A 72,089-nucleotide genomic window follows, 5' to 3' on the forward strand; every position below is an offset into this window, starting at 1 on the left:
GGGACCCACATACTTCAGCCATCACTCCCTCCAAAAGTGCATATTAGCATAAAGCTGGAATTGAGAGTTGTGACTGTAACCTAGGCATGCCAATATAGGATGTGGACATACTAAGCAGGGTTGTAACACATGCCAAATGTCAATCCCTCAGGGAATTTTTGAAGTGCCTCTGTATATCCAAGGCTTTCAGAGAAAGGAGACAGAGCCTTCTGGGCCCTGCCCCTTTACTACATAGTTTCTGCTTCTCCCCAACATTGCACACTGCTTCATGTGTCTCTCTCTGTGCATGCTCACTTCTGAGGTCTCTTCAGGCAGACAGGGAAGAGCAGCAGAGCACAGCAGAGTGGGTCTGGGAGACAAGGCAGATTAGGGAAAAACTGGACTGTGACAGTTTCTGCCTGGATCCTGCCACTTAGTGTTTAGTGACCACATCTGAAGCAGAGGAAAATTGGACATCTACATGCCAAAAACTGAAATATAATATCTTTATATTACCCAGGCATGAAAGTCAAATCAAAATGAATTGAAGGCTTACATAAAAGGTCTGAGAATATAAAACCCCTTACAAATGGAAGCAAATTCATTGATATTAGTCTCAACAATGATTGTTTGATATGACACTAAGTGCATAGGTGACAAAAGCAAAGACTGAAAAAAATCTAAGAAATATTCTGCATATGATAGGAAAAACAGAACAGATAAAGCAAGGAATGAAGAAAACATTGGACAACCTGAGTTTGAACACAAACAACTCAAAAGCAAATATTGTAATAAAAATTGCACAAAGGATTGATCAGTTTTCCATTGAATATATACAAGTAGCCAACAGGTAACTTAACTTAAAAGGGGCTCAGAAACAGCTAATGAAGACTACAATGCTAGTTAAGACCACAGTGATTATCATCTCATATATGTTAAAATAATTATCCAAAAGTAAAAAGATAACATTGTCCCAGGGTGGAAAAAAGGAATATAAAAATTGTTGCTGAGAAAGTAAATTGTTACATCCAATACAGAAAACATTATGTAGGTCTTCAATCAAAATTAAACAAAGAACATGACAAAGCAATCTCACAACTGTGTGTATATCCAAAGGAAATCAAATCAGTATCTCAAATAGATACCTTTATCTCCACACTACTGGCAGCATTACCTACAAGAACAAGATATGGAAACAACCCTACTGTCAACATATGAATAAAGAAAATGTGATAAACACACATACACAGCAATCACAGACAACCTTAATAAGGAAATTCTTCCATTTTGTCAGGATGTGGATCCAAAAATATGAATGTGGACATTAGGCTATTTGAAATAAGGCACAGAAAGATAAATGCCACACAATATCACTCATATGTGTAAGCTAAGAAAGTCGCACTTAATCACAGAATAGAATGGTGGTTGTCACGGGCTGAGAGTGAAGGACATGGGAAAATGTTAGCTGAACACACATTTGCAGCTATGAGATAAATTAACAAAATTAACACCTCAAGACCTTAATATTCAACACAGTAAACAGTTGGTTATGATATCACATACTCACAACTTGCTAATATCTTCCATATTCTTTAATAACATAGGGATGTAATGTGATGGATATGTTAGATTATCTTAATCATTTCATAATGTATATGTACAAGAGAATTCCAGAAAGTTTATGAAAAAATGTAATCAAAAGATAATGTGAATTGTCCATACTTTTTAACGTCCCTCACATAGCAAAATATCAGTTTTCATACCTTGATGATACACAAATTGTGTCAGTCATACTCTGACAATCTTGAAAAAATTAAAACAAGCAAAACTAAACAGGCTCCTATATTAAAATATAAATCCAAAATAACTTGGTAAACTAGACATATCTACAGGATTTGGAAGACTTTCATGCAAGAAAAATCATTTTTAAAACACATAAATTTGAGTGGTCAAAATTTCTATTTTGAAAGTGCACATAGAGATGGCACCCTGTACAGAGAAAGTGTAAGTGCTAAGACGATGCCCAAATACCAAATTACAGGGTCTTTCTGCTTCTCTAAAACCTGGGTGAAAACCCCAAGCCAAATAAAACTTCTGTCTCTACCTTACTCAGTCTATGTTACTGTGATATTGGAAACATATGAAGGAGTGAGACATCCTAGAAACAGCTGTGTAAAGAGGTCAATGCCCTGGAAAATACCCTGCAGGCCACATATTGAGAAAACTCGGGGGAACCAGGTGCCTGTGGGGAGGGAAGGAGGAACCGACAGCGCCTGTCCTGCATGAACCGCATACACACAGCCCACATTCTCCCTAGAGACCACCCAGTCCCCACTGCACAATCGGGGGAGACGTGGAGCTACTGCCACACAGCTGGCCTGCTATGACTCTGGGCTGAGAAGTCTCACCCAAGCAGGGAAGGGGCAGGACCTCGGGGTTCCTGGGTGCCGGTAAAGCCCCCAACCCACGGGTCTGAGGGGACCGAGGGGAAGCCCTGTGCCAGCGCCAATATGGAGCCCACAGATGCCGGAGGCCTGTGTCCTCCTGGCCTTCGGCTCCGTTTTCCCCTCTCGGTACAACCAGGTCCACACACTCACCATGTCGCTGTTGTCAGCTTCCTAGGTGCCCAGCGTCCCCGGTGAGTGAAGGTGGAGAGCTGCAGAGGTCGACCTCGCTTGGGAGCCTCCTGGCGGCGGAGCTGTCTCCCAGGAGTTCACTCTGCAGGCAAAACTCGGAGAAGATTGTGACGTCCAGGCCCTGCGTGCTGATGCACTGTGGACGTCACCTTGCCTGATTGGACAGTTTGCCAGCCTTGAGTGCACGGAACGTCACAAAGCGCGGAGCCAATCAGCGTCCCCCATAGCAAGGACCCCTAACTTCAAGTTGTCCTGGATGGGAACAGCGAGAGACAGACCTGGGTTCAGGTCTGAAATGGCCGCCCCTGGGCTCTGCCTCCCCGCGGCTGGAGGGCTCTCACCTCCGAGCTCCTGCTACCCGCTGGCCTCGCCCTGGGTCCCCGTCCTTCTCCCTGCGGATGCTGCCTGGAGCTGGCGGTAACCTGTTGCAGTGAGTTACAGTTCTGTTTATCCACTTTCGGCGCTTTCGTTTTCCTTGTATTTCTGCTCATTCTGTTGGGTCGTTTCTATTTGAATAACACTTAGATATAACATAATTTAATTTTTTTTATTTTCTTCTGTTTTCCACTCTGCCTATTGATCTTTTATATTTTCTAGTTATTTCTTGCTGGCACTTGGTAAGCTAATGGATTTTTAAAACATTGATCTTTCCCACAACATTAAATTCATTTATCAGTTTATTTGTTTTTAGATTTTATGGATTCTCCCTAAACAAATATCTCCAATATATTGGCAATTTATTTTTAAGAAATTGATCTTTACATCTTATTTTATTTCTTTTTGCTCTCCCCCTCCCCCCCAACTACTCCTCCAATAAGAAGTTGGCACTAGTGGAGACTTCCTGGTCTAGGTTTACTTCCAGGGTAAAAGCTCTCAATGATTCTGTATTAATCATGGTTTTCATTGTAGGATCCTTTTAAAAAATTTTGATCTGAATAAGAAAGCCATTGCTCTTTTTTACTATATTGCAAGCAGTTTTTAAAAATTACATGCTGATTTCTAAATGTTTTTGAACATTAAATTGTCATGTGATTTTCTCCTTGAATTTTTCACCTACCTGGAAAATTTACATGCCTTGTTAAGAAATGTTAACCACCTCTTGTATTTTTTATTATATGTGACTTGTTATTCATTATATTTTCATATGTGCTTTCATTTATTATAAAAATACTAAGGATTTATACATCTGTATATGAAAGAGAGGTTTATACTTAATTTATATTGAAAGTTCTAGTCAACCTGGCATCATTATAAATGTAATGCTGGCTTTCTAAAAGAAATCTGAAAATATGCTTTGCTTATTTATACTTTGGTACATCTGAGAAATATAGGTGTTTTATTTCTTAAATGTTTGAAATATTTTGTGTTTCTATAACTGAAGTTTTGCTTCTCTGTTTTATTGGTTGGTGGCCTTCAAATTGAGATTCAACTTGCTTGTTTTAATTTGGAGTTTTCCTATTTTATACTTCTTATATTGGGTTTTAGGAATTTATATTTGTGTTTGGGAATTTGATTTTCAAAGTATAGTGGATTTTTATCTCTAGTCAAGTTTTTACCCTAAGAGTTTTTTTTTTTTTTTTTTTTTGACATGCAGTGTTACGTGGTGAGAGAGACAGAGAGAAAGGTCTTCCTTCCATTGGTTCAACCCCCAAATGGCCGCTATGGCCAGGGATACACAGTTCCAAAGCCAGGAGCCAGGTGCTTCCTCCTGGTCTTCCTTACGGGTGCAGGACCCCAGGACTTGGGCCATCCTCCCCTGCCTTCCCGGGCTACAGCAGAAAGATGGACTGGAAGAGGAGCAACCGGGACAGAATCCGGTGCCCCAACCAGGATTAGAACTCTGGGTACCGGCACCACAGGTGGAGGATTAGCCTAGTGAGCTGCGGCACCGGCCTTACCCCTAAGAGTTTTACAATATTTTTTTCTGATCTTGACAAGGCTCTTCTCTCTGTAAACAATTGTTTTAATACATGAAAATGAACACTATTGTTACTTTCCCCTGTGTTTCCTCAATTACTTTTATTCATAGTTTATTAATTTTGTTAAAATTAAAAGGTATATCCTGGGGCTGATGCTATGGCATAGTGGGTAAAGCCACCAATTGCAGTGCTGGCATCCCATATGGGCCCCAGTTCAAGTCCCAGGTGCTCCCCTTCATATCTAGCTCTTTGCTATGGCCTGGGAAAGCAGTAGAAGACGGCCCAAGTCCTTGGGCCCCTGCACCCATGTGAGAGACCTAGAAGAAGCTCCTGAATTCAGATAAGGGCAGCTCTTGCTGTTGCAGCCCTCTGAAGAGTGAACCAGTAGATGGAAGACCTTTTTCTCTCTCTGCCTCTGCCTCCCTGTAACTCTGCCTTTCAAATATATAAATAAATCTTAAAAAATATTTCCAGAAATGAATGATAAGATCCTCTAGGCACACCAGGGTTAGAACAAAGCATGTGTGAAGCATCCCAGATTGCAGAGATGCATACAAATTGAACTTGGTGAGTCATAACATCGATTGTGTTCACCTTTGAATAAAGGCATCTGTGAATGAAGGTTCACTACAACAATCATACCCAAGACCAAACATTCTCAGCTTTGGTGACTATTAGAATCATCTAGGCAGCTTTTAAAACACATTGATCTCCAGGGTAAACCTGGGACCAATCTAATCATAGTCCCTGGAGGTGGGAAACTAGGCATAGTATTTTTAAAATCTGTCCTGTGTGATTCCAATATGTAGTCAGGGTTGAGAGCAGCTGCTGAGGACAGTCACACTGCCTCCTTTCCAGATGCATTTTAGATTTCCTATTATGGACATTCCAGATTTCCAAGATGATATACATTCTCAGATTTAAATCCCTGTGAAGGTCTCACATGTATCAGTGGAATATCGCTGCTTAAGAGAAATGACAATTCCTTATTCATATTGGTCAGAGTTGGGAGAGAGATGAGGGAGAACAGAAGAGATTGAACAATGAGAAGCAGAACTGAAATGCATTTTTGGCAGCGCATGGTTTGCCACCCTGAGGTTGAGCAGCTTTCCTGCCAGCCTCACTGATGCCCATGAGAATGTGGTGCCAAGGAACTGAATCTCTGTATTTCCAGAGCTGCACATTTCTCTCACCTGCAGATGTCTTGATTGTCCTCTATATTTGAGGGAAAGAGTGAATTACAGAAAATTCAATTGAAACAAGGACTTTTAATTCTTGCAAATCAGAATTCAGGTTGTAAGAACTTGGCCACACAGTTACAGAGCTCAGTAAATAGGCCCATTCAGAGCCAATGTTGGGTGGTAAAATGGAACATGTACTCAACCAGCTGGTATTTCATTCTGTCTCTGTCAGTTTCTTATTCCTTAGCCAGATTATTTAATGAATCCCAGTTTTATTCTGTGAAAAATGGGAGTAACAAAAGCTGTGATTCTTCGGATTTATGTGAGAAATAAAGAAGTTAATCTTTCTAAAGTGCTTGAAAAGAGGCTAGCATGCACTTAGTTCTCAATAAGCTTTAAGAACACATTTAATTCACCTTATGTGGAACATATTATTGAACGTATATATTGAACTACCACCATTGGTGTTGGAATGGAGTGAGGGATGCTGCAAGATAAGAAAGGGTGCAAGTGGCTTCTTCTCTTACATAACTGGAAGTTATCTGGGGGAAGTCAATGCTTAAAAAATAACCAACACTGCTAGTAGATAAGTGGCATTTTAAGGAATGACAGTTTCAACAATTTTTTAAAAAACCCGCTGTACATTGTTTTTTTAAAATAATTTTTAAATTTATTAAATGTGAATAAATTTCATGTATTTCATATATATGTAGATTTAGTTGTATTCTCATCATACCCACACTACCTTTCCTCATCATTCCTTACTTATTCTTTTAATTTTTACAATGATATATACTTCAGTTTATTTTATAATCATAAACTTAACCCTCTACTAAGAAAACAATTCAACAAGTAATAATAAGGAGAAAAAAAAACAAAAACACTGTTCTTCAACAGCAGAGACTTGTGTTGTAAACAATAATCAAATCACAAAATGTCAATTTCACTCATACATTAAATTTCGGTACTCTATTAGTTATTACAAATCAGGAAAAATATTTTTCTTACTGGAACTTGTTTATTTCACTAGGTATAATGTTTTCCAATTTTATCCATTTTGCTGCAAACAGCAGACTTTCAATGTTTTTATAGCTGAATAGTATTCCATAGTGTGCATATGCCACATTTTTTTAACTATTGGTCGATGGACATTTGCCTGGATTTCATTTCTTAGCTACAGTGAATTGAACTGGAGTAAACATAGAGGTACCAATAAGTCTTCCATATGCTGATTTCACTTTGTTTGAGTATATTCTAAGAAGTAGGATGGCTGGGTCATATGGTAGACATATTTCCAGATTCCTGAGCTATCTTTCACAGTTGCTGGACCAGTTTACATTTCAAGCAACAATGGATTGGGGAACCTTTTCCCTCACAACCTCACCAACATTTATTGTTTTTTGATATCTTATGAAAGCTGTTCTAATTGGGGTGAGGTGAAATCTCATTGTGCTTGTTGTTTGCGTTTACTTGATGGATAGTTATCTTGAGAATTTTTTCATGTGTCTATTGGTTATTTAGATTTCATCATTTGAAAAATGCCTCATCAAGTCCTTTACTCATTTCTTAACTGGGTTGTTTGTTTTCTTGTTGTTGAGTTCCTTGAGCTCTTTATAGATTCTGGATATTAATCCCTTTTAAGTTGCATAGTTTGCAAATAATTTCTTCCATTCTCTCAGTTGCTTCTTCACATTGCTGAGCATTCCCTTTGCGGTGCAGAAGATTCTTAGCGTGAGGTAATCCCATGTTTCTATTTTTTGCTTTTATTGCCTGTGATTCTGGGGTCTTTTCAAAGAAGTCTTTGCCTATGCCAGTGTGTTGCAGTTTCCCCATTTTCCCCTAGTAATCTGATTATATCAGTTTGTATATTTAGATCCATGATCTATTTTGAGCTGATTTTTGTATAAGTTGTTATATAGCCATTTTGTTTCATACTTTTGCATTTGGAGATACAATAATCTTACAACCCTTTGTTGAAGAGACTGTCCTTTCTCCAAGGATTAATGTTAGCTCCTTTGTCAAATATTACTTGGTTTTAGAAGTGTGGATTTATTTATTGGGTTTCTATTCTGTTCCCTTCATCTTCATGTGTAGTTTTGTGCCCATACCAGGTGGTTTGATTGTAACTGCCCTGTAGGATGTTTTCAAATCTGGTATTGTGCTGGAACTAGCTTTGATTTTCTTGTGTAAAATTGCTGTAACTATTCAGGGTCTCTTGTCTTCTCTAATAATTTTAGCATTGTTTCTTATTATTTGCATCATTTTGAATATGTAAATTGATATGCATAGTATGAGTACTTTGATTAAATTAATTATTCCTATCCATGAAAATAGAAGATTTTTTTGTGTATTCTTTGATTTCTTGCTTTAATATGTTGTAATTTTCATTGCAAAGATTTTTGACATCCTTGGTTAAATTTATTCCAAGGTACTTAAATATTTTGTTGCTATTGTGAATGGTACTGACCTTACAAGTCCTTACTTAGCCATGGCATTTTCTGTGAATACAAAGGTATTGATTTTTTGCATGATGATTTTATATCTCAGTATAGAAATAAAGAGCTAAGTTCAAGAGTGCAAAGCCAAAGTGAGTTTATTGTGTAGAAAGCTGTACAGAGTCCTACGAGACAGGAGAGGCCCAGAGTTTGGAGACCATTATCAGTGAGGTGAACCTGTTGTTTGTGTCTTCAGTTTTAGTCTTTAATATTCTCCCATGGGACATGTTTTGTTGGGACATGCAGAGATTCCTGTTTTAGAATGATTCTTGGAAAATCTCTATGCCTTCCTCTTAATTTTAATAGGAACTTAAGATATCTCTAAAAATAAAAAGATCCATACAAAATTTTGATGGCATAATCCAAAAATGTAGTGAAGCAATAAATGAGTTCAGTGAAGTTAGAAAATACAAAATCTCAAAAGTACATGCATGGGGGAGCCAGAGCAGAGGGGGGTAGTCTTTGCCTCTGCCTATGGCGCTGCCATCCCATATGGGCACCAGCTTCTGTCTTGCTCCTCTTCCTATGCAAATCTCTGTTATGGCCTGGGAAAGCAGTAGAAGAAGGCCCAAGTGCTTATGCCCCTGCACTCATGTGGGAGACCCAAAATAAGATCCTGACCTCTGGTTTTGGATTACCCCAGATGAGGCTGTTGCTGCCATTTGGGGAGTGAACCAACTGATGGAAACTCTTTCTCCCTGTATCTCCCTTTGTGACTCTGCCTTTCAAAAAATAAAATATTAACAAAAAGTGCATGCAGGTACCCCTAAGTGATGCACAACAACCCATTAGGTTGTGGAGAGAATTAAATAGAATTTGTGATTTTTTTTTACCTTTAAAGGTACAAGTACAACCTGCTATATATGCTTTTAAGTTAAATGTGTCTGTCTTTTATGTAAGTATGAAAATACTATACACATCTATAGAGCTTTGCATGCATGGCAGAGCAAGGCCTTATTGACAAGGGTGTTTAATCTCCACCTGGTATTGGGACAACATCCTCAACCCTGATAATATCCTGGCCTATTTAGCCCTAACATGGTTTGCCTTTATTAATTTTTAAAAATATTTTATTAATTTGTTAGAGCAGGAGAGAGGAAGGAAGAAAGGAAGCCAGCAAGGGAATTGGGAGACAAACGAAAGAGAAAAGAGAGTGCTCCCACCTATTGGTTCACTTTCAAAATGCCTGCAACAGCCGGGAATGGACCAGGACAAAGCTAGGAGCCTGGAATTCCTTCTGGTTCTCTCAAAAATCTCAATTTGATGGGAGAAGTCTTCATTCATGTCATTCATGGATTTCTTTAATTTTTGAACTTTTTTTCTTATTGCTTCTGAATAATCCTTTAATTAATTTTTTGAGTTCCATTTCAGGCACTTCATAAATCTCTTCATCTTCAAAGTCTAATATTGGAATGTTTCTGTATTCCTTTGGGGAACTCGTGTTGTCTTCCTTATTCTTGTTTCTTGAATTTCTGAGTTTATTTTTAGGCATTTGTGGAGACACTTGTTGGATCTTTCCTCTGATGGCTTTTATTTTTCTGCTATGCCTGTGTGGCTTCTGCTATATTAGTGAATACCCAGATGCTTGAGCTGGCTGTGGCCTGAGGGCTCTAGTCTGTGCTCCAGAATGGGGTGAGTATCCAGGGTGACACCCATGTTGGATGTGGTATGTTTTCCTTATTGTCAGCAATGGGGAGTGGATGATCACCTATGCTGGCATCATCACACACCTCCCCCTCTTCTAAGGTGATCAGTGCCTGAGTATTAGGCCTCAGTGGATGCATCCTTCCACCATGCTGATTCATGAGCTGCACAAAGGATCTGTGCAGTCCTCAGGATGAGCACAGATCCTCTGGGATATCCCACCCCAATCAGGGAGCTCAGAATGTGTGGATCTGTAAACAATGATTGCCCAGAAACCCAGAAACACCTTGCACCCACTCAGTCACAGAGTTCACACAGTGTCAGCCCATGGGGCAGGCACAGTCATGTTGTGCAGAGGATCCACTCTGCCCCACTAGCCTGGTCCTATTCATGGAGAGGTAGAGATGTTCCCAGAGCCAACTGCATGTGAATATTCTGCCTAGGCAATTTGAGCTTCAGAGCCAGTGATGTGCTGAGAGGCTAGGGGCACCTTGCACTTGTACATGGGAGCCTAGCCCCCTGTCAATCATCCCAACAGACTCAAAGTCTATTGAGAACATGTATTTTTCCCTCCAGTAAAATACTGGATCCCAAACATGCACAATGCATGCTGGACACAGCCTTACTTGTTTCAAAATGATGACTTCTGCCCACCAGTTGCTGGGCACATGCAAGAGATTCTGCATCCAGTACTGATGTCAGAATGTCACTGTATCTGCACCCATTGCTGGGAGCTGGCAAAATGACATCTGTCCTTGCCAGTTGCTGGGCAAGTACAGACGAGCTGCTGTAGCTGATATGTACTTATGTACAAAATGACACCCACCCTCTTTCACCTGGTTGCCAGGCACTGTTGTGGGGAGGAAGTAGAGATGAATAGAAAGAATAATGCCCCCTTTTTTTCCTGGGTGGGTGTGCATCCTGTTCCCCTCAGGGCTCCAGGCCAGACACAAAGTGTAGGCCTCTAGGCTCTCACTCTGGCTTTATCACCAGTAGCATGGGGTGCTGCAGTCTGATCTAACCTCACTCTCCAAAGCTGATTCTTTCTCCAGCTCTCGGCTTCTGGGGTTGTGTGTTATGTCTGTGATCACTGCTGCACATCTGCACCTTCCACACACAGATCCACAATATCTCCTCCTTCTGCAGAATCTCCACTGCAGTTTTCCCTCCAAATCACCCCTAACAAGGCACATTCTCCCCTTTTTTATTATTTTCTTCTTGCTTAGAGTAGTCTGCCCTTTCTCTATTCTGCCACCTTGGAATCCTTGTCAAAGTAAATTTTGATTTGAGGTGTAAAACTGTTTTAGCTGTTTGTCATGACTATTTTTTGAAATAAAATTTAAAACTTAAAAAATTAAATTCTTGCAAATAGATGTTGGTAAATATTCTTCCAGGATGAGAAAAAGTGAAATCATGAAATGTAGTTGTTGGAGAGCAGGATAAAAACATATAATAAAGCTCTTTTTGTAAGAAAAAAGGTATTGATCAAGATATGCAGCATGATGCTAAGAATGGAAAGGTGAATCATGACATGGATATGGTATTATATGCTTTTACAAAATCAAATTTGAAAATCAATTCTCCAAGTTATTAACATTATTTCAGTGTGTATTCCATATTTCAGACTAAAATGCTAATGTGTGTTTGATCACTACAGGTATTCAAAACACTTTCCTTCAATGCACTATATGTATCCAATTAGAACAAACATTCAGCAGCTTTTATTTGATAATGGTGGCAACCCTAATTGCTTGAAATGGCAGCACTTTGGTGCCATGAAATTTAAAAAAAACATATTTTAGATGTGAATTTTGATACTGGAGATCTGGTGGACAGTGCTGCTGATCTATGCCAGCCTTGCCTAATCTTGCCTGATCTTCTGCAACATCTCAGTCTACTATTATAGGATGGCCTCATGTTTGTATGTCTAGTTGCTCGCCATTGAGTAGGTATTTGGAATGCATGTTAAGTCACCGCTTGGTGTTGCTTCACCTCATACATGAATGCCTGGGTTTACATCCTGATTCTGCTTCTGATTTCTGCTGTTGTACACTCTGGGATGCAGCAATATTGAATTATCATTCAAGCGATTGGATGCCTGCTCCTTTTGTGAGATGCACTGATTGAGTTCCTCTGTGACTTTGATCTGACTTAGCATTTGTTGTGAATATTTGGAGAAATGAACCAGAGGATGGAATATTTCTCTGTATCTGTCTGTTCCTTTCAATCAAATGCAAGTTTCAAACAAATGAATTCAAGTTTGTTTGATATTTGTGTATTTGAGGCAATTTGATCATGCTACCCACTGTGAGGCTTGAGAACAAATGGGAAAAATTACTTCAGATTGGAAATTAGCACACGTTTATTAGCATTTTATTGAATTCATAACAGGTTCTATGTTTATTGGAACCATTAGTTCAAGTGATAAAAACTTATATACCTAAAGTCGTGTCAACACATGTAGTCATTAAACTAGAAAGAATCATAGGTTATTGTGCATCTTATATCTGCTAAAATATAGCTTTTCTTATTTTTTATGATCTTTGAACCATCACTTGTCAAGAACATGCACCATAATTGCTAGGATTTAGCTCCTGTTGATGGTTACCTCCGCTCTATCTTAGTTTCCAGCAATCTTTCTGATTCTTTTCTTTCCACATTTACAATATTGAATGGGGACACAGAATCTTAAGACATTGCAAACTTAATGCTCACAGTTTCCCCCATGAGTATACAGTTGTCCTTCAAACTGTCCTAGATGGTTTTAAGGGTTACCACAGTTTGTCCCAAGTAGGAAGTTGCACTGCTCTCCCAGTCAGCTAAACAACTGTAGCTGACCTTCTAACTTCCCACAAAACACCTCAGAGCAGGCCTTACAATTACCAATAGCGTACTGAAGGTTTCAGGATAAGTAGGAACAAGAAACATAACACAGGCAAACACCCATGTACATCCATAAGGAAAACAACCTAAAGCTGCCCCATAAGCCTACATCAAATTAGAAGACACCTCCATCTTATATTGTAATGATTCCATCATACTACACCAGGAAAACACCAGGCTTTGGAAACCTGTATAATTTGACTGTAGTCTCAGATAGGAAGAAGAGTTACATGTTTCTTTCTTTTTTTTTTTTTGGTATCTCCATGTTTGTTTATTTTTTTTAACTTTTATTTAATGAATATAAATTTCCAAAGTACGATTTATGGATTACAATGGTTTCCCCCACATACCGTCCATCCCACCCACTACCCTCCCCTTTCCCACTCCCTCTCCCCTCCATTCACATCAAGATTCATTTTCGATTATCTTAATATACAGAAGATCAGCTTAGTATACCTTAAGTAAGGATTTCAACAGTTTGCTCTCACACAGAAACATAAAGTGAAAAATAATAGATGATTTTTTTTAAATGATGATGAAATCAGATCAGACCTATTGTCATGTTTAATGCCAGTGAGAGTCAAGTTGGGAGTTGATAATTTCTTTTCTTTTCTTTTCTTTTCTTTTCTTTTTTTTTTTTTTACAGAGGATCAGTTTAGTATACATTAAGTAAAGATTTCAACAGTTTGCACCCCAGTGTTAGCAGGTACTAGGCTTGTTTATGTGCTCCCTTTGACTCTTAGTCCTTTCATTATGATCAATTGTGAACTGAAATTGATCACTTGGAATAGTGAGATGGCATTGGTACATGCCACCTTGATGGGATTGAATTGGAATCCCCTGGTATGTTTTTAACTCTACCATTTGGGGCAAGTCAGCTTGAGCATGTCCCAAATTATACATCTCTTCCTTCTCTTATTCCCACTCTTATGTTTAACAGGGATCACATTTCAGTTAATTTTTAACACTTAAGAATAACTGTGTATTAATTAAAGAATTAAACCAGTCGTATTAAGTAGAACAGACAAAAAAAACTACTAAGAGGGATAATGTATTAAGTTGTTCATTAACAGTCAGGGCTATGCTGATCAAGTCACCGTTTCCCATAGTGTCCATTTCATTTCAGGAGGTTTCCTTTTTGGTGTTCAGTCAGATGTCACCGATCAGGGAGAACATATGGTATTTGTCCCTTTGGGACTGGCTTACTTCACTCAGCATGATGTGCTCCAGATTCCTTCATTTTGTTGCAAATGACTGGATTTTGTTGTTTCTTACTGCGGTATAGTATTCTAAAGAGTACATATCCCATAATTTCTTTATCCAGTCTACCGTTGATGGGCATTTAGGTCGGTTCCAGGTCTTAGCTATTGTGAATTGAGCTGCAATAAACATTAGGGTGCAGACCGCTTTTTTGTTTGCCAATTTAAATTCCTTTGGGTAAATTCCAAGGAGTGGGATGGCTGGGTCGAACGGTAGGGTTATCTTCAGGTTTCTGAGGAATCTCCAGACTGACTTCCATAGTGGCTTAAACAGTTTGCATTCCCACCAACAGTGGGTTAGTGTCCCTTTTTCCCCACATCCTCGCCAGCATCTGTTGTTGGTAGATTTCTGAATGTGAGCCATTCTAACCGGGGTGAGGTGAAACCTCATTGTGGTTTTGATTTGCATTTCCCTGATTACTAATGACCTTGAACATTTTTTCATGTGCCTGTTGGCCATTTGGATTTCCTCTTTTGAAAAATGTCTATTGAGGTCCTTGGTCCATCTCATAATTGGGTTGTTGGTTTTGTTTTTGTGGAGTTTCTTGATCTCTTTGTAGATTCTGGTTATTAACCCTTTATCTGTTACATAGTTTGCAAATATTTTTTCCCATTCTGTCGGTTGTCTCTTCACTCTCCTGACTGTTTCTTTTGCAGTACAGAAACTTCTCAATTTGATGCAATCCCAATAGTTGATTTTGGCTTTGACTGCCTGTGCCTCCCGGGTCTTTTCCAGAAACTCTTTGCCTGTGCCAATATCTTGAAGGGTTTCTCCAATGTTCTCTAGTAACTTGATGGTGTCAGGTCATAGATTTAGGTCTTTAATCCATGTTGAGTGGATTTTTGTGTAAGGTGTAAGGTAGGGCTCTTGCTTCATGCTTCTGCACGTGGAAATCCAGTTTTCCCAGCACCATTTATTGAATAGACTGTCCTTGCTCCAGGAATTAGTTTTAGATCCTTGATCAAATATAAGTTGGCTGTAGATGTTTGGGTTGATTTCTGGTGTTTCAATTCTGTTCCATTGGTCTATCCATCTGTTTCTGTACCAGTACCATGCTGTTTTGATTACAGCTGCCCTGTAGTATGTCCTGAAATCTGGTATTGTGATGCCTCCGGCTTTGTTTTTGTTGTACAAGATTGCCTTAGCTATTCGAGGTCTCTTGTGCCTCCATATAAATTTCAGAACCATTTTTTCCAGATCTGAGAAGAAGGTCTTCGGTATCTTGATTGGTATTGCATTGAATCTATAAATTGCTTTTGGGAGAATGGACATTTTGATGATATTGATCTTCCAATCCATGAGCATGGAAGATTTTTCCATTTCTTGGTATCCTCTTCTATTTCTTTCTTTAAGGTTTTGTAATTTTCATCCTAGAGATCTTTAACGTCCTTGGTTAAGTTTATTCCAAGGTATTTGATTGTTTTTGTAGCTATTGTGAATGGGATTGATCTTAGAAGTTCTTCCTCAGCCATGGCATTGTCTGTGTATACAAAGGCTGTTGATTTTTGTGCATTGATTTTATACCCTGCTACTTTGCCAAAATCTTCTATGAGTTCCAATAGTCTCTTAGTAGAGTTCTTTGGGTCCCCTAAATAAAGAATCATGTCATCTGCAAAGAGGGATAGTTTGACTTCTTCCTTCCCAATTTGTATCCCTTTAATTTCTTTTTCTTGCCTAATAGCTCTGGCTAGAACCTCCAGAACTATCTTGAATAGCAGTGGTGAGAGTGGGCATCCCTGTCTGGTACCAGATCTCAGTGGAAATGCTTCCAACTTTTCCCCATTCAATAGGATGTTGGCTGTGGGTTTTTCATAGATTGCTTTGATTGTATTGAGGAATGTTCCTTCCAAACCCAGTTTGCTTAGATTTTTCATCCTGAACGGGTGTTGTATTTTATCAAATGCTTTCTCGGCGTCTATTGAGATAATCATATGGTTTTTCTTCTGCAGTCTGTTAATGTGGTGTATCACATTGATTGTCTTGTGCACATTAAACCATCCCTGCATACCAGGGATAAATCCCACTTGGTCTGGGTGGATGATCTTTCTGATGTGTTGTTGCATTCTCTTGGCCAGAATTTTATTGAGGATTTTTGCATCTATGTTCATCAGGGATATTGGTCTGTAATTCTCTTTCAGTGCTGCATCTTTTTCCGGCTTAGGAATTAAGGTGATGCTGGCTTCATAGAAAGAATTTGGGAGGATTCCCTCTTCTTCGATTGTTCTGAATAGTTTGAGAAGAATTGGAGTTAGTTCTTCTTTAAATGTCTGGTAGAATTCAGCAGTGAATCCATCTGGTCCTGGGCTTTTCTTTGTTGGGAGGGCCTTTATTACTGTTTCAATTTCTGTCTCAGTTATGGGTCTGTTTAGGTTTTCGATGTCTTCCTGGTTCAATTTAGGTAGGTTGCATGTGTCCAGGAATCTGTCCATTTCTGATAGGTTTCCCTGTTTGCTGCCATACAAGTCCTTGTAGTAATTTCTGATGATTCTTTTTATTTCTGTGGTGTCTGTTGTTACGTTTCCTTTTTCATCTCTGATTTTATTGATTTGGGTCTTTTCTCTTCTTTTTTTAGTTAGTTGGGCCAATGGGGTGTCAATTTTGTTTATTTTTTCAAAAAACCAGCTCCTCGTTTGGCTGATTTTTTGTAATGTTTTTTTTGGATTCAATCCTGTTGATTTCTTCTCTGATTTTAATTATTTCTCTTCTCCTACTAGATTTGGGTCTGGTTTGCTGTAGGTTTTCTAGATCCTTGAGGTGAATTGAAAGCTCATCTATTTGGTGCCTTTCCAATTTCTTGATGTAGGCACCTATTGATATAAACTTTCATCTTAACACTGCTTTTGCTGCATCCCATAAGTTTTGTTATGTTGTGCTGTTATACTCATTTACTTCCAGAAAGTTTTTGATTTCTCTTTTGATTTCTTCTATGACCCATTGTTCATTCAGGAGCATGTTGTTCAATCTCCATGTGTTTGCGTATGCTCTAGGGATTCCTGAGTTGCTAATTTCCAACTTCATTCCTTTATGGTCTGAGAAGCTGCATGGTATGATTCTAATTCTTTTGAATTTGCTGAGACTTGCTTTATGGCCTAGTATGTGGTCAATCCTAGAGAAGGTTCCATGTACTGCTGAGAAGAATGTAAAATCTTTAGCTGTAGGATTGAAAGTTCTGTATAGATCTGTTAGATCCATTTGGGCTATAGTGTCGTTTAAATCTACTGTATCCTTGTTGATCTTCTGTCCTATTGATCCGTCTATTTCTGAGAGTGGAGTATTGAAGTCCCCCAGTACTATTGTATTGGGGTCTAAGTCTCCCTTTAAGTCCGTTAACAAATCTTTTAGATAAACCGGTGCCCTGTAGTTAGGTGCATATACATTGATAATTGTTATATCTTCATGTTGAATTGATCCCTTAATCATTATGTAGTGTCCCTCTTTGTCTCTCTTAACGGTTTTTGTGGTAAAATTTATTTTGTCTGAAATTAAGATGGCTACGCCTGCTCTTTTTTCATTTCTGTTGGCATGGTATATCTTTTTCCAGCCTTTCACTTTCAGTCTGTATGGATCTTTGTTGGAAAGATGTGTTTCTTGTAAGCAGCAAATAGATGGGTTTTGTTCCTTAACCCAATCAGCCAATCTGTTTCTTTTAACTGGACAATTCAGGCCATTCACGTTCAATGTGACTAATGATAAGTGGTAAATTCGCCCTGCCATTTGCCAAAGATAAGTTCTAATATATGCTTTGAATTTCCTGTGATCTTTTGCTGTGAGCTTTCCTTCCTTGGTTTCCTTCCTTTACCTTCTTTCATATTGATGACCGTGTTTCTTTGTTTCTGTGTGTAACACATCTTTAAGCATCTTTTGCAGGGCTGGACAAGTGGCAACAAATTCTTTCAATTTCTGTTTGCTATGAAAAGTCTTTATTTCACCTTCATTCACAAATGAGAGCTTTGCAGGATATAATATTCTGGGCTGGCAGTTTTTCTCTCTTAGTACCTGGGCTATATCTCACCATTCCCTCCTAGCTTGTAGAGTTTCTGATGAGAAGTCAGCTGTGAGTCTGATTGGAGATCCTCTGAGAGTAATCTGATGTTTCTCTCTTGCACATTTTAGGATCTTTTCTTTATGTTTCACTGTGGAGAGTTTAATTACAACGTGTCGTGGTGAGGATCTCTTTTGGTCGTGTTTATTAGGGGTTCTGTGGGCTTCCTGTACTAGGATTTCTCTGTCCTTCTCCAAACCTGGGAGATTTTCTGCTAATATCTCACTAAAAAGGCCTTCTAATCCTTTCTCCCTCTCCATGCCTTCAGGAACTCCTAGAACCCGAATGTTGGGTTTTTTAATAGTATCCTGAAGATTCCTGACAATATGTTTTAGATTCCTAATTTCCTCTTCTTTTCTTTGGTCTGACTGTATCCTTTCCTGTTCTCTGTCTTCTAAGTCCGATATTCTCTCTTCTGCTTCACCCATTCTGTTTGTAAGGCTCTCTATTGTGTTTTTCATTTGATCTATTGAATTCTTCACTTCAGTCACTATCCCAGTTTCCTGTTGTACTAGTTGTTTCGTTTCATTTTGATTCCTCCTTAATATTTCATTTTCACGAGAGAGATTTTGTATCTTGTCCACTAAGGATTTCTGTAGTTCAAGAATTTGTTTTTGAGAACTTCTTAATGTTCTTATCAATTTTTTGAGATCTGCTTCTTGCATTTCTTCTATATCATCATCCTCATAATCTTGAATTGGGGTGTCTTTTTCATTTGAGGGCTTCATGGTGACTTCCTTGTTTTTATTACCTTGGTTTTTGCGTTTGTTATTTGGCATATTGGAGATATTTGGTTTCTTCACTTTGGTGCTTTTTCTTGTTATACTATGACTCTAGATTAAGTGGACTATCTGTTTTTGATGGAGCCTTAGGGCTTGAGATGGGTGTGGCCTGAGAGCTCTGTTTGGTGTGCCAAAGGTGACACTCCCAGTTTAGGCGTGGTAAACCTCTCTCTCTCTCTCTTTCTTTTTTTTTTTTTGATTCAAAAGGGAAGTTATTCTGCACAGCTGAATGAAGTTGGAGGTAGTTAGCAGGCAAATGATATACCCACAGGAGCCAGAGATCAGAAGCTCTTGCCCAAGGACCACACAGGGAATCTGTTCGGCCCTCAGAGTGGGCTCAAATTCTCCTTCAGTCTCCCACTGGGTTGCCAAAGTTACAGAATTGTAGCGTCTCTGGAGAGTGCTCACGTGAATTCCGTGAGTTCTCTCCCCCACCATCTCTTTTTTCACAGTCTCAGTTCAGTAGCACCACAAATTTACTAGGTCCTAATCTCCTGTTAATTTGCCCCGCCCAGAGTCAGTTTTTTCTGCTAGGCTCAGGGCCGGTGCAGACCTGAGGTCGCTCTGCTTATGACGTATGTCCAAGATGGCGCCTGCTCTTTGTCTTGCTCTCCCTTGAGAGGTGAGCGGAGAGAGAGAAACCCGTGTCCGTACCAGTCACCTTTTTTTTTTCCTCTCTCCCCCACCCCCGGGGGTCGTTCCCTCTAGTCTCCTCTCTCTGCTTGCCTGCCGGTGTCTCAGGCTATTGAGGTTCGGCTCACCTCGCGTTCCAGTGCTGGTGTGTTGAGTCTGCCGCTGGTGTCCCGAACTGTGGGCTCCCACGCTCTCCACGCAGGTCCGCTCCCCTTCCAGCGCCGATGTGTGGACTCGGAGCCCTGGAGGTCCCAAGTCTCCCCACTGTTGTCTGTGTGGCACACACTCCCCTTTGAGCACTGGCACGCAGAGCCTGCAGCTTGCGCAGCTCGGTCCCGTGGCTCGGCTTCCGCGTGGTGGGCGACCTTGTTCTCCCAGTAGGTCCTCTGATTCATGACCACTCAATCCAGAAGGGTTTCCTCTGCAATATTTTCCTGGTTCTTTTTTCTGAGGTTACCGTAACTCCCCTTTTATTAAACTAAATTTTCCCAGACTATCGGTGCACGCCCTCACTATTCCGCCATCCATGTTTGTTTCTTAAGCACAGTTTCAAGGCCTGCTCTGAAATTCTTGTTCTCTGGATCATATTTTTCCCAAGATGGTGACTCCCTTTGGGCCCTTCCTTAAGAGACTTAGCCTGACCCCTGAGACTCAGGAACCCACTGGACCCCTTCTGACCACTGGCCATGATTAAGAAATAGATGCCATTAACCCTGTGACACACCCTCTATAATGGTGCTGAAAAGAGCAGGCTATTTCAGACACAGGTGAGACCCTCAGAATGACCACCCCCACTTGCAGAAGAGGCCTCAGCACTGCATAAACCACAAATACCTCACATCTGGCTCCACCCCTGCAAGTCATCATGGGTCACTCACTGGGTCAGTCAGATCTAATCTGATGTACACCAGGATGAGCACTGTGATGGCAGCCAGAAGGAGGGTTCCAACCTTGTGGAGACCTGTCTTATCTCAAGGCAGGTGTTTCTACACATAGTCTCACAACTTTGATTAGATGCAACTTGGATGGGACTTGCTCACTGCAGGACCCCTAACCTGTCTATGACTAGGCAGCTGCTCATATCCTTCTCCTCCCTAGGCTCCACCTGCTTCCCTCTTTTGCAGTGCTGCAACCAATAGGGGGAATCAGGTGAATGACCAGAGGCACTTGGAGTCTTGGGGAAGCAGGGTGGCCTGTCTGTCCTGAGGGTTCCCAGAGCCCTGTGATCATGGGCACAGTACAATGTTCAGTTCTCCCTCCTTCAGGCAGTATAGAGTTCTGTAATTGCTCATTCTTGGCTATGATGTCTGCTCACCCCTTTGCCTACCATACCTTCAGGGCCCACATCTGCTAAAAGCTGCAAGACAGAAATATGTGCATAAAACAGTACTGGATAACTGCAGGTAACTATTCCTCACAGAGCTCTTGTACATTTCATCAAAGGAAGATTCAGATCCACAGACAGGTGTATGGCACCTGGAATCTAGTTCCCAGAAAAGTGACTTCTGCAAAGGACAGAGACAGAGGGAGTATCAGAGTCCTTGTCCAACTTCCTTGACACATGAGAAGACCACTCCTCACACAGATTGGGATTCTGAGTATCCTCCAGTGGCTACAATTTTCCACTGTGAAGGGTCATCCCCATTCCATTATAGTTCATGAAGCCTGTGAGTCTGGTGCACCCACAGCACTGAGATCAGTGCTGACTGTAATGCCTCCCTAGGGACTCATGTACCTCCACGGGCCCATATAAAAGGGAAATTTGCACCCACCCCATAGAGTCAGAAACCGCTGTATTCATACTCAGCATACAAGGTGCACCACTGAGGGTACAGCAAATAATACCTTCCACAGCAACCAAGAAAAATCAGGGCCACCCACCTTGGATTGACTGTCCCCAACTCTGCAGGAAATGAAGAAAGAGGGTCCTAATCAAAGAGGTCCTGAAATTATCCTCCTGTGCTGAATGAACTTCCTATAACAAAATTAAGCCCCAAATCGGTAATTCATCAACAAACCAGTCTCCTCTAACTGCAGGAGAACATAGAGGGGGCACTGGACAACTGTGACATCATGGAACCAGTCCTGTCACCATGGTACACTCCTCAGATACTAGGGCCTATGTCAGTCTCCTCAACCCACACAATAAGCAAAAGCTCTGCCTCTTTGCTTCTGTCTGTCTGTAAATATGCCTTTCAAATAAATAAATACACCTTTAAAAAAGAAAGAAAAGAAATGATATGTTTGAAGACTTAGATTTGTTTTCCCTGATTTGAATGTTATGCAATGTATGCATGTCTCAAAATAGCACATGGTATCCCATAAATAGAAATATAATTTTAGTTTGATTCATGAAAATTATACTTTTTAGGCTGGTGCTGCAGCTCACTAGGCTAATTCTCTGTCTTGCGGCGCCGGCACACCGGGTTCTAGTCCCGGTCGGGGCGCCAGATTCTGTCCCGGTTGCCCCTCTTCCAGGCCAGCTCTCTGCTGTGGCCAGGGAGTGCAGTGGAGGATGGCCCAAGTGCTTGGGCCCTGCACTCCATGGGAGACCAGGATAAGCACCTGGCTCCTGCCATTGGATCAGCGCGGTGCGCCAGCCGCGGCGGCCATTGGAGGGTGAACCAACGGCAAAGGAAGACCTTTCTCTCTGTCTCTCTCTCTCACTGTCCACTCTGCCTGTCAAAAAAAATATACTTTTTATCACAGTTAAAATTTAAAAATATATAATTTTAAAAACTGGAAAGTAACACCATATTAAGCACAACCAAATTCATAGAGAACACAACAGGATATAAATAAAATGTAAAACAGCTTACAATAGAAAAAATTAAAATTAAAAAATAAGGACACATTAATATCAGAATTTAAATGTTATTTTTTTCTCAAAAGATTTTAGGATCACAATAAGAATATTTGGATAATATCAAATAAATTTAATGTATTAGCAAAAACCTCAGGAAGGAAGGTGAGCATGCAAAATGCAACGAAATTTGTTATTGGAACAAATTCAATGAAATAAAACTATTTACAAAAGCTATGGCCTGGGAAGGCAGTACAAGATGGCCCAACTCCTTGGGCCCCTGCACCAATGTGGGAGACCCAGAAGAAGCTCCTGGCTCCTGGCTTTGGATCAGCGCAGCTCCAGCTGTTGCAGCCAATTGGGGAATGAACCAACAGATGGAAGACCTCTTTCTCGCTCTTTCTCTCTCTGCCTTTCCTTCTCTCTTTGTGTAACTCTTTCAAATAAATAAATAAATCTTTTTAAAAAGCATTAAAATATAAAATACTTGGGAAAAAATAACATGTTATGTAATACCCCATATTATGAAAAACAAAATATTACTGGTTGTATGTAAAGAAGATTCAAGTGAAGTGGAAAGTTGGAATATGTGCATTGGCTATAAAACTCAGTGTTGGGGTGGTCATTGTCATGCAGTGGGTTAAGTTGCCATTTGGGGTGCTAATTTCCCATATTAGACTACTTGGGATCAAATCCCACCTCCACATCTGATATAGCTCTCTACTTATCTGTCTAGGGGGCAGAGATTATACACTGAAAGCTTGGGGTCCTGCCACTCATGTGGGAGAGCTAGATGAATTTGTGTGTGTGTGTGTGTGTGTGTGCCCTTGTGAAAAATCACCTAGTTGAAAAATGTACTTTAAAATGGAAAGGACATAAAATAGTCAAGCTTATTTTAACAAAGATCAAATATTGTGATTTTAAACTACCTGATACCAAGAGTTAAAAAGGGGGTATGGCATTTCGGCATAGAGCATAAAGCTACTGCCTGTGATGCTGACATCCCATAAAGGTGCTGGTTCATGTTCTGGCTGCTTCACTTCCATCCAGCTCACTGCTAATGTGCTTAGGAAAGCAGTGGAATGTGACCCAAGTGCTTGGGCCTCCACATCCATATGGGAGACCCAGAAGAAGCTCCTGACCCCTGGCTTTAGCCTGGTTCAGCCCTGGCTGTTGTGGTTATTTGGGGAGTGAATCAGCATGTGGAAGATCTCATTCTCTCTCTCTCTCTCTCTCTCTCTCTCTCTCTCTCTCTCTGTGTGTGTGTGTGTGTGTTCTTCTATCTCTGGAACTCTGCTTTTTCAAATATATAATTAAGAGTCAAGAAACAAACCTGAACATTTCAGTTGACGATATTCAACTAATGAACCTCATGTAATCAAAGGGTTAAAAGTTAGACTTTTCTATAAATGGTCTCTGTGGAATGAAATTTACCTTGATCCCTGCATGGAAACACGCATATACACATTTAGAAAACTATAGAGTTCCTGGCAAAAACAAACACAACAAAATTTCAAAAACAAATTATAGAAGAAAACCATGCTGACTATAATTGAACAGTATTTCTTAGATATCAAATAAGCACACACATCACAATGGAAAATTGTTCTAAAATAAACTTTTAATATTTAATTCTTCAAAAAACATGACATTCTGTCATTTACTTAATAAAAAAGTTCAGTGATTGATGGACCCCATAGAACCATAGTCATCACATCAGATTATATTGACTAGTAATGGTGTACATCCTAGCTTGTGTGGTTATATTTTGTGATGTCCATCAGTGACAAACCTGCCTAATGATGCATTTCCCAAAATGTAGTCTCACTGTGATATAATACATGAGCATTTTATGGAAGCCATTTACTTGGGAAATAAATTCACCAAAATTTGAATTATGTATTTATATTCATTTGATTTGAAAGGCAGAGAGAGAGAGATACAGAAAGATACAAGGAGAAAAATAGAAGGGCCATCGCTGTGGTGTAGTAGGTAAAGCCACTACCTGCAGTGCTGGCATCACATACAGGCACTGGTTTGTGACCTGGCTGCTTTATTTCCAATCCAGCTCTCTGCTAAGGCCTGGGAAATCAGTGGAAGATAGTCCAAGTCCTTGGACCCCTGCCCCCTATTGGGAGACCCAGAAGAATCTCCTGGCTCCTGGCTTCAGATCTTCCCAGTTCTGGCCACTGAGACCATTTGGGGAGTGAACCAAAAGATGGAAGATTCTCTCTCTCTCTCTCTCTCTCTCTCTCTCTCTCTCTCTTTCTCTGCATCTCTGTAACTCTGCCTTCCAAATAAATAAAGAAATTTTGTGACCTTTCACACTAGCAAAAGTCCCCAAACTTGGAAAATGTTTTTATGGGGAGGAAGTTCCCTCCCTGATTGCTGTGTGGAATGCAAATTGTTACAGCTTCTGTGGATGTGGATATGAGGATGTTTAGCAAAGTGTATGTTCTTTTATGCGTTGATGCCATGATTCCACATACAGAAAATCTGTCCCATAATTATGTAAATTGACAAAAAAAGGATGATTTCACTCTCTCTCCATCTCTCCTGTGTCACACTATCCTTCAAGTAAATAAATAAACTAATAAAATTTTAAAAAATAAAATGGAAAGGGAATGTAGCAAAATTGCACATCATGTGTTAATGTGAGATATATAAATTTATAAGAAATTAACAGTCACACGAAGAAGAGAATACATATATGGACAAAAACAGATAAAAGCATTATTTTTTTCTATGTCAAAGTCCTATGGCTACTTTTTGTATGTCAAATTCCTAATGAACTTAATATCTTTTGCATTTCCAAAGATTTTAAATTAATTATGAGAGAAAGAGAGAGAGAATAAATATTCCATCTGCTGTTCCACTTCTTAAATGCTCACAACACTTGGGGTGAGATGGACTGAAGCCATGGTTCTAGAATTGAATTTAGTTTTCCCATGTGGGTGCAGGGACCACATACCTGCTGCCTCCCAGGGTATGCATTGGTAGAAAGCAGAATTGGAAACAGAGCCTGGACTCAAGCCCAGGTTCTGTGATATAGGATGTGGTCAACCCAAGCAGTTGTGGGATGTAACATAGCGGCAGGAGTGACAGGGTTGGTGGCAGAATGTCATATGTGGCAAAGGCGGGTGGTGGGGAAGGCTGTGACAGGATTTCAGATGCCAGCAGGGACATCTTAGATGCCAAAGAGAGAGATTTGCACAGAATATAGCTAATTCAAACTCCACATGCTGTATTCAGGGACGGTCCATGGTCTGGCCTTCTGGTTTGGTGTTGCTCTTACTGGCTCCATAATGATCATGTGGCTGTGCATGGCCATGACAAGTCCCAGCCACAATGCTACCAGATGTTGTGCCTGCTCCAGGTACCACAGTTTGCCAAGGCTAGGGGAATGCTTTCAGGAACATAACTGCTTTGTGAACTTGGTACTTTCTATACTATATGGACAGCTGTTGCTGCTCATGTCCTGGAGATCACCACATATCATTGTCATATCTTATGTAAGATCACATCAGGAAAGCCATCATTACCAACCCCCATGCTGCCCTCTGCAATGTGACCTTGATTTGACATCTGCTGTCCCAGGCCTGTTGGGCCTGACAGCTGTACCTGGGTGGGGTGAGAGGAGAGGAATGGCTGCTAATGGGCCCAGCTGGCTGGAAACCCCATTTCAGCTACCAGGCCTTTATCACCATGGTTTGGCAAGATGCTTTTTAGTAAATTATTTATTTTTGGAAAGGAACCAGTGTCAGTTGACAGACCCTCTAAGAAACCCAGCCAGGTGGGCTCAGCCAGCAACCCCTTCTCCCCTCAGACTCAGAGGCTCAGTGGTGAGGGGTGGCCCTGATGAGTATTGAGGGAAGATTGAGGGCAAGCCTGGGGGACCCCTCTCAACCAGACATTCCCTCACATTTGAGTGTACAACCCACCCCATCAGTCTGACAACCTCCATCCTCAGGCCCTGCTTTTGCTGCTTTGCTGTCTCTGAGTCCTTCAGATCCCTCTCTCACTCCACACCAAGAGCTGGAACAGGGGCCTGGAGGGAAGGACACTATGGGACACTTGGAGTAGACATAGAAGCATCAACATCTGTCATAGAAAGGCCTCATCCTCTTTTTTTTCACCATTTATATATTTATTTGAAAGGCAGAGTTACATCAAGGCAGAGGCAGAGAGGTCTTCCATCCACTGGTTCACTCCTCAAAGGGCCTCAACCAGTGGAGCTGGGCCAATCTGAAGCCAGGAGCCAGGATATTCTTCCAGGCCTCCCACATGGGCACAGGGGCCCAAAGACTTGGGCCATCTTCCACTGCTTTTCCAGGCCATAGCAGAGAGCTGGATCGGAAGTGGAGCAGCATGGAATCCAACCTGTGCCCATATGGGATGCTGGCACTGCAGGTGGCATCTTCACCTGCTACACCACAGCACTAGCCCCATCCCATCCACTTTACTCACAGCTAATGTTAGGCCCATGTTTCCCTCTGTACACATGGCTGCTACAGTCTCTACTGCCATGATGGCATTTTGTTCCCTACCATCCTTGGAAGAGACCAGGCAGAGACCCCATCCTCCAAGTCCAGGAAAAATAGATAAAATGAGGGGAGAACGGCAGAAAGCAGCTATCCCTTTACACTGCTTTGCTCTAGCAGCCATCTTAACAATCGCAAGTGCGGCGGACATCAAGCAGGAGAATGGGATTGAAAGTGCCTCAGAAGGGCAGGAGGCACACTGAGAAGCGCGGGGGGGGTGCGGCGGCGGGGCTCCCACACCCCCCAACCTAGGCTCCAGCCCCTTTCCCTCTGGAGCCAGGGGACGTTGCTCCCGCTGCCACCAAGGTGAGCAGAGTGGAAGGGGCAGTGGTGGCGGAAGCGACGTGGCGATGAGCAGAGCGGTGCCCAATTAGGTACAACTCCACTTGGAACTTCTGGGCCAACACCAAGCCGCTGCCGCTGTCTTCGCCACTGCTGTGGGCGCGGAGACCTCTCTCGCCTTCTCGCTAGACCATGTTCCCTACGTGAGGCGCTGCAGCAGGGGGCAACCTGGACCACCTGGCCAGGTTCCTGTGGTCAATGCCCCAGAGCAACCTGCTACATGGCAACAAGAGCCTGCTGAAGGGGCAGGTGCTCCTGGCCTTCCACTAGGGCATCTTCCCAGATGCCTGGATAAGAAACAGCATCCTGGAGAGCCCCAACCACCTGCTGCTGCAGCAACTCTGGTACAAGGTGCGCTACACCGGGAAGGTGCACCGAGAAGGCGGCCTAGGCCGAGGGACCCTGCGGCTGTGTGCCATAGACAACTACCAGCTGCACAGGACATTGCCCCTGACCTGCACCATCTGGACTGGGAGGAGATGGTGTATTGTTTCAAGGAAAAGTTGCACAACACGCTCAAGGAGCTCTACAAGCAGAATCACTACCCCTAGCCCTCCAAGAAGCTGCACCTGGCCAAGATCACCATCCTCTCCCTCACCCAGGTCAGCAACTGATTCAAGAACCAACAGCACTGTGCCTGGAACCCGTTGGAGAGCCAGTCCAAAAGTGAGTCAGATGGCAATTCCAGCAATGAAGGTGGGTCCAGCAAAGGACAGGAGGATCTGTCTCCTTACCCTCTCCAGAGTTCCTCTTATGGTGTCACCAACCTCAGCTTGTCCAGTCACATGGAGCCCACGAATTGGAAATAATGAGATATCCTTAAGTGGCTGGTGCTGTGGGCTCAGCAGGTTAACGCCCTTGCCTGAAGCACTGGTATCCCATATGGGCATCAGTTCAAGACCTGGCTGTTCCACTTTTGATCCAGCTCTCTGCTATGACCTGGGCAAGGAGTAGAAGATGGCCCATGTCCTTGGGCCCCTGCACCCATGTGGGAGACCCAGAAGAAGCTCCTGGCTTTGGATTGGTGCAGCTCCAGCTGTTTTGGCCAATTGGGGAGTGAACCATCCATTGGATAGAAGACCTCTCTCTCTCTCTCTCTCTCTCTCTCTCTGTCTCTATCTCTATTCCTGTCTCTACCTCTCTGCCTCTCCTCTCTCTGTGTAACTCTGACTTGCAATAAAGAAATAAATCTTTAAAAAAAGATATCCTTAAGCTATTCTGGAGTTTTGTTGAATGGAAGCTTAGTACCTGCAATTACTTCGCCAGTGTTCCTTAATGGTAACTATTTCATTCAGGGACCCAGTGGAGTCATCCTAAATGGATTAAATGTGAGAAATACACAGTGTCCTTAGCCCACCAAAAATGTCAACCAACATTGTGAACAATGGTATCTCCATGATGGACATCCTGGGGCCCACATCCTGGGATGTGAAGGAATTCAATGTGCTGCAGTGTTCTGCAGCCAACTCGGCATCCACCACCTCCTACAGCCCCAGTGTCCAAGTGTCATTCCCAGGGCTCATCCCCAGTGCTGAGATGAAAAGAGAAGGCATTCAAACAGTGGCTTCCCTGGAGGGAAGCTCTGTGGTGACTTTCACTACCCCAGGGCAAATCAACCAGTACGGCATTGTCCAGATCCCCAATTCCAGAGCCAAGGGCCAGTTTCTTAATTGGAGCATTGGATTCTCTCCACTGCAGTTGCTGCCTGTCTCAGTGGCAGCTTCACCAAGTAACAGTTCCATAAATTCAAGCACTTCAGACTAGAGCACATTCACCAGCGAGTCTACCCCAGTGCAGCAAGGCAAGGTTTTCTTAAGCTGTCTCACTCCAAGTGCAGTGATATACACTGTTGGTATTTCTGGCCAGACTTTGGGATCTGTGAAACAGGAAGGCTTGGAAAGGAGCCTGGTGTTTTCTCAGTTGATGGCCATCAATCAGAAAATACAAACCTCAGGAAATACAAACCTGTCATCTGAAAAATCCCTCAAGGAGTGGCCTTCACCCTCTGGCCTCTTTGTTGGTGAATGTGTCCCTAACTCAGTTTTTCCCTGACTCCACCTGCGCTGCTAACTTCCACTGAGCTCAACCCTGACATCACTGATAACCAGCCAATGCCTGCACCTGTGGCAGGCAAATCCGCAGGGGTGGCGGTCAGCAATGCTAACTATGCAACTCTTCAGAACTGCTCCCTCATTACTGGCCAGGACCTGTTGTCCATGCCCTGGGGGAAATTGTTCCTACCTCTGAAGACCAGATGGGCCATGCCTCCATAGCAGTGCACCAGAATTTTGTCAGAGAACACCATTTGGTTCTGCAATGAGTAGCTAACCTAAAAGAGAACCTCTTATCAGATTCTGAGAACAAAGCAACAAGCAGCCTAATTATGCTGGACACCAAATCTAAATATGTGCTAGATGGCATGATTGAGACTGTGTGTGAAGACCTGGAAACAGACAAAATAGAGCTTGCTATGCTCCAAACTGTCCAGTTGGATGAAGACATACAAGGCTTATAAACTTCGTGTGCCCCTCCTCTCCCTTTTTGGCATCAGAGGCAGATGTTGTCCTGAAGCCCTGAGAACACAAAGAATTTCCCCATTCAAAGGAAAACTCTACTTTTACAAGCATATGCATTCAAGAGACTTTAGATCTGCACAAAGATCACAGTTAATTATATAGAGTACAACTGCATTACTGCAGCCTTTTTGTTCACATACAATGATCTCTTTTAAATTGATGGAGACAAAAGAATCAGATGAAATGTCTCAAGGCAAAGTTTTACCCTTTATTGACAATATCATTCTAAAGTGAAAATGGAACTTAATAATTTTTTAAATTAAAAATGTTTACATGTAACACAGAAAACTAAATACAGCTGCAGACCATTAGAAACAATGCAATTATTTTTGTTTACCTTTATACCATGGCCATTGATAAAGTTAAGCATAAATTGTACTCCAAACTGTTCTAAGGGTGTCTTTTTAAAGTTCAGTGGCTTAATTATATATTTGTGTGTAGGTAGAGAGAGACACACTTCTCTTTTTCAGCATCTTTGGCTTAGGTCTCTGCACATTTGCAAATGTGATTGCTTATAGCTCAGTGTAGCTGAGCAAGTTGGAAACTCCAAGAAAAACTCTGAAAAAACTTCACTGTGAATGTAAATATATGAGTTCTACATGCAGGCTTTGAGTAATTGCAGTGAATTTTATTTATATTATATATTTTCCTCTTACACTTCAGGCACTATGAATTGAAAAGAGAAATGTTTTCTTACTGTTTATTTTTATTGTTTGAACAGGAAGTGAACATAGTTGCTTCCAACAAAGTTTTACTTTTTATAGGATTTTAAAAGCAATGACTTTTTTATCAGGAGTCTCTTTAGGTCAATATTAATAACATTGAAATCAGAAATCTAACACCTAATGTTGGAATTTGGTAATTTTTTCAAATCTTTGTTCTTTAGTTAGCAACTCTGATTCATTTAAATATGTTTTCTATAGAATTCTGCATGCCTTGTTACTTTGTGGCCTTTTAATTAGTAGTAACATATGGAACTGTCCATGGAAGCACTGATGGTTCTTTTCTACTATCTAACAGGGTTAATTTCATCACAGAATTTTTCACTAAATTTTAAGTATAAAGTTTATAATGCAAATTGATGAACAGCTAATTATTGTTGCTACTTTCTACTCCACTGAAAATAAGAACAGCATTATAGATACCACATAAAAGCAATTCTTCAGGCTATGAAAACACCATTATAGAGTTAAGAAAGAATTTGTAAATTCTCTTGAGCAAAATCCTGTTGAAACTTCATTCTAAATGTTTTTGAAACAGTTGTTAAGCAATGATACATGACTCTTGTTTGCACTATATTATCATGTCTTCTTTAAAAGTAAATATTTTTTGTTTCTGTAAAAAATGAATAGAGGAAATCTGTGTTTCAAACAATAAATATGGTATATAAAATGTAAAATCATGTGACATTTAAACAGGTACAAAAGCACTTTATAGAATTATAATTCTCTCTCTCTCTCTATATATATATATATATCAATTGGATACAGTAACAAAATGGAGACAAGTAACTATTATTCTGTTGTTGGTTCTGAAACAATGAAGTATAAACTCATTTATTTGATGTGTGGAATATCTCTGAAAGAGTGGAGATTGAAGTGTTATGCACTGCCTTTAAGGGTGAAGACATACATAATTGAACAGCAAGGAATACTGTTTTTTTTTTGAGAGAGTGAGTGAGAGAGAGAGAGAGAGAGAGAGAGAGAAAGGTCTTCCTTCTGTTGGTTCACCTCCCAAATGACCGCTACAGCTGGCACTGCGCTGATCTGAAGCCAGGAACCAGGTGCTTCCTCCTGGTCTCCCTCATGGGTGCAGGGGCCCAAGCACTTGGGCCATCCTCCACTATCTTCCCAGGCCACAGCAGAGAACTGGACTGGAAAAGGAGCAGCTGGGACTAGAACCTGGTGCCCATATGGGATGCCTGTGCCGCAGGTGGAGGATTAACCAAGTGAGCCACGGCACCAGCCCCAGGAATACTGTTTTTCATTATGTTGATATCTTACAAAATAAATAAAAATATTTAAATCATTAAAGTTAGAGCATCTTATCAACACCATCACACCACACTCCTTATCAATCTCCCAAATTCATCATCTGTATATAGGAAAATGATTTTTACCTAAAATCATGCACACTATAGGTAATCTTCTTTATTTTTAACATCTATTTTGATCTTCTGCTTTGTTTCATATTGTCTGTTTTCAAATACACTTATTTTTCATTTAGAGTCATATTTTTGGCCCTATGCTTTAATGTTAATTTTCCATGTTATATCTTAAATGTATTAATATTTGATTATTTTCAATTCATATTTGCCTTTTTAATTTTATTTTTAAATAGAGAACAGAGTGAACTTTGAACATTTTGCTATATTTTTTCATGTGTATCAACGTGACATGTAAAATCTGTTAGCATATCTTGCTTAATAACTTACAATTCATATGCAAAAATATCTATTGTGATGTATTCTCTTGAAAAATAAGATGAAATAATTGAGATAATTTTGTTGGAATGCTCATTATAAAGGAAAAACCTTTGGCTGCAAAATCATTTTCCTTATTCCTTCCTGAAACACAGTATGCTAGTCATACAGCAGCTATTATGTAGCCATGAGGTAGGATTATGGAGACTATAAGCCACATTGTCAGGATCATGTCAATGTTACATTCTCAGACTACTATATTAGTCCCAAATCATATAATTTGGGGAGCTTGTTACACAGAAAAATAAAATGATTTAGATAAGCCTATGACTTCAATTATCTATTATGTTCAATCAAGTTTATTATTATTATTTTTTTGACAGGCAGAGTGGACAGTGAGAGAGAGAGACAGAGAGAAAGGTCTTCCTTTGCCATTGGTTCACCCTCCAATGGCCACCGCGGCTGGCACGCTGCGGCTGGCACACCGCGCTGATCCGATGGCAGGAGCCAGGTGCTTATCCTGGTCTCCCATGGGGTGCAGGGCCCAAGTACTTGGGCCATCCTCCACTGCACTCCCTGGCCACAGCAGAGAGCTGGCCTAGAAGAGGGGCAACCGGGAAAGAATCCAGCACCCCGACCAGGACTAGAACCCGGTGTGCCGGCACCGCAAGGCAGAGGATTAGCCTAGTGAGCCGTGGCCCCGGCCAAGTTTATTCTTAACTGAATGGAAACAGTATTATTTTATTTTATTTATTAATTAATTATAATTATTATAAATCATCCTCCTTATCTCTTACCCAGGTTGTCCCTTATGATACTTTAGTCTCCAACAAATGAAGCATTAAGTCCCTCTGGTAATGAGGAAAAGATTTCCCAGTAGCTGTCTCCTCTCAGTTTCAACATAATCCTAGTATTACTTCAGGAGTAAAACTTTGAGAAAGATCTACCAAGTCATACAGATATCTTGCAGACTATAATATCTTTTAAAATCTAAAATGGCACTTGTTCCTCTTATCTGTTCTATTAAAAGACACTATTGGTTATAATTAATCTAAACCAAAAACAGCAGTATTATTTTTACTTCAGTATCAGTTCACTTATGTGCTTTTTTTTTCTTTTTCTACAATAAAGACAAGTATAGAGAAAGCAATTTTCAAGACATGTCTTACAATTTTCCCTTTAGATTAATTAACAGATGGCAGTGAGAGAGCAGGAGAAATTAAGAAAAGATATTATAATTTAAATAAGTATCTATGAAGGGGCATGCTAACACTTGCCTGTTAGTTACACATGTTCAATTCCTGCTAGTAATGCCTAGCTCATTTTTATCACTTATTTACCCACAAAATAATTATCTTAGGGTAACTGCTGTAGCGCATCAGGTTAGGCTGACACTTAGAATGTACACGTCAATCCACCGTCCTGATATTTATTTGTGAGGAAGCAGATATTGGCTCAACTAGATGGGTTCCTGCCACAGATATAGGAAACCTGGGTGGAGTTTATGCCTCCTGGCTTTGACCTAGCCCAGCTGAAGCTACTGAGGGAATTTGGGGAGTAGAACTGAAAATAAGATTCATTCTCAATCTCATTCTCATTCTCATTCCCATTCATTTCTCTCTCTCTCTTTCTCTCTCCCCCCCATCTCTACCATTCTGCTCTTCCAAAAAATAAATGCATTTTTTAAAGATTTGTTTATTTTCTTTGAAAGGCAGAGTTACAGAGAGGCAGTGGCAGAGAGAGAAAAGTCTTCCATCTGCTGGTTCACTCTGCAAATGTCTGCAAGGGCTGGAGCTGGGCTGATCTAAAGCCAGTAGCAAGGAGCTCCTTCCAGGTCCCCTATGTGGCTGCAGAGGCCCATGGACTTGGATCATCTTCCACTCCTTTCCCAGGCCAGAGCAGAGAGCTGGGCTGTAAGTGGAGCATCCTGGACTCAAACTGGTGCCCATATGGAATGTGGGCACTGCAGGCCACAGCTTTACCCACTATGCCACAGAGCCAGCCCCAATGAATACATTTTTAAAAGAATACTTTTTTTTTTTTTTTTTGAGCACTGAGACTTTAATACACAGCACGACACTGGTGACGGCAGGGGCGGGCGCAGCGCGGCCACGTTCCACGGTCCAGGACCGGTGCTGGGAAAGCCGCCTGCGCAGCTGTCAGTAGTACGGCCGCCTCGGGTTGTTCAGGGGGTTGGGCCGGAAGCGGTAGGCCAGCATCATCCTCTTGCGGAAAGCCTCGTACTCGTCGTCCTCCTTGGAGAGCTCAGCCGGCCGGTCGATGCCGAAGCCGGCGCCGTCCACGGTGGTGGTGCCCTTGCTGACCGGGTTCTTGATGCCCTGGCCCTCGGAGCCCAGCCCCTCGCCCTCCTTCCAGCCCATCTTCATGAGCATCTGGTAGCCGATGTTCTCCACGGTCAGCTTGAACTCCTTGTACTCCGAGTAGTCGGGCTCGCAGCCCTCCTTCAGCGCCTTGAAGGTCTCCATGAACTTGTCCAGCTCGTCGGGTAGCAGGAAGTCTCCGATGAAGTGCTTGCCCCGGCCCATCTTGGTCAACTGCTCGGCCCACTCCCGCGTCTTGTCCATCTCCATGCGGCGCAGCCGGTGCTCCCAGGTGCCCAGCTCGCTGTCCACCTCCTCCTCGCTGTCGTAGCCGTGCTGGTGCTGCTGCAGCGCCTTCTCCCACAGCAGCTGCATGTCCTGCATGGCCTGCTTGTGCTGCATGATCATGTCGTACATCTGCTGCATCTCCTGCTGCTCCTTCAGCTGCTTCTTCTGGGCGTCTGACAGCTCCGTGACGCCCACCAGACCCACGGGCTTCCCCTTCTCGTAGCCGAGCCCCTTGAGGTCCTGAACTGAGAGAGGCGAGGGCGAGGCGTCCACCTCTCCCTGCACCAGCTCCGCAGTGGGGAGCTCCACCTTGTCCTCCTCGGGCCCCCAGCTGCTCTTCCACTTTCTTTTCACGGCGGCCATGGCGGAGGCCGGCTTCCCGGGGGCGGCCGGCGCGGGGGCAGCGGCCGGCGCGGGGGCCGATGAGGTGGGGCAGGTGGCGGCAGGGGGCGAGGCCCCCGACGGGGCGTCAGCAGGGGACGTGTGCTTCGGGCTGGGCTCAGGTGCTGGGGGGGTGCCTGTGGAGCCGGCCTCGGCGCTCCGGAACTCCTCTAGCTTCTGCCGGAAGTACTTGTACCCCTGGCTGTTGGGTTCGTACAGAAAGCTGAATGCCTGGTTCTCGCGGTTGTTCTGGAGGGCGATGGTTTCCACCTCGGGACACCCGTCCGCTATGAACCTGGCCAGCTTTTCTGCGAGGCTCTTGGCCTCCTGGTCCTCTGGGGGTGAAACTTTCTGAGAGGCTCCCTGGGACTTCTGCGCCTCCTTCCTCATCTCAGCCACCTTCTTTCTGTAGTAGAGGAATTCCCTGCTATTCTTATCGTGTAAAAACGCAAACGCTGGGTTATCCTTGTAGTCCTCCATAGCTACTTTTTCTAACTCGGGGTCTCCTTCTGCCACAAAGCGGGCCAATTTCTCTATCACTTTCCGAGTCTCGGCTCCCTCTGGGGGTGAAACTTTGATCTCCAGCCACTGCTCCTAGTCCTCCTCCTCGTCCTCATCGGGGGACTGGAAGACGCTGGGCCGCTGGGCCACGGGCAGCTGCTTGGCGTGCGAGTAGTTCCTCACCTGGCCCGGGGCGCTGCCCAGCCCCAGGCCCGCTCGCTTGCCGAGCAGCAGGGGCCTCTTGCCGGCGCTGGGCGGGGGTGTGCTGGGTGGGGCGCCGGCTGTGCTGGCGGTGGCATCTGTGGTGGTCTGTGCCTTCTGCAACTTCAGGAACTGCTGCAAGAAGCTGCGGTCATTGGCGAATTTGTTAGAGACGCAGGAAGAGTTGTGTGCGTTCGCGACTTCTCCGGGATGCGGGGGCTGAGGGCTGGCCATCTGGCTCTGCTTAGCTTTCTGCTCCATTCTGGCCTCGATTTCCCGCTTCTTCTGCGCGATGAGCTCTTCTTGGTGCAGGGTGTTCATGTTCATCTTTGCAGACTTGGGGGGAGCGACCCCAAACCACCGGTTAGCCTTCCCTGCAACATCCCGGTTGTCCATCTTGAGACTCCAAGAATACATTTTTAAAAGGCAGCGGTGTTGTGGTGGTAGTGGCAGCCAGCTGCCAGGGTCTCAGGAGCCTGGCCCTGCACATTGCTGCTGTGGGCTGGACCGACAGCCATGCCACAGGTCTTTTGGAACAAATCATGGGATGCAGCTTCATTCAGATGTGGTAGAATATGCCAAGGAAAAATTTGAGTGCTTTATAAAAATAGTGATAGCTTTGATAAATTTGAGTTCTGTGAACCTTCATTGGTGGTTGGTAATTGCCTCCAGAGATCATCTGACAGACATCAGTATGATCAGATTTATTGTGATTCTAGAGTCCAGAAAAAACTACATGAACATTTTACTGAATGTGGGAGGCATACTTGTCATGCTTACAGAAAATCAGTTAACACAGATTATGCTAACTGGAGAAACCACTTGGGAAAGTAAAAATAACCTTGCTATTTCATTTGCTCCACTTGTGCACCAAAGTGAGAATGATTATGGCAAGCTTGCCATTGTTGGACTGCCTCCCTGACCTGTCAGAAAACTGCAGGACTTGTCCAGTATTTACATTTGCTGCACACTTAGAACTTTCATAAATGATAAGATGCAGGCCAAAGGGATTTCCCAAAAGGAAAAGAAAGAGAGTGAAACAGAATTAATAGGCAAGTCATTGTAGGTAATAAGCTTATTCCTCAACCTCTAGACAGTGAGGAGGATGAGAAAATGGAAGATTAGATAAAAGAGAAAGACTACAGTGAAGCCGTGAAGCCAGAAGAGCCTCCTCAGAATTCACTGAGACAGCAAACATGAAGCTGCCCCTCGTTGAGTCTTTAAAAATTTACTTGACATATTTTAGAAATAAATTACAGATTGATAAGAAAGAACGACTCCTGATAATTCCTGTAGTCTCAAACCTGTAACATTTGCTAGAAGTTAAGAGAATTATTTCTTTCATAAGAGTGAATTATAGTGGGGCAAAAAGTATAACCTGTTTCTCTCAGTAGCAAAAATGATGTATTCAGTCATTAAAAAGAATCTCTTTTATAAAATCTATTTTTTTAAATCTTGGAAAAATGCTATTTATCTCAGACTGATTTGAAAGTAGAATACAACCATAGTCAAGACCTTGTGACCTATAAATCCTTTTTCTGACTCCTTATGGATTCATAATAGTGAAGCTTAGATGTAATTTTATGTAAGGTTTAAATCATTGTTAAGCATATAAATCTGGTTTGAACAGTAGTTATTTTATTTCCTCTACAAAAACTTTCTTATAAGGAAAACAAATGCTTTATAGACCTATTTGCCTTACTTTGTTGCATCATTATTTCTGTGTTGCTGTAGATATATTGCAAGCAATATATGTGTGCACCAATAATGCAACATCACACTAGGACCACAAGGAGTCATAACTTTATGTAATTTTTAGAACTTTCACATGAGTAACATACCTGTATAGACACAATTAAAATTAGGCAACCTGTGCAAACCCAGCAATGCATTCTACACAATCCAAACAACCTAAATAACTATTGCATCTCCAAGATGAGGCTTATATCCTTTGACAGCTCCAGGAATCCAACTGGAAACATCAAAGTCAAAAGAATTAATTTACAACTCTGAATCTAAAAACAAGTCTATCAAAGATGTCAGAGGTTTAAAACACTTGGTCAAAACAGGAACTCAGACCATTCTGAAAAATAACAATCATCTATCCAGACAAGGTGTTTCAGCCAGAGCTATATATAAACTAGATTTAACCAGTCACAAATTGATCAATCAAATATTTCAGAATGAGTAGATACTCCAGAAAAATCTTAACTCTTTTAAGACTCAGGTATTTTAATTTTAGATTATTTGTTTTTATTGTCACACAATAGTTGTACATTTTATAGGGTACAATGTAACATTTTGATATATGCAAACATTGTATTGATCAAATTAGAATAATTAGCATCTATTGCTTCATATATTCAAGATTTCTTTGAAGTAACAACATTCAAATGTCTTTCTTCTAGCTATTTAGAAATATACAATATGTTATTGTTAACTATTTTTACCCTACTCTGTGCAAGAGAACACCAAGTTTTTTTTTTACAATAAGAAAAAATAACTTTAATTAAATAAATTACATCTGAGGTTTTTTTTTTTTTACCTTTTTTGAGAAACTTAACTTACTTTAAAGGAGAACCCAAGAATAATACATCTGTTGCAAGTACTTAGATATAACTATAGTTTATGAGACATAAGAATAAATTCCACTTAATACACTTAAAAAAAGTAAATCTTTGAGAACAAGTTTTACTACTAACTCTCATAATACAACTCTCGGAGGACAGAAGTCCTCCATGGGAAGTTAGTGCACAGTGACACTTGTTAATTTAACTATTAACACTCTTATATATGATGTCAGTGATCACATGAGGCCCTTGACATGGTCTGCCTAGGCTGTGGGAGCCCTTCAAATCCACAAACTACTTCAGTATTAGACAAGGCTATAAGCAAAGTGGAAGTTCTCTCCTTCCATCAGAGAAAAGCACATCCTTCTTTGGAGGCCATGTTTTTCCATTGGGATCTCACCCATAGAAGTCCTTCATGTAGGACAGTTTTTGCCACAGTATCTTGGCTTTCCATGACTAAAATGCTCTCATGGGCTTTTCAGCCACACCAGAAAGCCATAAGGGCTTATTCTGAGAACAGAGTGCTACTTCAAGCAATTGTCATTCTATTAGTAAGACTTAGGTATTTTCAAGCAATGAGAGCTTAACAACAATAGCAGAAAATCCAAGACTCAATACACATGAAATCCTCATTTCCTAGGTCAGTTACTAAAACAGCAAAGAAAAAAACCCTTGAATAGGAGAATTAGCACACATACTCACCCTACTACTTGGAGCAGTTTAAATGTATTGAGAAAAGTAAAGGTCAAGAATCAAATCTCTAAACTTTTTTGGGGGGAGATTTTTTTTCATTTTTTTTAAGCTTTGATTTAGTAAATATAAATTTTCAAAGTACAGTTTATGGATTACAATGGCTTTCCCCACCCCCCATAACTTCCCTGCCATCCACAACCCTCCCATCTCCTGCTCCCTCTCCCATTCCATTCACATCAAGATTCATTTTCAATTATCTTTATATACGGAAGATTGATTTAGTATATATTAAGTAAAGATTTCATCAGTTTGCACCCACACAGAACATAAAGTGTAAAATACTGTTTGAGTACTAGTTATAGCATTAATTCACATTGGACAACACATTAAGGACAGAGATCCCACATGAGGAGTAAGTACACAGTGACTCCTGTTGTTGACTTAACAATTTGACACTCTTGTTTGTGGCGTCAGTAATCTCCCTAGGCTCTAGTCATGAGTTTCCAAGGCTATGGAAGCCTTTTGAGTTCACTGACTTCAATCTTATTTAGACAAGGTCATAGTCAAAGTGGAAGTTCTCTCCTCCCTTCAGAGAAAGGTACCTCCTTCATTGAAAAACTGAGGAAATCTCCAACTAAATGCAAACTGTAAAAATAGAAAAGTTGAAACAAGGAAAATTACAATCAAAGATGGGTTAAGAATGTCAAAGATCAGATTTCAAAATTCAAAGATAAAAATTTCTTGTGAGTCTTTTCCTATCAGAAAACCTGGTTGTTTTGATATTAACATTTAACATTAACAAATTCTAACTTCATAACAATATGCCTTTGACATTAATACTTAATTTATAGAAACTCATATGGCCAATTCCATGGTAACATCAGCCAATGTTATTTCACACAGGATCCATCTTTCACAAAACTAGAACATTTTATATTTCTCTCAGCTCATTGTCCTGTTCTGTTACTTTTTCCTTGCCAACACCATTTTACTTTAGGACAAATATTACTCACTTTTCCCCTTAATCAAAACACATCATTTATATTCCATAACTTCATGCATGTCTGTCTATGACAAAGAGATTTTTAAACTTTTCTCTTAATATTGAGTATCATATATTTGTTAGAATTATGCCTTAATCTTAGTTACTCAATATCTAGTGAAAGATTAGTAGACAATGTTAAATTGACATATTTTAATAATTTATGATAGCAGCTACTTATCATCCCAGTGCTTTTTATAGAATTTAAGATGTCAACTTTACATTTAGAAACATTTTCCTTCTTCATATTTACCTAAGTTTTAACAATTATACTTAGATTTAAGAAACCAAACTATTAGACAAGCATGGTTGGGCCATTTTCTTGACAAAAAAAAAAAAAAAACTCTAAAAACTGAATTTTACTTCATATATATGAAGCAGTGCACACTGTTTGGTTTTAGGTCAAAATTATACCTTTATTATTTTAAATGTCTACCAAAAATAAGTAACATTTGCTTGACTAGCATACCTAGGCACAGACATATGTTAATAACTCTGAAAACATTTTTATTTTGTTTTTACAAAAAAATTATTTGAAAGGCAGAGTTATGGGGTGGTGTGAAAGAAAAGAGTACAAGGATGGGCCAGGGCTGGGCCACACAAAAGCTATTAGCTGGAAAATCTTGGTCTCCCACTTGGTTGGCACCCAACTAGTTGGGACATACCCATTGCCTTCTCAGGCCCATTAACAAGAACCCAGATCAGTAGTACATAGTTGCTGGGAATTCATCTGGCACTCAAATATGGCTGCAGGCATTGCAAGTGAAGGCTTTATCCATCACACTATGCCTACTCCTTTACCAACAAATTTCAGACAACCTAGTGTACCACAGATTTATTTAAGGCATGGGCCCCAAGAGTACTTAGATTAGTTTCTTTGTGTGAGTACACATTTGTCCATGTGCCAAATTATCAGAAATAGTAAGGGGATTTTACATTACAGACACAACTAGTACCATGTACAAACGTGTAACACACATCACAGTTTTCACCCTACAAAATCACATACACAACATGGACAATCACTTACAACGAATCAATTGATGTGGCCCATGGGACACACATTCCCCTCCTCTGCTGTAGATGGGTTCCTCTACGTGCTGGTGCAGCTTCTCAATTTCACCAAGATGCTCTTCCCACAGGTCAGCCCCTGCAACCATCCCACCAGGACAGAGAAGTGGGAGAGAGAAAATGCTGGTTACTACTTTGCCAGAAGAATGGACTTTGCCAGCAGCCCCTCAGCAAGATCACCATCCTTCTGCCAATCCCTTTGTCTCCTCATACAGGCACCCAGAGGACACTGGTTAACTTTGGCCCAAGAGTAAATGAGCTTTCAAAACCAGAGAGCCTCCTACTAAGAAAATCCCATGGACCTCCTCTCACACAGTTGTCTGCTATGTGAGAGTTTCATGTTTTAGAAAAATAACAGAAGGATTCAAGATAGGACCTACCTAGCATCTGGAAAGCTATGGCCACCTCCTGTATGTGACTTTAAGGATAACAGAGACGGCCTCACTTGACCTGTCTTCTAATATTACCTTTCATTTTACTGATACACAACTGAACATCTTTAGAAAGGACAAATCCTTTTGTACAACCCTTGGAGAGAAGGCTTAATGTAAAAGCACATTATCTTCAACACATCCTACATGGTTAGTTGCTGAAACTGGATGCATCAGACAGCCAGCATTGGTCCATGGGTCTGCAGGTGGGTTACAGGAGGAAGGAGAACCTCCAAGGAAAGAAAAGGATTCAGAAAAACAGGAGGAAGGCTAATGAAAGGTTACATTACCTGCGCATTTCTTTTCTGAAAACTGCAATTGTCTTTCTCTTGGAACTGAGCTGCATCACAGTATTTGCCTGCCTAGAGATACCTGCCCACTTGGTATAACTGCCTTTCATGCATTGGGTATATGTGCAGGATGGGGAACTGCTTGCCTCTCTATAACAACATCTTGCAGCTAGAAGCCAGTACTTGTTAGTGCTTGTGCCTAGAAAACTGTAAGAGTGGCCATGGGGACAAGAGATCCTTAATTTTCCCCTTCCCTTGCAGAGCACTGAGGCCTCAGGCATGGAGAATTAAAGGATGTACTTAGAAAGTACCAAGTGTGTGTGCAGCCCTTTCACTTCATACCCACTCTGTGAGAAGGCACCAGAAAGGGAATGGAAAACAAAGCCCGCCAAGAAAGGAAAATAAGTCAAGTCTTTGGTATTCTTCAATTTCTCTTCTTACTTTCACTTAGTTTAGAGATTCTCCCCCTTTAGTTATGTATATATTTTATCCACTACTTCATTTTTAAAGAGGTTAGAAGGTATTTGTATAGTTCAAAGATGCATTTGGCAGCAAGTAGTAGAAAATGCAATTATGGCAGCTTGAAATGAGGGACATTTTTCTTTCTGACTTCATAAGGAGTCCACAACTGGGTGGCTGCTGGCTTTGGTTCAGTCTCAGACAATTATTGCCAATTTTTCTATGCTTCTATTAGATTTTTATGACACAATTCTCATGTTAATATGATATTAATACAAAAATGAAGACGTATTCCATGTAGTTCATAGATACAATTTGGATGTAGCTTTTATTGAAAATACTCCTAATGTGGTTGGCCACAACTGACAAAATAAAATTATACTTCTATTATTAGCCTTGTGTAAGATTTATATATTCTGTGTAGTTTGGAGTTTGGGAGTCACAACTAAAGAAAGACTTTCTACAGTAATATTTTATGTCTTTTACTCTTTTTAGCCCTCCTAATGATCTTGGAACCATCTTGGAAATAGTACAAAGAAGACAAAACTGAAGCTACACCAAAGTCAAATTTAAGGTGGGTTTAAACCTCACTAAAAAGAAGAGAATGTGTTGTGTCATAATTTTGCTCAAATAAATGGATAGACATAATGGATTTCTCCTATTATTTTTTCACACTTGATGTTATAGTTAGTTCTAAGTCCATTTCTAAGTAATTTAGCCTTTATTTGTTAAGTATAAGTTAACTATTCAGTTGAGATGATAAAGCAGATTTTGTGGAATATAGTATTATATGCCAGAAACTTATATCTAAAATGACTATTATAGGCTATTTCTGAAGGAAAGTCAGATTTACACCTTGTGGTGCAATCCCCGTAGAAAAGTAATATACATAGGAGAGCGCATATCAAGCTATTACTTTAGCCCTGATAGTATAAGCCCATATTATCACTCATGAAACTTGTGACCATTTTGTTTCAATGATAGCAAAATCACACCAAATAAAAAGCATTATTTTTTTGAAATTTTATAGAAGTTACACAAATTTCATGCATTTCATATGTACAGATTTAGGAACATAGATATACGTCCCATGCAAACCTCCTAATACCCAAGACCAACCCTTCTTCTTCCTCCCTCTTCCATCCCCATTCTTAATTTTTACAAACATCTACTTTCAGTTTACTTAGTTATCATAAGTTCCAGCCTTCATTAAGTATAAATTAATGATAATCAGTTTAATTTCTTTTTTTTTTGATAGGCAGAGTGGACAGTGAGAGAGAGAGACAGAGAGAGAAAGGTCTTCCTTTGCCGTTGGTTCACCCTCCAATGGCCGCCGCTGCAGCCGGTGCACCGCGCTGATCCGATGGCAGGAGCCAGGATCCAGGTGCTTTTCCTGGTCTCCCATGGGGTGCAGGGCCCAAGCACCTGGGCCATCCTCCACTGCACTCCCTGGCCATAGCAGAGAGCTGGCCTGGAAGAGGGGCAACCGGGACAGAATCCGACGCCCCGACTGGGACTAGAACCCGGTATGCCGGCGCCGCAAGGTGGAGGATTAGCCTATTGAGCCACGGCACCGGCTCAATCAGTTTAATTTCTAATAAGTTTGCATCTTTTAACTGCACAGTTGAGGTCATTTACATTCAAGGTGAGTGATGATAAATAATGACTTGCCCTTCCATTTTTTGATAAATATTCCTATTGTTAAATTTGGATTTCTTTTGTACTTCTACTAGGGGATTTTCTGCCATCTCATTCTTTCACAATTATGGATATCATTCTGTGTTTCTGTGTGTAGCACATCCTGAAGCATCTTTTGAAAGGCTAGATGAGTGGCAACAACTTCTTTCAATTTCTGTTTGTTGTAGAAAGTCTTTATTTCACCTTCATTCATAAGTGAAAGCTTTGCAAGGGTACAGTATTCAGAATTGAAATCTTTTTTTTCTTTAAAGACTTGGACTATATCTCTCCCTTCCCTCCTAGCCTGTAGGGTTTCTGATGAGAAGTCAGCTGTGAGTCCTATTGGAGATCCTCTAGAAGTAATCTGGCATTTCTCTCTTGAATATTTGAGAATCTTTCCTTTATGTTTTATTGTGAAAAGTTAGACTACAATGTGTCAAAGTGAAATCTTTTTCTGGTCATGTCTGTTAGGGGCTCAGTGTGCTTCCTGTACTTGGACATCCCTCTCTTTCCCCAAATTGGTGAAGTTTTTGTAAACATTTTACTAAATAAGCCATCTAGTCCATTCTCTCTTTACACACCTTCAGGAAATCCTAAGACCTGGATGTTGGGTCCTTTGATAATATCCCATAGGTCTCCAAAGCTATTTTTACATTTTCTATTTTTATCTTGTTTTGCTTTTATTTTTTTTGGTCTAACTGCAATATTTCCAAATATTTCTCTTCTAGTTTGGAAATTCTTTCTTCTTCCTCACCATGTCTGCTGTTATGGCTGTCCATTACATTTTTATTTGATCTGTTGAATTCTTCATTCCTAATATTTCATTGCAATTTCTCTTCTTCCTCCTCCCTCTCCCATTCCCATTCTTACTTTTACAAAGATTTATTTTCAGTTAATTTTATACTCATGGGTTTAACCCTACACTCAATGAGTAGAGAGTCCACTGACTAGCATGAGAAAAAAAGAACATAAACAAATAAACAAACAAAAAACATTGTTCTTCAACAGTCAAGACAAGGGCTGTTCAAAATCTCGGCATATCAAGAAGTGTTCCACTCCTATAGATTAACTTTTAGATATCCCTTTAGTAACCACAGATCAGAGAGACCATATAATATTTGTCATTTTGTGACTGGCTTATTTCAGTAAGTATAATGGTTTCAAGTTGCATCAATTTTGTTGCAAATGACAGGATATCATTTTACCACTGTGTACTATTCCATAGTGTATATATACCATAGTGTCATATCCAACCTTCTGTTAATGGATGTCTAGGTTGATTAAATATCTTCATTTTTAAAGATTTTTTTAATTTATTTTAGAGGTAGAGTTACAGGCAGAGAGAGACAGAGACAGAGACAAAGGTCTTCCATCCACTGACTCACTCCTCACAATGGCTGGAACAGAGCCAATCTGAAGCCAGGAGCCAGGAGTTTCTTCCAGGTCTCTCACACAGGTTCAGGGGCCCAAATACCTGGGCAATCTTCTGCTTCTTTCCCAGAACATAAGCAGAGAGCTGAATTGGAAGAGGAACAGTTAGGGCATGAACTGGCACCCATACAGAATGTGGGCATCACAGGCAGAGGCTTATCCCACTATAGCACAATGCTGGCACCCCCATATCTTAGCTATTGTAAACTGAGCTGAAATGAACATGGGGGTACATATTACTCTTTCATATACCAATTTCATTTCCTTTGGAAAAATTCCAAAGTGGGATCTCTAGATCATATGGCAGATCTATATTCAGATTTCTGAAGTATCTCCATACTGTCTCCCACAGTTGCTGTATCAGTTAACCTTCTCACTAAGAGTGCAAGAGGATTCACTTTTCCCCACACCCTTACCAGCATTACTTGTTTGTTGATTTCTATGGGAAAGACATTCAAACAGGTGTAAGGTAAAACTTCATTGTGATTTTGATTTGCACTTCCCTGATGGCTATCCATTCTGAGCATTTTTTCATGTGTCTGTTGGTCATTCGAATTTATGCTCATCAAAAATATTTGTTCTTTTGCCCAATTTTTAACTGGGTTTTTTGTTTTGTAGTTGTTGAGTTTCTAGAACTCTTTTTTATTTTTTTTTTATTTTTTAATTTTTTTTTGACAGGCAGAGTGGACAGTGAGAGAGAGAGACAGAGAGAAAGGTCTTCCTTTGCCATTGGTTCACCCTCCAATGGCCGCTGCGGCCGGCGCACCGCGCTGATCCGATGGCAGGAGCCAGGAGCCAGGTGCTTTTCCTGGTCTCCCATGGGGTGCAGGGCCCAAGGACTTGGGTCATCCTCCACTGCACTCCCTGGCCACAGCAGAGAGCTGGCCTGGAAGAGGGGCAACCGGGACAGAATCCGGCACCCCAACCGGGACTAGAACCCGGTGTGCCGGCGCCGCTAGGCGGAGGATTAGCCTAGTGAGCTGCGGCGCCGGCCGAGTTTCTAGAACTCTATACATTCTGTAAATTAACCCTTTATCAGTTGTATAGTTTGCAACTACTTGCACCTACTTGTCTGGGTATACAAAGCTAATTGATTTTTTTGTACTGATGTTATATCCTGATGCTTTACAAAACTCTTTTATGAGTTCCAATATTCTCTTTGTGGAGTCTTTTGGGTCCCTTATGTATAGAATCATATCACCTGAAAATAGGAATAATTTGTTTACCTCCTTCTCAGTTTGTATCCCTTTAATTTCTTTCCTTCCTATTGGCTCTTTCTAAATCTTCCAGGACTATATGAAGCAGCAAGGGTGAGAGTGGGCATCCTTGTTTGGTTCTTCATCTCAATGGGAATACCTCCAATATTTTCCTATTCAGTAGGATGCTGGTTGTGTGTTTGTCATAAACTGCCTTGATTATGTTGAGAAATGATCCTTATATACCAATTTGCTTAATATCTTCAACATAAAAAGGTATTGAATTTAATCAAATGCTTTCTCTGCATCTATTGAGATAAGCATATGATTTTGTTCTTCAGTTTGTTAATGTGATGTATCACATTTATTGATTTTGGGGTGTTGAAGCATCATTGCATACAAATAGATTGCATACAAATCCCACCTGGTTCAGGTGAATGATATTTCTGATGTACTGCTGGATTAGAATGGCTAGTATTTGTTGATGATTTCTGCATCTATATTCATCTGGGAAATTTGTCTCCAATTCTCTTTTTCTGCTGTTTCTTTTCTGGTTTAGGAATTAAGGTAATGCTGGTCCCATGGAAGGGGTTTTGAAGGATACTCTACCTTTCAATTGTTTTGAAAAGCTTTATAAGAATTGGAACTATTTCTTCTTTAAGTGTCTGCTAGAATTCAGCAGTGAAACCACCTGGACATGGGATTTTCTTTGTTGGGAGGGTCTTTATTACTGATTCAAATTCCGTATTGGTTATTGGTATGTTTAGATGTTCAATGTCTTCATGACTCAATTTTGGTAGATTGTCTGAGTCCAGGAATCTATCCATTTCTTCTGGGATTCCCAATTTGTTGGCATACAGCTCTTTGTAGTAATTCATGATGATTATTTTTATTTCTGTGGTATCTTTCATTATGTTTCTTTTTTTATCTCTGATTTTATTGATTTGGGTCTTCACTCTCTTTTTTGGTTAGTTGGGCAAATGGTGTATCAATTTTGTTTATTTGTTCAAAAAATCAGCTCTTTCATTTCACTGAATATTTTTTATTTTTTCTTGGTTTCTATTTTGTTTACTTCTCTAGTTTTAAGTATTTCCTCTACTAATTTGAGGCTTGCTTTTCTGTAGTTTTTCTAGTTCCTTGAGATGCATTCATATCTCACTTATTTTGGCCTTTCCAATTTCTTGATGCAGGCACCAATTGTTATAAACTCCCCTCTTAATATTGATTTTGCTGTATCCCATTAAACTTATATGTTGTAATTTATTCTTTTTTTTTTTGACAGGCAGAGTGGATAGTGAGAGAGAGAGACAGAGAGAAAGGTCTTCCTTTGCCGTTGGTTCACCCTCCAATGGCCGCCGCTGCAGCCGGCGCACCGTGCTGATCCGATGGCAGGAGCCAGGAGCCAGGTGCTTCTCCTGGTCTCCCATGGGGTGCAGGGCCCAAGCACCTGGGCCATCCTCCACTGCACTCCCTGGCCACAGCAGAGGGCTGGCCTGGAAGAGGGGCAACCGGGACAGAATCCGGAGCCCCGACCGGGACTAGAACCCGGTGTGCCGGCGCCGCTAGGCGGAGGATTAGCCTAGTGAGCCGCGGCGCCGGCCCTGTAATTTATTCTTAATTTAATTCTAGAGTTTTTACTTCTCTTTTGAATTCTTCTGAGATCCACTGTTCATTTACAAGCATGTTGTACTGTCTCAATGTGTTTGCATATGTTCTAGAGATTCCTTAGCTGTTATTATTTTTTGACAGGCAGAGTGGACAGTGAGAGAGAGAGACAGAGAAAGGTCTTCCTTTGCCATTGATTCACCCTCCAATGGCTGCCGCAGCTGGCTGGAGCGCTGTGGCTGGTGCACCACACTGATCCGAAGGCAGGAGCCAGTTGCTTATCTTGGTCTCCCATGGGGTGTAGGGCCCAAGCACTTGGGCCATCCTCCACTGCACTCCCTGGCCACAGCAGAGAGCTGGCCTGGAAGAGGGGCAACCGGGACAGAATCTGGCACCTGACAGGGACTAGAACCCAGTGTGCCAGTGCCACTAGGCAGAGGATTAACCTATTGAGCCATGGCACCGGGTTGTTTTTTTTTTTTAATGTTAAAGTCTATTTTGTCTGATATTAGGATGGTTACACTTACTTTTTTGCCTTCAGTTAGCATGGAATATCTATTTCCATTCTTTCATTTTCAAACTATGTGTATATTCATTGGTGAAGTGTTTCTTGTAGACAGCAATTAGATCTTATTTTTTAATTCCTTCAGCCAGTCTATATCTTTGAATTGGAGATGATTTTAGGCCATTTAAATTTAAGGTTACTATTGATAAGTGACAATGTGGCCCTGCAATTATTTTCATAAATATTCCTATTGTTTACTTTCTATATTTTGACCTTTTACTAGGAGAATTTTTACCTTCACATTGCATCATAATGATGCATATCATGTTGTGTTTCTGTGTGTAGCACATACTTAATCATGTTTTGTAAGGTTGGATGAGTGTTAACAAATTTCTTCAAGTTCTGTTTGTTATGGAAGGTTGTCATTTCACCTTCAATCATACATGTGAGCTTTGCAATGTACAGTTTTCTGGGTTGACAGTTTCTTTATCTTAAGACTTGTACTATGTCTCTCTAATCTCTTATATCCTATAGAATCTGATGAGAATTCATCTATGTGTCTAATTAGAGATCCTCTGAAACTAATCCATTTTTCTCTCATTCACATTTTTTATATCTCTCCTTATGTTTTACTGTGGAAATTTTGACTACAATGTGTTGTGGTGAAGATTTTTCCTAGCCATGTGTATTAAGAGTTCTATGTTACTTCTGAACTTGGGCATTTATTTCTTTCTCCAAATTATGAAATTTTCTTTAGTTATTTCAGTATAAAGGCCTTATAATCTGTTCTCTCTTTCTACAGATTCAGGAAATACTAAGACCTGTGTATTTGGTCATTTAATAGTAACCCATAAATCTCTAACACTGTTTATAATTTTTCTATTTTCCTCTTCCATTTGTGTATGTGTGTGTATATGACTGAAACATTTCCAAAGTTTTGTCTTTTAGATAATATTTTTTCTACCTCACAAAGTCTGTTCTTAAGGCTTTCCACTGTATTTTTTAATTGATATATTGATTTCTTCATTTGTTGTATTTCATTTTGAATTCTAAATTTTAATTTCATGGGCAAATTTTTCATTCACGTCATTTACAGATTTCTTTAATTTGTGAATTTGCTTCTCATTGCTTCTGAGTAATCCTATGATTGTATTCTGTTTCAGACATTTCATCAATCTCTTCATCTTAACATTCTAATATTGAAGTTTCATGTTTCTTTTAGGAAAGTCATTTTGTCTTCCTTATTTTTTAAAGATTTTTATTTATTTGAGATATACAGCTACAAATATAGAGGGAAAAGACATATTGAAAGGTTTTTGTCGATTGGTTCACTACCCAAATGGAAATTATGGCCAGTACTGAGCTGATTCAAAGCCAGGAGCCAGGAGCCAGGTTCCTTGTCCAGGCTTCCCATGCAGGTGCAGGGGTCCAAGCTTTTGGGCCATCTTACATTGGTTTTCCAGGCCACAAGCAGAGAGTTGAATCAGAAGAGGAACAACTGGGAAACAAACTGGTGCCCATATGGGATGCCAGGCCACTGGCAGAGCATTAGTCTACTATGCCAAAACACTGCCTCCAACTTCCTTATTCTTGCTTCTTGAATTTCTGTACTTATTTTTATGCATTTGTGGAGATACTTGTTGATTTTTTCCCTCTTACTGTTCTTACCTTTGAACTAGGCCTCTGTGGTTTAATAGGGTGTCTGCTGTTTCAATGAATACCCAGAGGTGTGTGTTGAGTGTTTCCAGGGAGCTCTGATCAGCGCTAAAGGGTAGGCCAAGTATCCAGGTGACTACCAATTTGGGCATGGTAGATCTCTTGTTAACAGAAAGGGAGGTATTGTCATCTCTCTAACCACACCCTCACTTCCTCTCTAAAAATGTGATCAATGCTTAGGTATTAGCCATCAGTGAATGTGATACTCATCTGAGATTCCACATGAACAAGGAATCTGTGCAGTTCTGAATGTGAGCATGGTTCCCACTCCAGTGACCCACCACAGGTAATCAGGGAGCTCTGAGGGTGTGAAGCTGCACACAGTGATTTCCTTGAGATCCAGCTACACTTCATACCCTCTTATGCAGTCACAAAGTTCCTTCTGTCTCAGCACACAAGGCTCCAACATTCATGAGATGTGCACAAAAGAGTTATGACAGCTGCTACCTACTTTCGTCTAAAATGGTGCCCTCCCTTTCTCATCTGGTTTCTGGGCAGCATTGTAGGGGATAGGGAAAAAGAAAAGTGTCCCTTTCTTGATTGAGTGAGCAGGCATCCTGATCCTCTCAGGGCTCTTGGCTAGAATCAAAGACAGTGTAGTCTTCTAGGATCTCCCTCAGGCTAAATCTCCAGTGTCATGGGCAATTACAGTCTGATCTCACCTTCCTCTCCAAGCTGGCACTTTTTTGGCTCTGTGCTGTTGAGGTTTTGTGCTGTGTCTGTGCTCATTGCTGCACATTTGCACCTTCCACACAGTTCCATGATGTCTCTCCTCCTGCTGCAGAATCTCCAATGGAGATTTTCCTCTAACCCTCTCCTGAGAATGCACTTTCTCCACTTTTTAAAAACTATTTTCCCCTAGCCTATAGCAGCCCATCCTTTCCCTATTCTACTATCTTGCAACCCAGAATTTCTTGTAAGGCTAATTTGGTAATGGTGAAGTCTTTTTTTTTTCTTTTTTGCTTATCTTGGAGATACTTTATTTCACATTTAGTTTTTAAAGATAGCATCACTGCTTATAATATTATTGGCTGGAAGATGTTTTTTCAGACCTTGAATACAACCTCTCACTCTCTTCTGGCCTATAGAGTTTCTAATAAAAAGTTTTCTGTTAGGGTGTTTTTTCTTTTTATGTAATTTGACACTTTTATTATCTTTAACATTCTCTACTTGTCTTTATTTTTTTTGACAACTTTTCTACAATATACCTTGGAGAAGATTTTTTTGGTTGAGTCTTATTGGGGTATTTTGTGTTCCTTGTATCCTGATGTCCCTGTCTCTTTCAAGACCAGGAAAATTTATGACTACTATTTCATTTAATAGCTTTTCAATATATTTTACTCATCTTCTTATTCAGAAATCAATATCATGTGAATATTTGTCCATTTAAATCATTAAACCCATATTTCACATAAACTTTGTTCATTCTTTTAAATAACTTTCTATTTGTTTTTTTCTACTTATTTGTTTTTCTTTTTTAAAGATTTATTTATTTATTTGAAAGTCAGAGTTACAGAGAGGCAAAAGCAGAAACAAAGAGAGAGAGGTCTTCCAACTACAGTTTCACTCCCCAGATGGACACATCAGCTAGAGCTGCACTGATTCAAAGCCAGGAGCCAGGAGCCAGGATCTTCTTCCAGGTCTTCCATATGGGTGTGGGGGTCCAAGGTCTTGGGCCACCTTCCACTGATTTTCCCAGACCAGAACAGGAGAGGTGCTGTGATCAGAAGTGGAGCAGCAAGGACTCAAACCATTGCCCATATGGGATGCTGGCACTGCACGCAATGGCTCTAACCACTACATCACAGCACTGGGTGGTTGGGCTATTTCAAAAGTTTTGTCCAGTGCTGACATCATAAATAAGAGTGCCAATTGTTAAATCAACAACGGGAGTCACTGGGTACATGCTCCCCAAGTAGGATCTCTGTCCTTAATGTGTTCTACTATGAAACTTAAAAACAACACTACTAGTCAAAAAAATACCCTATACCTTGTGTGGTTGTGTGAGTGCAGCCTGTTGAAATCCTTGCTTAGTATATACTAAGTTGATCTTCAGTATATGAAGGTAATTGAAAATGAAACTCAATGAAGGGCGGGATGGGAGAGGGAGTGGGAGAGTGGAGGGCCATGGGAGGGAGGGAGGTTGTGGGGGGAAGCCACAACAATATAAAAGCTGCACTTTGTAAATTCACATTTATTAAATAAAAAAATAACTATATAACAAACAAAAAAAAAACAGAAAAAAAAGAACTTAGTACTTTACCCTTTTAGTATTTTTTATGTTCTACTTAAAACTATTGGTTAAACTCTATAATTAATACACAATTACTCTTAGGTGTTTAATTAATGCTATAACTAGTACTCAAATAGTATTTTACACTTTGTGTTTCTGTGTGGGTGCCAACTGTTGAAATCTTTACTTAACATATGCTAAATTGATCATCTGTATATAAAGATAATTGAAAATTAATCTTGATATAAATGGAAGGGGAGAGGGACTAGGAGAGGGGAGTGTTGTGGGTGGGAGGGAAGTTATGGGGGGGAAGTTATTGTGATCCATAGCTGTACTTTGGAAATTTATGTTCATTAAATAAAATAAAATATAAAAAAGTTTTGTCCAGATAATAAATCCTTTCTTCCACTTGATGTATTCCGCTTTTGAAACTATTATATTTTTACTTCACCAACTGAAGTTTTCACTTCCAGTATTTCTACTTTGTTATTCTTAATGATTTGTATCTCTCTAGTGAAATATTCATTCATTTCAACATTGCTCTCTCCATTTCTCTTGCATCTCATTAAGTTTCCTCACAATCATTATTTTGAATTCTAGTTCTGCAATTTCATTGATTTTGTTTAGATGATGATCTAATTATGGAGAAATCCTGTGTGCTTTTGGTGGTGTCTTGCTACATTGCTTCAGTTTTACTTGGTCCCCATGTTGATGTCTTTGCATCTGATGTACTAATCCCTTCTCTATGGAGCAAGTTTTATTAGAAAAGATTTTATGGTTTAGATGGCATGTAGAGTATCATTTAATTTGTTGCTTTGTCTTTGATTCTAGGTGAGCCCACAAGGGTAGCCTTTGAGTGATTTCTTTTTATTCAGTGTCAGATGACACTGAATAAAAAGTGACTGTGACAGTGACACAGTGGTCTATTCTGATGTAGTTCATAGGATAGAAGTGTGACTTGGAAGTGAATGTGGACTTTCAAGTTGCGTATATTCAGTCCCCAGAGAGTTTGGTGCATTACACTAGGGATTGTGATTGCCAGGGTCTAATTTTTGTTCATATTGACAAAAAGCTGACTGTCCCATTGTCTCACCAGAGAGCTTGGGAGATTTGGGGGGCATTTGGCACCAATATCTGGGGATCTATCACTGTATGATGTGACTGGTTCCTTCTTCAGGTCTTGCTGAGAAAGTGGCAATGGTGCTCAGACTGGTAAAACCAACATTCCTAGTCCCTGGACTGAGAGATGTGAACTGAACCATATCCAGTCCTACAGAATGAGTATAAGGTATACAGAATATTTTGCAGTGGCAGATATAGGTTCAGAATAGAATGCAGACAGATCTTCCTTGGGGTCCACAGGGCCAATTCTAGTTGAGTGGAGCAAATTAGTACTGATTTTTACAGTGCTAGAGTATCCAGGAACCATGGAATCATTATTTAGATCTTTCAGAGTATGAGTCAGGTGTGGGGGATAGTGATAGCCACCTATCTGAAGCAAAGTGATGTAGATAGAGCACTCCAGATATCACATGTGCAAATCACTCCAAAGTTTATAACATAAATGTCAACAGTCCCAGTTCTGCAAGTCAAAGAAACTGACCCCAGTTCTCACAAGACATACATGGATTTTTTTTTTTTTTTTGCTTTGTGCCCATGGCTCCTAGCACTATGGTCTAGGAAGTAATGCGGGAACTTCCTCATGTCAGATCCAGATATTTTGGGGGCTACTGTTCTTGCTATTCCCAAGTAGCAGAAGAGAACTCCCCTGAATCATATAGAGTCAATGGATACAGCTTTTGGGATTATGCCCAAAACTCCTACTGTCACAGGGGGCAAGACATCTGTTCTATATGGTGTGAGTTGCTCTGACTCTGTTCTTGTCACTTCTAATAGCAGCAGAACAGATATTAGCTGCATGACCCTGGAAAGTTGAGTCTGGTGTTCTGCAGATGTAGGGGACGGGAGGGAAGCTAGGTGGCTTCATTTTTCAGAACCAAATTGTTGCTCAGACATGGTTGGCTCCCAGTTAGCATGAGTTAGGGACTGTAAGATTCCTCAGGCTGGTGCTGTGGCTCACTTGGCTAATCCTCTGCCTGTGGCACCAGCGCCCCAGGTTCTAGTCCTTGTTGGGGCACCAGATTCTGTCCCAGTTGCTCCTCTTCCAGTACAGCTCTCTGCTGCAGCCCGGGAGGGCAGTGGAGGATGGCCCAAGTGCTTGGGCCCTGCACCTGCATGGAGACCAGGAGGAAGCACTTGGCTCCTGGCTTCAGATCAGAACAGTGTGCTGGCCCAACAGCCATTTAGGTTGTGAACCAATGGAAAAAGGAAGACCTTTCTCTCTCTGTCTCTCTCTCTCACTATCTAACTCTGCCTGTCCAAAAAAAAAAAAAAAAAAAAGATTCTCCCTCAAGTGAAACTGCCACCAATGGGGCACAAAAAACAACTTTTTACAGTGGGAAGGTGGTAATTCCCAGCTGGCAGCTGGCTGTGCCACACAGCTGGCTGCAGACATCTCTCTGTCCTCAATCCTTATGATGTTCAATGGAATCTCTTTTATGTTTTATCATTTCTTCACTGGTGATATATGTCACAGATGTGTCTACTCTACACAGCTTCATGAGGAGCTATACTAGTGGAACTTCCTTATAGTGACTATGATGCTGGGATGGGCACCCTGATTAAACCATCCTTTGAAATCTGGGTGGAAGTCTCTGTCTTCATGGATTTGTTGGTCTTCACTAAATAGGTGTACTCTGAGGCTGCATGCTGATATTGTTGTCCAGACTACAGTGACACACTTGTTGTAGATTTCCTCAGCATATGTTTCACCTTGCTGGCACCTATGCTGTTTTGTAAATTCCTCTGGAATTCAATTCTTACACTTTCACTTTATATTTCTCCATAGAGGTCTTCCTGCCATTAAGTACAACTCAACCTGGCCTTACATGCTCCTGTTTGATGTCACAGAGACATCAAAGACTGTAAGATTATCTTATCTCTTCAGTGCTATATGCCTCCAAAACCAGTGCTACATGGAAAATGTCAAGCTCTGACATCAACAGATGACACACCTGCAATTTCTTAAAAAAAATTACTGTTTCTTGGAAGATTTTGAAACATTTCTTCACTTCTGTGAATTTGATGTGGCAGTGATTGAAAGAGCAACTTCAAATACCTCTATGATGCCTTCTGGATCTTTCTCCATTGTCTTGCTTATTAACACGTGATTGTCTTTTGTCTGAATTGACATTTTTAACAAGACTTTTGTCATTGACATCTGCCTGTCCCAAACATAACAGTGCTTCTCCTTTCATTCTCTGGCCAACCTAGGAATTTTCCAAGTATTTTTGCCCTGTTCCCTTTGGCTACTGATTATCACTGTAAAATATATGATTAACACCCATGCCACCATTTGAATATATTATGGCTTTGAAGTCCCCTCTGCCAAAATAAAATCAATACACAGTCTTTAAACTCAGCATCACACACTCTCAAGACAAGGATGAAAAACAGTGAAGTTATTTGCCACCACGTAACATACATAGTTTTCAGTTCAGTTCCCCATAGGAATCTCATTTCCATCTGAAATCTCATCAGTATGGCCTTTACTGTCCACATTTCTACCAGCATTCTAGTCTTCTGAGCCCTTATCATAAATTTATGATTTCTCTAGCCTTCTCCAATTTCTTACAACCTTTCACATCAAAGCAATTTCAAAGGTTCCTCCACAACCTCATGTACAATTAATTGCATAACTCAACTTCTTGGCACCAATTTTCTGAATTACCCCACTATTTGTTATTTTACTAAACTACCTGAGAGAAATTTCTTTAAAAAAAGTTTGTTTCATCAAGATGCAGTGGCTTCCATAGTTATATGAGATTAGGTATCATAATTGCTAACCAGGTTCTTGCAGGCCCACAGATATAATTCTAAACAGAAGCATAATATGGTGGACAGTGAAAACAGGATTTACATAATAAATCAACCATTGTTTTGACTTACTCAATTGTGATGTCATAAGCCACCACTGTGATGTGCTAAAAATTGTGATGTCATAATAAATCATGATATCCTAAAAACCATTGTGATTTCATAATCAATTGAGAGGTCATAAAACCACTGTGATGCCAGAAATAATTGGGAGGTCATAAACCAACAATTATGATGTCTTAAATCAATCATTTTTGTCATAATCTACTGTGATGTCATAAACCTCCATTGTGATATCTTAAATAATCGTGGTGTCCTAAAAGCTATTGTAATGTCATAATGAAATGTATTTTCAAAAACTATTGTGATACCATAAAAACACTGTGATGTTATAAGCTAAGATTGTGATGATGATTTTGTCATCATCAATTGTGATGTAATAAACCATGATGATATCATAAAAATACAATGTGTTGTCATAATTGTGAAATAAAAATAATTGTTATGCGGCCAGTGCTGTGGTGTAGTGGGCTAAGCCTCCACCTGTAGTGCTTGCATCCTATATGGGTGATGGTTTGTTTCTCAGCTGCTCACCTTACAAATCCCACTCTCTACCTATGGCCTGGGAAAACAGTGGAAGATGGCCCAAGTGCTTGGACCTCTGCACTTGTATGGAAGACCCAGAAAAAAGCTCCTGGTCCCTGGCTTCATATATGTTCAGCTCCACCCATTGTGGCAATTTGGGCACTGAACCAATGGCTAGAAGACCTCTCTGTCTCTGTCTCTGTGTCTCTCTCTGTAACTCTACCTCTCAAATTAATAAACAAAATCTTTTTAAAAATAAAAGAATCATTGTTATCACAAATTTACCATTGTGATGTCATAATAGATCATGAGATTATGAAAATAATTTTATCATAAAAATCATTTTGTTCAAAATCAATTCTGATGTTCTAAACTGCAATTTTAATGTCATAAATATTCAATTCAGATGTAATAAACCTATATTGTGATGTCATAGAAAACCTGATGTCATATCATAAGGAATTGGGATTGATAATTCTAAGAGTATGACATCATAATCAGTGATGTCATAAATCGATGTTTTGGTATCATAATCTGTTGTGATATCACTAACCATTGTGATGCTATTAACCAATAGTGTGATACCACAAATTTACCATTGTGATATCTTTTTTTTAAAGATTTTTTTGGAAAGTCAGTTACACAGAGCAGGGAGAGTCAGAGAGAGAGAGAGAGAGAGAGAGAGAGGTCTTCCATCTGATGGTTCACTCCCAAATTCGCTGCAATGACTGGAGCTGTGCTGATCTGAAGCCAGGAGCGAGGAGCTTCTTCCAGGTCTCCAATGTGGGTTCAGGTACCCAAGGACTTGGGTCATCTTCTAATGCTTTCCAAGGCAATAGAAGAGAGCTGTATCAGAAGTTGAGGAGCCAGGACTTGAAGGCATGCCCATATGGGATGCTGGCACTTCAGGCCAGGGCGTTAACCTGCTGTGCTACAGTGCCAGCCACCCATTGTGATATCTTCAGGCAACCATTCTGCTATCATAATTAAGCATGACTTCATAAAAACCAGTGCAACATCACAAATCAGATCATCATAATTAATTGTGGTGTCATAAACCACCACCATTTTGATGCCATAAATCAAGTGTGATGTCATAAATCATCATTATGATATTGAGATTGATTGTGATATCATTAAAACCATTTAATGTCATACACCAATAATGGTATGTCATAATTCAAACATTGCAATATAATAAACCATGGCATTGTCATGATCAATGAGAAGATATAAAATGTGACATCATAAGCCTACCATTGCAACATCAAAATTAATTGTGCTGTCATAAAACATTAATCATTTAAAACATTTATCATAAAACATGTATCATTTAATTTTGGTGTCACAAATATAGCTATGCCATAAAACATTTATGTGGTGTCATAAATAGACCATTGCTTTGTTAAAACCATTTGTGATGTCAAAAACCCATTGTTGTTAGTCCAGTATGGTGCCACAGTAGATTAATCCACTTCCTGTGTCACCAACATCCCATGTGGATGCCAATCCAAGTATCAGCTGCTTCTCTTCTTTTCTAGCTAACTGCTCATGAAGCTGGGAAAGCAGCAAAGACGGCCCAAATAATTGAGACCCTGTGCTCATGTGGGAGATCCAGTTGAATATCTTGGCTCCTGTCTTTGGACTGGTATAAACCTACAACTGTGAAGATATAATCCCTTCTGTCATAAAATGGTCATTGTTTCAAAATGAACAATTGTGACATCAACTGAGATGCCATAATCAATTCTCATGTCATAAATCATGATTGTCGGGGCTGGAACCATGGCTCACTTGGTTAATCCTCTGCCTGTGGAGCTGGCATCCCCTATGGGCACCAGGTTCTAGTCCCAGTTTCTCCTCTTCCAGTCCAGCTCTCCACTGTGGCCCAAGAGGGCAGTGGAGAATGGCCCAAGTTCTTAGGCAACCAAGTGCACTGCAAAAGCATGGGAGACCAGAAAGAAGCACCTGGCTCCTGGCTTCAGATCAGTGCAGCACCGGCCATAGTGGCTATTTGGGGAGTGAACCAACAGAAGGAAGACCTTTCTCTCTGTCTCTCTCTCTCACTGTCTATAACTCTACCTGTCAAATAAATTTTAAAAAATCACCACTGTTATGCTATAAACCTACCATTATGATGTTATGAATCAATTATTGCTTAGTCATAAATCATGACTGTGATATAAGCCAAAATTATGCCATAATAAGTTGTGATGTCCTAAAAACCATTGTTATGTCATAATTTTACATAAAAAACATGATATAATAAACAATTGTTATGCCATAAATATAGTATTGTGATGTCATTAAGACATTGTGATGTCAACATCAATTATAATGTCCTTAAAGACATTTTGATATAATAAATATGTATTGTGACCTCATAATTAATTGTGATGTCATAAAATCCACTGTGATATCTTTAATCTACTATTATGACTTCATAATCAATTGTGATAACATAAACCAACATTAAATCATAATCAATTGGGGCCAGCACTGTGGTGCAGTGGATTAAAGCCCTGGTCTGAAGCACCGGCATCCCATATGGGCACCAGGTCTAGTTCTGGCTGCTCCTCTATCAATCCAGCTCTCTGCTATGGCCTGGGAAAGTAGTAGAAGATGGCCCATGTCCTTGGGCCCCTGCACCCACGTGGGAGACCTGGAAGAAGCTCCTGGCTTTGGATCGGTGCAACTCTGGCTGTTGTGGCCATCTGGGGAGTGAACCAGTGGATGGAAGACCTCTCTCTCTGTCCCTACCTCTCTCTGTAACTCTGTCTTTCAAATAAATAATGTAAATCTTTAAAAAAATCATAATCAATTGTGCTGTCATGAAAACCATTGATATCAAAAGCAATATTATCATGCCATAAAACAACTCTTGTGATGTTTTAAAACACTGTATTGTCTTAATCAATTATTGTGTCATAAATCATCACTGTGATATTGTAAATGTATTATTGTGCAATATATTTTAATGTCATAAAAACATTGTAAGTCATCCAGAGTCATGCTGTGCATTCATATTTAGAAGCATTGCTGTGCTACTATTGTCCTGAACTTAGAGTTTAGAACATATTCCTGTTTTCACTTTGTGAGGATACCTTTTGGCACACCTACAGCACTATCACTGGGCTCCGGAGGCAGCAAAAATCCAGCAAGGAAGTACCTGATGACACATGTTTTATGTGCATCTAGAAAAGCATGATTTCTTTATAAATTCACCACATAATAGGGACAATAAAGAAGAGAGACATCTTAGGAATATTTCAAAATGGCAGAATATGGAATGAATAGCATTGTACTAGGCTAGCGAAAAATAGTCAAGAAAAAAAAAAAAGGAAGTACACTCTCAGGGAAAAATTGGAGAAAAAACCACACTAGAAATTCTACAAAGAAAGGGTAATACTGTATACATATGTAGAAAGTGCAAATTCTGGCTGGCGCCATGGCTCACTAGGCTAATCCTCTGCCTTGCGGTGCTGGCACACCAGGTTCTAGTCCTGGTTGGGGTGCCAGATTCTGTCCTGGTTGCCCCTCTTCCAGGCCAGCTCTCTGCTGTGGCCAGGGAGTGCAGTGGAGGATGGCCCAAGTGCTTGGGCCCTGCACCCCATGGGAGACCAGGAGAAGCACCTGGCTCCTGGCTTCAGATCAGCACGGTGCACTGGCCACGGCAGCCATTGGAGGGTGAACCAATGGCAAAGGAAGATCTTTCTCTCTGTCTCTCTCTCTCACTGTCCACTCTGCCTGTCAAAAAATAAAAAATAAATAAAAAATAAAAAATAAAAAAAAAGAAAGTGCAAATTCACAGCACAAACACAGACACAACACATGACTGCAGCAGCTGATAGAAGCAAGCAGAGGCTTGGAGACAGAGGTGAGACTAGATTGTAGTATTTTGTGGTGATATAGCCAGAGGGAGAGCATTGCATGAGTTAGCCTGGAGCCTAGAAGCAAGAGATTATCAGTGGCAGACCCAGTGGAAGTAAAAGAGCCACATTTATCTCACCTTATTCTGCCCACAATAGCACCTGCTTCCTGCTGAGAAAGTGAGAACACCACTTTTGGGCTTTTTATATGCAGAGCAAGCGGCTGAGATAAGATGTCATCTTCTCAGCAGTACTGGTGGCAGTGGCAGGGAGAGGGCAACATTTGACGAGTGGCTCTTATATATGAGTGTGATCCAGAGATTCTAGCAGAGGGAAAAATCCACAGTCTCCATAGACTTTGAGCCTGGCTGGGAGGATTGACAGGTGGAGGTGAACCCACTCTGTGCTCCCAGCCCTCCAACATACCATAGGCTCCAGGGCTCAAGCCACCTAGACAGAGGTGGCTCAGGAAACATCTGCCTCTCTTTTGACTTAGAGAGGCTGGCAGAGAAGAGCCAAACCTCTGCACCCAATGACTGAGGGAGCCTTGTGAGCTGAGACTGTGGGGACTTGGTGTCTACATGAGAGGCTACAGGGTATAGCTGTGTCTCTGGGCATCACTGGGAGTGGCCCCAAATGATCAGTGCTCCACATGATCAGTGGTTGCCTGGAGTGGGTCATGGCTGTGGGAACCATACTCAGGGTGAGGACTGTGCAGATAATTTCTGTGGTTCATACAGCAGTGCAGATAAGTGTTGAACACACTGGTAACTAACAAGTGGGCATCACTCAGCTTGGAGGAGAAGAGGTGAAGGGGTGATCGCATCAACAGAGGTGAAAAATTCCCTCTTCTTTTAAAAAGAATGGATCTTCTAAGCCCAACTTGGGTCTTACCCTAGATAATTGCCCCAGCCTATAGTACTGACCAGAACTCCTGGGCCACGCCCAGCACACACTTCTTGGTGTTCCCTGAAAGTGCAGACATTCTACTAAGCCATAGATGAATAGGTCAGAGATAAAAGACATCAAAGGAAAAAAAACAAGACACCACAAATGCCTAAAAATAAATGTAGCAATTCAAGAAACAAGAGAAAGGAAGACACCTTGATCCCCACAAAGGAACACAACAATATATCAACATTAGAATGTGAAGATGAAGAGATTAATGAAATACAGGAAATGAATTCCAAAGATTAAACCTAGGATTAATCAAAAGCAATCTGAAACAAATCCATGAACAAAAGAAAAATGTACATGAAATGAATCAATTTTTCCCATGAAATTGAGATTTCAAATATAAATCAAAATGAAATATTAAATGAAGAACTCAATAGATCAAATATAAAATGATCAAATATAAATAAATATAAATATAAAATAGATCAACTATAAAGTGGAAAAGCAGTGGAAAGCCTTAACAAAAATTCAGTGAGCCATTGGTATTATCTGAACTAGAAGACAAGTCTTTTGAAATCTTTCAGTCAGATAAAAGAAAACACAAAGAAGAAAATAGAAAACTTAAGAACAGTGTTGGAGATTTATAAGATACTATCAAGCAATCAACATACAGTTCTTAGGAGTTCCAAAAGCCCTGGATATAGAGAATGGACTAGAAGGCCTATTTAGTGAAATAACTACAGAAAACAACCCCAATTTAGAGAACCAAAGGGACATCTAATAACAGGAAACACAGACAACTCCTAATAGACATGACCAGACATGACTTCACCATGACACACTGTAGTCAAACTTTCAAGAGAAAAACAAAGAAAAAGGTTTAAAATGTGCAGAAGAGAAATGTCAGACTACTATCAGAGGATCTAAAATTATAATCAAAGCTAACTTCTCATCAGAAACCATATAGGTTAGAAAAGAATGGGGAGATATAGTCCAAGTCTTAAGAGAATAAAACTTCAACCCAGAATGCTGTACCCTGCAAAGCTCTCATTTATGAATGAAAGTGAAATAAACACCTTCCATAGCAAACAGAAATTAAAATAATGTGTCAATAATTCATCCAGCTTTACAAAACATGCTTAAGGGTGTTACACCCAGAAGCACAGAAAGATAACCATGATTATGAAAGAATATGAAGGCAGAAAACACTCAATGAAAGTACAAAAGTAGGCCGGCTCCATGGCTCAATGAGCTAATCCTCCGCCTTGTGGTGCTGGCACACCGGATTCTAGTCCCAGTCGGGGTGCCAGATTCTGTCCCGGTTGCCCCTCTTCCAGTCCAGCTCTCTGCTGTGGCCCAGGAAGGCAGTGGAGGATGGCCCAAGTCCTTGGGTCCTGCACCCACATGGGAGACCAGGAGAGGCACCTGGCTCCTGGCTTTGGATCAGTGCGATGCGCCAGCTGCAGTGCACTGGCCGCGGCAGCCATTGGAGGGTGAACCAACGGCAAAAGGAAGACCTTTCTCTCTCTGTCTCTCTCTCTCATTGTCCACTCTGCCTTTCAAAAAATAAATAAATAAAAAAATTTTTTAAAATCACAAAAGTAATCCAAAGTAAACAATATAAATATTTATGAAAAAATGGCAGGGTCAAATCGTTATTTGTCAATAGTCACATTGAATGTAAATGGCCTCAACTCTCCAGATAAAAGATACGGACTGGCTGACTGTATTAAAAAAAAACATAATATATTGTTTGTGTAAATGTAAGCTGGTAAAGCCACCATGGAAGACAGTATGGAGATACCTCAGAAATTTGAGCATAGACCTAGCATATGACCCAGCCATCCCACTCCTGGGAATTTATCCAAGGGAAATGAAATCAGCAAATGAAAGAGTGATCTGTACCCCCCATGTTTATTGCAGCTCAAATCACAATAGGTAAGATATGGAATCAACCCAAATACCCATCAGTTCAAGACTGGATAAAGAAATTATGGGATATACACAGTGAAATACTACACAGCAGTAATAAAAAAACTAAATTCAGTCATTTGCAACAGAATGGATGGAACTGGAAAACATCATACTTACTGAAATAAGCCAGTGACAAAAAGACAAATATCATATGTTCTCCCTGAACTATGACAACTACTAGAGCACCTAAAATGTAATCTATAGAAGTGAAATTGACTCTTTGAGAAGCAATTACTTTCAACACCCCTTGTCTTGACTACAGAAGAATAGTTTCTTTTCCATACAATTTGTTGAACACTTTACTTCTCAGAGAGTTAATCATATGTGTATAAAGTTAACTGAAAATAGATCTTGGTAAAAAACAAGAATGGAAATAGGAGAGGGAGGAGGAAGCGGGTAGGAGATTAATGGTGGGAAGGATCATCATGTTCCTAAAGATGTAATTATGAAATATATGCAATTTGTATTCTTTAAATAAAAGGAATATAAGGGGAAAAAAAGAAAGGATCTTTAAGGGCCAACGAATGGAACAGCAGATTATCCTGCAGCCTGGAGTGAGGGCATCCCATAAAACTCACAGTACAATTGCAACCACTCTCCATGCAGTCATCCATTCTTTTAAGTTGGACACATGCTACAATTTTGAATTGATACTTTTGTTACTATACTCCAGAGTGCTAAGATTAAAAATATTTTGAAGTATCTGTTTCCTTTTATAGTTATCAATTTGAATATATAGCACTGCTTCTTTTAATGATTTAAAAAGTATATGGAATAATAGAAAAACTCTTAATATCAATGAACCTTTTCACATAAGAAATATAACTAGAAGTCATTTTGAATATTAAATTCCCTACTCATTTTTATATAAAATATTGTTATATGCTCATAAGATATATACATATAAAGGAAAAATCATAAGAAAAACTGTGTATGTGCATACACATGTGTATCAGCAATTACTCTTCATGCTACCACTCATTTAATTATTTTGTACTGTTTCTTTCAAGTTTTGTCGGAAGTATGCATCTATGCATATTTAAACTCTTATAGTCCATACAACTTGGATCCATGAGATTTTAATTATCTTCATGTTGAATGATACTACTTATGTCCAGAGAAACATTTATTTATCACATATCTCAATAAAGAGAACATTAAGAGCACTTATGAATTACTATATACTTATATTTTATGTTTACTACACTTGTGTTTATTCTTAGACAACTTTGTACAAACGTGTCATCCAGAATAGATTTGTCTGCACTTGTTTCTTTTAATCTGGCATTAAATATATAAGCTTCATAAATGTAGTTGCTGTAGTTTGTTATCAATTCTGTATAGTATACAAGAATATGAATAAGCCATATGTAAATTAGCCATTTCCTATTAATGAACATTCACATAGTTTACCTTTGTTCTTGTTAATAATGGTATTACTGTATAAACATCTCTATTCACTTCTCCAGGTGTACATAAGCAATATAGTTTCTGTGATATCATGTCCTAGAATTAAATGCTGATTGTAGGGTATGTACTTCATTTTCCTGGATAATGCAAACTATTTTGGAAAAGAGCTGTACTAATTACCCCTCAACCAGTAAAAGTCACTGTTGCTCTGTAATTTGTCAATGCTGGTATTGTCAGATATAAATAATTTAAATTCTGATGTGAATTAAATGCTGTTTATTTTTATTACAATTTAAGTTTCTCAGCTGGTGCCATGGCTCAATAGGCTAATCCTCTGCCTACGGTGCCAGTACACCAGGTTCTAGTCCCGGTCGGGGCACCGGATTCTGTCCAGGTTGCCCCTCTTCCAGTCCAGCTCTCTGCTGTGGTCCTGGAAGGCAGTGGAGGATGGCCCAAGTCCTTGGGCCCTGCACCTGCATGGGAGACCAGGAGAGGTACCTGGCTCCTGGCTTCGGATCAGCATGGTGCGCTGGCCACAGCACACTGGCTGCAGCGACCATTGGAGGGTGAACCAACGGTTAAGGAAGACCTTTCTCTCTGTCTGTCTCTCTCTCTCACTGTCCACTCTGCCTGTCAAAAAAAAAAAAAACAATTTAAGTTTCTCTCTACAAGGGGGAATTTTTTTTTAATATTTATTTATCTGAAAATCTGAAAGTAAGAGTTACAAAGAAAGAATGAAAGAGACAGCAAGAGAGATCTTCTATCACTGGTTCATACCCCAGATGCAACAATGACCAAGGCTACGCCAGGCAGAAAGTAGCAGCCAGGAGGTCTCCCACATGGGTAGTAGGTCTCCCACATGGGTAGCAGGTCCCAAATACCTGGGCCACCTTCCACTACTTTTTCCAGGCCATCATCAGAAAGCTTGATCAGAAGTAGAGCAGCTGGGACATAAACTGGCATCCATATGGAATGCTGGATTTCCAGGTGGCATCATTACCCACACCACAACGCAGGTTCTCTGAATGTTTTTCTATGGTTGGTGATTGTTCTAGTTTCTTAGTCTATAAAGTGTATATTCATGTCTTTTGTCTATTCTTCTATGGTTATCTTTTTTCTTTTTCTTACAGCATTAGCAGTTCTTTATATATTATGGGTATTAATCTCATTAGTAAACATAAGTATCTTGTCTTTCAGGATTGCATTTTCATTCTTTTTATGGTAATTTCAGCAGGACACACATTCCTAATATTACTAAAGTGGTATTTGTCATTTTTTTCTTAAATTCTTTACATATCTTTTTTCCATTTTTTATTTTTAATTTATTTAAGGAATACAAATTTCATGCATTTCATATACACAAACTTAGCAACATAGTGATTCTTCACACATTATCTTCATCCCTGTCCATATTGCCACACTTCTTCCTATTTCCTCTCTGATTCCCATTCTTATTTTTTACAAAGATCTATTTTCATTCAACTTTATACGCATAAGATTAACCCTACACTAAGAGTTCAACAAATAATATGAAGAAAAACAAAACAAAACAAAACAAAAAACATTGCTTCTCAACAGTGAGATACAGGCTGTTCAGAATCATCACATCTCTAAGTGTCAATTCTACTCCTATAGACTGCCTTTTAGATGCCTTTTTGATATGCTGGCCTGACTTTAATATAAAGCATAAATAGTACTTCTGAGTTTCTGAAGACTTAGTAACTCCATACATAACAATGTTAAGAATACTAATCTGTGCTTGCTAGATTTGTTATGTCATACACAAGAGTGTAGCTATGATTCATTAATAAGGTTGGATGCACAAATATTTCATGATAAATTGGATAATCTTGACTAAACAAACTATTATTTATTGAATAATATTTTGCATTTTGCTTGGGCCAAATATATCATTATGCTATGCCACCCTCACACGTTTTACTTAATGTTTCTAATATTGTTTTGTCATTATTTTCTAATGGATAAACTAATTTTCCTGAGTAAGATTATGAAAAAGTTGCTCTGTCTATCAATGGTATAAAAACAAAAAATCAGCACCCTGGTAGACATTTTTTAACATAGCAATGCTGTTTCAGACATAATGACTGCTGTTCATTCATTCATTGTGACTGGCCAATGGAATGAACCAAAACATGGAAACTTTCTTTTTCTGTGTTTCTCTTTCCTACTCAAGAAATAGATTTCTAAAAATCAATTAAAAGGTTAAGTACCTCAAATGTTAGTAAATAGTGGTATTTAGTGAGTTTAAATATAATCGAGTTATAAAATGATATCTATACATGTACTATAGATATACTGTGTTCATTCTCCCACCAATTGTACACTATTCTTAAGCACTTTCATAGAACAAGATCTATCATTCTTTTATATTAAAAACAGTGAGGTGGTGATCTTTTCACTAATATGTCTTTGCTGTGATTTAAATACTTTTGTAGAATAAATATCTAAAGGATTATTTTTCCCAAGAATTTTTGTCTTCATTGTTGTTTAAAATTGTGAGAAATATTTAGATGTATATATTTGTTTAGTAAAACAAAGTACAGAATAATAATATGTACAAGAAACTTTGACTAATAAACAACCTAGTATATTATATATGATGTGACAATCGAAAGAAATAGTGTATTTTCTACCTTTCTACTACAGTTGAAAAGTTCAATAAAATAAATAACTCAAAAAGTGTGATAGTTTTAAACACTTAAAATTTTTGTCTGTGCAAAAAAGATATAGCTGTGTTTTGTTAGCAGTTTTCATGTGAGAGAATGATGGCAGAGATTTTGTTTATGAATTTTCATAAATCATAGCAATTAACATAACAGTGTACATTTAATCTCTCACACTGTAATATTTATTAGAAATCATGTAGAATGTATATAAATACAGTCTACAAGACACCCTACTCTTACATGTCCCTCAGTAATTATCCAGATTCCCTCTTGGTTATAGACTTACCAAGACCAGCTGCAAGTAAAGCCTAAGGAAGAGAACACGATCCAAACTGTGGATACCGTAGTGACACATCCCACATCTCATCTCATGGATTGGGCCATTTTCAGAGACATCTTCCTTGAGAAAGCACTTTTCCCCAAATGCAATTACAATATTGACCCTGGTCAGTATCAGCCAGAATCACATGACCCAAAAATCAGCTCAGTGCTGACAGGGACAGCAGTAGATATGGGGCAGGCACTTGTACACTCAGAACTGAAGCCTTTGCTTCTGCATTTGGGGAGGGTGCAGTCTGAGGCCCCTGCAACTTTCCTGGTGTTGTATGCTTTGGTCAGCAGCATTCCACAGTGACCACAGGCTTAGCATCACAAGTGCCCAGCAGGTCACTAATTTTCAGGACTAAGTTAAAAACCTCTTGAAAAATATCTTAAGTATCTGCCAGGGATGTGAGCTCAGGACCTAAGAAACTACCAAGTGACTCATTCATTCTGAACCATGGCACAGCAGGTTTGCAACCAACTGTGACCAGCCCTAGATCAGTACTGGAGAATTAGACCCTGGTGTGCAGTAACAAGGTCTTTAGTTTGTTCTCACAGTTCTACCTAGACAGGAGGGAAAGGCAGGGACTGGGAAGGTGGCCATAGAGCACCAGATATGGCAGTGGTTTGGGGAATTTTCTGAATGTATCTTACCAAAACTACGTGAAACAAGGATGAAGCAAGTGTTATGAACAAGGAAGTGGGCTTGGGCTCAGGATTTATAGGCTGACTGCACACAGGAAAAGGAGGGGCCAGTGTGACTAGGGTGACCATCACATCCTCTGGGCCTGACAGGTGTTAGATGGGGGAATCAGGTGTTGCATGCAGTCAGTGAATAGGAGAGACAGATGGACAAGTGGACACCTTCTTAGGGTTGTGACAATGCCACTCTTGATGGCACCAAGCTGCACGATCCCAACAATAACCAATTCTTAGGTCATAACTGAACATCAGTCAGTTCCTGTGGATGGTTACTGTGGGTAAGCAGCTCACCCAACCATGGGCAGTCCATCTGTTCTCATGAGAAGCCTCTCTCAGTTCCTAACAACAATAATGTATTCTGCCTGGAAAGGACAGCCTGAAATCAAAGCCAGTATCTCCCATGGACACCAAGGAACTTTGCCCAGCCTTGTGCTCTCTGTGTTCCCTGCCCATACTGGATGATCCTTAAGGGCCACCTTGTTCCTTTCCTCCTCAGTTTCCTGGCTGAATCATGGGGCCTGATGGGAGCAATGCTGCTGCTTCTGTGATCCTCCACAGGAGGTGGATGGCACATACCTCTTTCTGCCTTGCTTTACAGTTAGAAGAAGCTGCCATATGACAAGGTTATGTGGACTGTGGGCAATCTCAGCAGTTAGCTGAGCCCAGGTACATTTCTCCCCCCCACCTTCTGCCAGTCAGGTAAACTACTGGGTGTGGCCAGGCGCATTACGCCCACCTGGGAAGCCAATTGACCTTCAATCTGATTCAATAGGTATATTGGTGCCAGTGTCCATTCTGTCCAATGGTTAGTGTTCCTCAGAGTTGGTTACACCCCTTTCACCTGCCCTTTATAATGTACGTGCCTGTGAATAAACACAGACATGTTCACAGAAGTCTGTCCCCCATGTCTTTGTGGAGGAAAAAGGTACCACCACCCTGCTCATCCTCGAATGTGGCTTAGCAAGATGAAGCAGCATCTGGCAATCAAACATGGACCTCAATGCATAAGGTAGATGAAGAGCAAAGACATCTCCTCCCAGGTGGAGAGGCATATCCCATTGGCTGGGTGCCCATTACCACCTCCACTAGATGAAGAGAAAACTCCTATATGTCTCATTATAGAGATCTGCCTCACAGGCTTCTGGGCCTCTCTGTCAGGAGAGAGGAAATTGCATCTGGTCATAGAGGCTACTCCCATGACTGGCCCCAAAGACTTCTGTCTGCCACTGCCACAAGCTTCTCATGTTGGAAAGCAACTCAGCAACATGGTGAAAAATAGCCACCCACATCTTTAAGCTCTGCTTCTCCTCCTACGCTCATCCTGCTCCACACCCCCTGCCCAGACCGCAGGTGGGGGAGGGGGAAAATGGAGATTGGGTGTGCTTGCGATGTACAGTGTGCTCTTGCAGATCTGTCCCAGACTGGTATTGGCTTCCCACCAGTGGGCAAATTCTACAGGGGGAGGGAACCTCACTCATGGCCACGGTGGCATCCACAGGTGCCATAGCAACCTGCATTCTGGCAGCTCAGACATGTGCCCCAGCCCCAGGACACCATGAGGGATGAGGGCAGTACCCACTCCAGCAAGCCCAACCTGGGCTCCCATGGCTCTGCAGCTCCTTTGCCAACCTGCTGCTGACACAGGTGAGAAAGATCTTTCAATTAACCCTATAATTACCATCACAGGTTGTCCCCACCTTGTAACTGAATACCAAGAAGAAATTTCTCTCTTTGAATCCAGGTGAATTGCTGCCTTCAAAAATATTGCCTTGGACCTGTGCTGTGGCTCACTTGGCTAATCTTTTGCCTGCAGCACTGGCACCCCAGGTTCTATTCCCAGTTGGGGTGCTGTATTCTGTCCCAGTTGCTCCTCTTCCAGTCCAGCTCTCTGCTGTGGCCCAGGAAGGCAGTGGAGGATGGCCCAAGTGCTTGGGCCCTGCACTCACATGGGAGACCAGGAGGAAACACCTGGCTCCTGGCTTCAGATTGGCACAGCACACTGGCCATAGTGGCCATCTGGGTGCTGAACCAACGGAAAGGAAGACCTGTCTCTCTGTCTCTCTCTCACTGTCTAGCTATGTCTGTCAAAAAATTGCTTTGTAACTCATTGAATTTACTTTGCAATCTATATTTTAACAGGTTTCCAATGCTATAGCAACACGCAATCAATCAGTGTTCAATGAAAACAGCAGAGTAATCAATGCTAATTATAGAAAAATGGAATTTTAGTTTTGAGTAAGTTCAGATACCGATATAATATCAGAATCTTAAGTCATTTAGGTTAAGTGCTAAATGTAAAATAGTTCCATACCGCTTTGAATTAACTAAGCTCAAAATCTGATGTTACCTTATTTTTAAAAAAGTCTTAAATTTGGAGATTTCTAAAGGAATATTTCAAAATGTAAATCAAGGAAATTGGTAGATGAAAAAAAGCTATTAGTCTAGTCTAGTTTTAGTTCTATTTGACATAGAACTAAAATATATTAAAACAACAAGGTTTTTTACAATACATATATTAATAAATATCCAAACTAGTGTCAAAAATCTATGCAAAATCCCACAGCAACTTCTTTTTTTTTTTTTTTGACAGGCAGAGTGGACAGTGAGAGAGACAGAGAGAAAGGTCTTCCTTTGCCATTGGTTCACCCTCCAATGGCCGCCGCGGCCGGCGCGCTGCGGCCAGCGCACCACGCTGATCCGATGGCAGGAGCCAGGAGCCAGGTGCTTTTCCTGGTCTCCCATGGGGTGCAGGGCCCAAGCACCTAGGCCATCCTCCACTGCACTCCCTGGCCACAGCAGAGAGCTGGCCTGGAAGAGGGGCAACCCGGACAGAATCCGGCACCCCAACCGGGACTAGAACCCGGTGTGCCGGCGCCGCTAGGCGGAGGATTAGCCTAGTGAGCAGCGGCGCCGGCCCCACAGCAACTTCTTTTGATAGCTTTGTTTAATTAATGACTCT

The 72,089-nt window shown here is 40.6% G+C and overlaps 1 long non-coding RNA gene and 3 pseudogenes across 1 annotated transcript; 3 read left to right on the forward strand and 1 right to left on the reverse strand.

The window, feature by feature from the left end:
* Positions 1-2,708: 2,708 nt before the first annotated feature.
* On the forward strand, positions 2,709-52,614 carry LOC138846914 (uncharacterized). Its single transcript, XR_011384419.1, has 4 exons — positions 2,709-3,045; positions 41,278-41,843; positions 42,189-42,344; positions 42,882-52,614. It is a non-coding gene; the product is annotated as an uncharacterized lncRNA (long non-coding RNA).
* On the forward strand, positions 22,345-28,498 carry LOC138847149 (homeobox protein SIX4 pseudogene; annotated as a pseudogene).
* Positions 28,358-31,975, forward strand: LOC138847066 (homeobox protein SIX4 pseudogene; annotated as a pseudogene).
* Positions 34,170-36,370, reverse strand: LOC138846912 (SURP and G-patch domain-containing protein 1 pseudogene; annotated as a pseudogene).
* Positions 52,615-72,089: the final 19,475 nt, after the last annotated feature.

This window comes from Oryctolagus cuniculus, chromosome 19 (genome assembly GCF_964237555.1).
Source record: "Oryctolagus cuniculus chromosome 19, mOryCun1.1, whole genome shotgun sequence".
Classification (NCBI taxonomy): Eukaryota; Metazoa; Chordata; class Mammalia; order Lagomorpha; family Leporidae; genus Oryctolagus; species Oryctolagus cuniculus.